Source organism: Rhineura floridana, chromosome 4 (genome assembly GCF_030035675.1).
Source record: "Rhineura floridana isolate rRhiFlo1 chromosome 4, rRhiFlo1.hap2, whole genome shotgun sequence".
NCBI lineage: Eukaryota > Metazoa > Chordata > Lepidosauria > Squamata > Rhineuridae > Rhineura > Rhineura floridana.
The window spans coordinates 56,235,104-56,307,192 of record NC_084483.1 but is presented as its reverse complement, the minus strand read 5'-3'; the positions used below and the strand labels follow the sequence as shown (position 1 = coordinate 56,307,192).

Here is a 72,089-nt window from a genome sequence, read left to right as displayed (position 1 = left end):
GCCTGATTATACAGCCATGAGAGTGGCTGTATACTATAGTCAGCATGGATTTTTCACATTCCTCATTGTTAAATTAAAAATATCCCCATGCCATTCTGATGCTTCCCATAAGCTCATTTCAAAACAAAACCTTATAAAACGTGTAGTCCTGAACTCAGAAATGCTTGCTTAACAACCCTGTCAATTTTCATGGTGATATACAAAACAGTCAGAGAGAATAGAGAGTTCAAAGTGTAAAAAGAGAGAGAAAAAAACCAGACCCCTTTTGGACTTTTTTCTGTCACAGTTCTCATAATTTGTTGAAATTAATTAAAAATCAGCCATGTTCACAGAGTACCTGGAATCCCATTACTGACTTTGCCCCATACTCTGACCTTCATCTTCTGCAGTTTAAAGGTTACAAAAATGCCTGGCTGATTTTTAATTAATTTAAGAAATTTTGGCTTGAACTCAATTATAACTTCGGGCAAGCTCAGTAAGAACCAACTGTCAATGTCCTAAAAGCCAGACTCACAGCTGCTGGACTTGCCTAATCAGGAGGCCACACCCACACCAGACTTTGATTTAAGTTGAGACAGTCATGGTTTCCCTCAGAGAATTGTGGGAAGTATAGTTTGTGAAGGGTGCTGAGAGGAGACTCCTATTCCCCTGACAGAGCTCCAGTGGCCAGAGTGGTTTAACAGTCAGCTGCTCTGACTGAAGCTCTGTGAGTGCAACAGGGCATCGCCTATCAACTCTCAGTACCCTTTATAAACTACACTTCCCAAGATTATTTGGGAGAAGCCATGACTGCCTAAAGTGAAATAACAGTCTGGTGTGGATGTGGCCAGGGACGGCTTTGTTTTAAATTTGGGTGGGAGGCTAAATGTGCCTGCTGTAGAATACAATGGTGGGGGAAACCCTGGAAAAGAATGATACTGTTCACAATGTGTTCCTTTTGGAAAGGAAAGGGGCTTCTCCTCTGCCCAGTGCCCACCCATACAATCTCCTCTCCTCCCCCTTCCCTTCCTGCCCTCTTCCTGCCCTCCCTGCGCCTCCCCCAGGTCAGTTTCACCTATGCTAAGCATGACTGCATGGGCGTAAATCCCATTGAACTCAATAAGCATGCAAATGATCAAACCTGGTCTACCCTCCTCCTCTCTCCCATCACCTATATTTTGCCTCTCCCCTTCCCCTTCATATCCCCTCCTTCCCCCTCCCTTTCCAAACTCCTCCTTCCCCCACCCGTTCCTTCTGCTCCTGTCTCCTCCCCACTCTCCTTCCTCTACTCTCCCCTCCCCCTCTTCCTCTCCCATGGTCAGTTTTACCTATCCTAGCCATGATTGCATGGGAGTAAATCCCATTGAACTCAATAAGCATGCAAATGATCAAACCTGGCCTACCCTCCTCCTCTCTCCCATCACCTATATTTTGCCCCTTCCCTCCCCCTTCCTTCACCCCTCCCCTTCCCCTTCATATCCCCTCCTTCCCCCTCCCTTTCCAAACTCCTCCTTCCCCCACCCGCTCCTTCTGCTCCTGTCTCCTCCCCACCCTCCTTCCTCTACTCTCCCCTCCCCCTCTTCCTCCCCCTGGTCAGTTTTACCTATCCTAGGCATGATTGCAGGGGAGTAAATCCCACTGAACTCAATAAGCATGCAAATCATCAATCCATTCTCAGCAAACTTGCATAGGATTGCATGTCTTACCTCCCAGATTAAAAAGCAGCGAAATCCACTAATAGGCAAAAAAACCTTGAGGTTTAACAACGTACCTATAGACAACAGATATTTTTACTGCCCTACAAATTTGTAAAAATACAAACACAATTTGGCTTGGTCTTTCACACGCCAATCCATTTCCTGTGTAGGTTGGAAGAATTTGGTAACATGTGCCTCGGAGCATATGTTGAGTGGTGGCAACACCTGCAATCAGCCCAAATAACAGAAACAAGACATGTGCTGATCTTGTTTTAGCAGGGAGGAAGCAACAATATTAAAACCGTCAATATGGTTCAGATAGTCACTTTAAATATGTTTGATTTACTTTGCAATTTTAGTGAAGTTTCGTATAGTAAATCATTTTCTTTTGCGTCTGTTTCTGTGGATATGTTAAGTACAGCAACACTTTGCAACACTAAAAAAAAATTCCAAAACAATTGTGGAATAATGGCACTGACTGTTCTGCAGAATAGTTTCCAATGGACATGAGGAGTGTCTCAGTCTGCATAAGATAAAACAGTGGGAGGTGAAATACATTCCAGCAAAATTCTAGCTGTGCTCTATGTTTTTAATTGACCATGCCCACCTTTCCTTAAGCGGAGCAGTTTAAACATAGCAGGCTGAAAACATGCATCTTGGGCAGGCCAAGTTTGTTCTTTCCAATAGCTAAAGTTATTGCTTAAGTAGTAACATATTGTAATCAGTCTGATGTTATATGAAACTGCAGTTTCAGATTCAACTGTTAATGCACCCAAAATAGAAATAGAACATAACCTCAAGTTGAAAAACAGAAGGCTGTCTTCACCATTATATGACACTGACCAATAAAAAGGATTTGAAATTAATAAAAATAAATCTGACATAGGTTTCTAGGATAAAATATGAGAGAAAAATTTTTCTAGGTTAGATTCTCTGTAGAAACATTAGTAACACAGAAAAGAATCAAAGTAAGAAGAACACCAACAAACATGCAAAAATATAATTCTCCATCTTTGGAGATGGCAGGTGTTGCCACCACTCACCATATACTCAGAGGCACATGTTACTAAATTCTTCCAAGCTACACAGAAAGTGGATTGGACTATGAAAGACCAACCCAAATTGTGTTTGCATTTTGACAATTTTTAGGGCAGTACAATATCTCAGAGAGGAGGTCAGGTCTCCTCCTCCCCTGGTGCATTCACTATAGCTGCCCAATTTCCCTGCTTTTTTTTTTTTTTTTTCAATAATTTTTATTCAGATTTTCATAAAACATACAAGACGAAATCATAAAACATTCAAAGACAAAAAACAAAATCAAAAATAGTTAAACAAAAAAAAAAAAAGAAAAAAAAAACAAAAATAAAAAATAAAGAGTAAAATATTGACTTCCCATTTGTCAAAGATCAAATCAGTTATAAGTCTATAATATATAACAATCCTGTCTCTTAAGTCATATTATAAAATCACTTTCCTCCAGTAGTTATCTTACTTAATCATCAAATCTCATAAACATTACTTTATTCTTTCCACAAAAAGTCAAAGAGAGGTTTCAATTCTTTAAGAAATATATCTATCATTTTTTTTTTCCAGATAAGCATATCGATTAATCCATCTCATTACTAATTATGATAATCTTATTGTCATAACCATAGTCAAAATAAACATTTCAATTAATCCATCACATCAGAATCTGTTAGGTTCAGTAATTTCAGTAGCCATTGTTCTATTATCCCTATTAGTTCCATTTTCCATCTTCCATCTTCAGTAGTCTTGTTAAGTCCAGTAATTTCAATATCCAATCTTCCATTATCAGTATTCCATAATAATCTTGCTGTCAAAGCCATAGTCATATAGTAAGAGTCTGATGGGAATTACCTCTATCCCAAATATTTTCTTGCCATCCATTCTGAATAGGTTGCTGAAATACTGCTGTAAAATCATATCTCTGTTCTTTTTTTCAAAATACACTGGGTCATCTCTTAAAAGTTTTTCCATTGTCACATGGCTGCAGTTAATTCCATAGATTTTCTCTATATTGGGCTCCATCACATCATTCCAGTCCAGAAGATTATCCATGCCATTGATAACTTTATCTCTAGAATCTTCATTAATTTCTTCAGAGATAACATTGAGTTCCAAACAATAGATTTTATTTCTAAAGTCCATAGACTCCAAATCTTGTTCCTGTTCCACGTTTGTTCCAATCTCCGGGATCTCCTCTCTCACAGGGACCCCTGTTCCAGTCTCCAGGGTCTCCTCTCTCACAGGGACCCCTGTTCCAGTCTCCAGGGTCTCCTCTCTCACAAGGACCCCTATGTCTTTAATCTCCTGTGTCTCCAAACAATAGATTTTGTTTCTAAAGTCCATAGACTCCAAATCTTTTTCCTGTTCCACGTTTGTTCCAATCTCCGGGGTCTCCTCTCTCACAGGGACCCCTTCCAGGGTCACCTCTCTCACAGGGACCCCTATATCTTTAATCTCCTGCTTCATTTTACTCAATTCAATTTTCAGCTCCTTACAACCCTGTCGCAGGTTTTGTTTCGTTATCTCAATCTCATCCATTATTTTCTGAAACATAGTTATTTCCAGATTCTCAGCCACTTTCTTAATTGCCATTTTAAAAGAAAAATATAGGAAAACCACTTCTTATTTCAGCAACAATTGGGTTAATACTCCAAACTTGGTGACATCACAGTATAAACAGAGCAGACAGCCTTATCTCTCCATGCTTAAGTAAACAAAATGCAGTTCCCAGGATCGAAACAATTAATGGCGGTCGTCAGGAAACAGATTCGTCAAAATAAAATAGACCAAAAAGAGAGTAGTCTCAGACAATATAATATTCTTCAAAATAAAAATCTGGAATAGAAATCCCTCTTCTGTGTATATCTTTAGAATGCAAATCCAGGACAGCTTTTTGCAACAAAAACAGAGATAAGCTATTAATTAGTGAGTAGCAGAGAGAAGTTATGGCTCCCCAGTGAGATGTCAAAAACCGATCAATCTGGCAAATCTCTTTTAAACAGCAACAATTTAAGTCAAGTAAAAGAAAAATATAGAAAGAAGGGTGCTTGCCTGTTAGTGCGTTCTCTCTTAGAAGATAAGATGAACGTTCGCTTTATCAGATAGAGCTTGTTGTTGAAAATCCGTCCCACCTTCGTCGGCTGGACCTCGTCCCATAAATTAATGAGATCTGGTCGTCCCAACAAAAATAGGCTTTGAGGTTAATCTCTTCGTTTCTCCCTACCCGGGAGAAGTTTAATCAGTCAAAAAAAAAAAAAAAACCTGACTGATATATCTGAATAAGCTTCTTTTGAGGCAGGAGCCCGTCTCAAAAGCAGGCACAGGCTAAGTCACCCTTCCCGGAAGTCCCAATTTCCCTGCTTTTTAAAGTTTGATAGAAATATCTGTTGGCTATAGGTACGTTCTTAAACTGCAAGGTTTTTTGAATAATAGTGAACTTTCCTCTTCTCCCAGGCATTTTAGCATGTCTTTTTAAATTGCTTTTTAAAATGTGTTTTTAAATTTGTATATTTGTTTTTAATTGTTGTAAACTGCCCAGAGAGCTTTGGCTATGGGGTGGTATATAAATGCAATAAATAATAATAATAATAATATTGCCAATGAACGAGTAGTTCCTTAGAATATTGATTTTTTTTAACCGGGGGAATTATTAAAAAAAAATCCAATGCAATCCCAGTTAAGGCTCTCTAGTTTCTTATGATGTCCTAAGAGCATAACCTCGATATGGTCTGGATTTGGATCACAGAATGAATTTGTATCTCTGTCTAAGCCATTTCTTCCATTCTCAAAGTAAAATTCTTTAATCACAATAGCTACCTTTTGCAGTGAATTGCCATTGTTTATTTATTACAATCATATAAAAAAATCAAAGCGATTATTTGGGGTCATTTTCTGCTAGATTATCTTCTTCTAACATGTTTCTAAGAATGAAGAATTCAATTTTATGCAAAGGTTCATTTGAAGCCAGGGATAGATGATTAGCTTTTACTCTGCATTTCTAATCATAACCAGATTTGGCACATTTTAATTGGTTACAAAGCACAGAGCATTAAGTACACAATAAATGTGTCCATATGGATCTTCTCTGTATTGCGTAAAATACAAGTGGTTTAATCATCAAGACCCATGAACTGGACTCAAAAGAAAGGAAGGAAAGAGGGTGCACTAATGTAGAAACAGCAAGATAATACTTCATCTATCTATCTATCTATCTATCTATCTATCTATCTATCTATCTATCTATCTATCTATCTATCTATCTATCTATCTATCTATCTATCTATCTATTACATAGACCTTCCAGGGAGAGGGCCTTGTTCTATTGCTGTACTCCATTACTGAAACTCTCTCCCCAGGCCAGCTCTCCTCGTGCCTGTACACATAATTTTGGCACCAGAGAGACCTTTTAATATCTGCACAGATTTAAAGAAAATGATAAAGAAAGTTTAGATTGGATTTAGAACTGATATTTTGATGTTTTGATTCTATTTTGCTATTGGTGTATACAGCTAGTATAGCACAGTGGGGAGGACAGCCTGGCTGGGGGTCCAAAGTCTGTGAATTCAAATCCCTGCTTGAGTCTCTTGGGTGTCAAGGGCCAGCTAAAGATCACCCCACAGTGAGTGGCTCAGGAGTTATGTGCCCTGCCACCTGTGCAGCCGTGGGCAAGCTGCATAGTCCCAAGGGGCCCAGTTGCCCCCAGCTGGCAGTTGCGGACAAGGAAGGGGCAGGCTTGTGCAGCTGTGGCAAGCTGAGCAGGCTCTAGCCAGCTGGGGAGGACTAGCCTCAGAGGGAGGCAATGGTAAACCCCCTCTGAATACTGCTTACCATGAAATCCCTATTCATAGGTTCGCCATAAGTTGGGATTGACTTGAAGGCAATCCATTTCCATTGCTATTGGTGTATTTTAAAATTATTTTATTTGTAAAATCATCCCCAATTTTCTTTTAACACCCTCACCAAAGATGTTTAAGAGAATGACAGTGTGATCCTATCCATTTTCCTAAGAAGTCCTACTGAGTTCAGTGGGACATGCTGCCTAATAAGTGTGTTTACAATTGCAGCTTTAAGTTTGAAAATGTTTCAATGGCTGGCAGATAATATTGTATATTTCACTACAGACTTCATTCCAGAATGATTGTATTTCTCTGCAGTCTTATTGATTTCTTAAAGTGAATTATGTACAGCTTTATTTTTATTGTGCCCCTGAAGAAGTGGCACTGACTCAAATGCATTGGGCTCATTAAAATATATCTGTAGAGTAGGGATGGGCAAATATGTCAGTTTCAGTTCCCCTCAGTTTCTCATTTTTCCATTCTTTTCAGTTCTCTACATTTCCACATCACTTTGCATTTTTTAAAAGCCCTCATAAAAATTCATCAGCATTTTAGCACAAATTTCTCCTAATCTTCACATTTTGTATGCAGTTTTGCCTAATATACACATTTTTGCAAAGCAAATTTTCATGATGCATTTTATACATTATTTATTTATTTATTACATGTATATCCCACCATTCCTCCCAGAACATTTCAGAACATTTTATACTAATACATGTGTTTTTGTACACATTATGTAGCTGGAAAATGGCATTTCAAAATCCAGAGAAGTGCAGATTTTGTGGATGTGTTTTGGTTCCTGTATTGGTTTGGAAAATGCAGATTAGACAGGTTCACCTTTTAAGGCACACTGAATCAAATTTCTCCCCACTGCAGAGTACTGTTGAGGTTTCCTTTCTCATTTCTCATTGTGATCCAGACAGTGGGCATGCATAAATGGAAGTGGACTTCCATGCATATAATTCCTAGACCAGTCTTTCCCAACTAGTGGGCCACCAGATGTTGTTGGACCACAACTCCCATCAGCCTCAGCCAGCATTGCCAATGGTCAGGAAAGATGGGGATTGTGGTCCAACAACATCTGGTGGCCCACTAGTTGGAAATCGCTGTCCTAGACAGATGAAGAAACAGAAAGCTCAAATGGATGCTGTACACACAGTTCATCTGTTGATCCAGTTGTTGGTCTATGTGTAAGTATCCCCTTTCAGAAAACCAGCTGTATAGATGAGAAAGAAGGGGTGTTGGGTTTAGCAGGTGATCAGTCAGATTTCTAATTTTCCAAAAGAGCTACATTTGGATTGGGACCATTATTTATACAGGAAGAATAAACTCTGCTTCTTCTCATGTAATTTTGAAGATCTACCTGAAGCCTTAAAAAATTGAATCTGATTAATTCCCAGTAATACAGTAAAGTTTGAGAGAAAAGACATGGTTTATATGAGTGAAATGACGAAATAGCAAAATGCATAATGAATGTGAAACTCAATATGTAGGTGGTAATGTGATTACAAAGCTTGCTTCTGGCGCAGACCATTTAGCGTAACTGTCAATCATGGTTAAAGTGAGATTCACAAATTGAAAAGTAGTTCTGCATAGGTCAGAAGCAAGTGGAGAAGTCTATACAATGCTCCATTATGAGCTCCATTTTTCAGTATCTCATTTATTCAAAGATGCATTCATTTCATGGAACTTTGCATCTCCATAACAGATGAGTGAATTCACTGCACACACAATATTGATCAAGAAGCACTTTAGAATATGTGCTGGCAGCATAATGCTTTGCCGACTGTATATACTGCAACAGATGCTTGCTTATGCATTTTGGTCATGAATAAGAATCTACCACTTGGGTCTGACACAACTAAGAAGCAGCATGCTGACACCCAACTTCTGAATGGACATTTGCTCTTCCCAATGGATAAAACCAACATTCTGGTGGCCATTTCATACAATCAAGAATTTGTGCAGATATGAATGCAAAGAAGGAAGTGGGGGGGGGAGAGAATGAATGAATGAAGCAGGCAAATTCTGAATACAATAGTGTTCCCTCAGTCTGGCACCAGAATGTGTCTGGGAGGGAGCACATTTGTGGGAGGGACTGAAAGCCTTGCAAGAAGCCACTTCTGGTTCACTTTCTGGAAGGTGCCAGTGCTTGGGAGGAGTGGCCAGAAGATATATAAAGCCTTCCACCTGCCTTCTCCCTCTACTTTTTCTAAGACTTAGCAGGGAACAGACATGGAACATTGGGGGATAATCCGGCCTGGTGTGCAGCCCTGTGTTGACAGATGCAATAAGGGGCAATCTGGGCCATAACTAGGCAGTGGAACCATAACCATGTGACAGAGCATGGCCAAGGAGACTGGAGATTGGAAGAGTGGCACAGATTAGGCTGTTTGGCAGGTTCTTTGGGGCTCAGGCAATGGCGCTAGTCTGGTGGGATTCCCTTGCCCAGTTTACTCAGTGGCTGGGGACTTGGGGAAGGAGGACCATGCAAAAGGTCAGGGTGTGCTTCCAGGGGATTGGCCTTAGTTTGGCCTAACTACAACCTCTGGGCTGGTCATATGATAGGCTGGGTAGATTGTGAGGCAACATTTTTCATTGCCTAAGGTGGAGTACCCCCCCCATGCATGGGCCGATAGAGGCTAGGACACAAACTGAGTTGGGTGGGCTGGGAGTTTGAGGCCTTTTGAGCTAAGGAGTCTCAGGCACATTGACCACATGTCCAGTGCCATCTTGGCCTAGGGACAATCGGATTCCATCTGCTTACATCCACAGGGATAGGCCCACAGTGGGCTTGGGTGATAGTGGGGGCTTGATTCATGGAGTCTGTCATATCATCCCCACTCCACCTTTAGCAAGAAGGGATACATTTCCCCACACACACTACAGCTAAGCAATGCCTCTGTGTTTCACAGTTCAGGCACCAGGAAAGCCTCAACCCAATTTCCTGGAGTTGATGTCAATAGACACCTTACAATACGGAAAAGCTCCACCGGACGGCTACTTGAGGATGCGATGGAGGCAGAGAAGTGGGCCTTCTTCGACGCCCTTACCTCCACACAGTAGGCACGGTTATGATGTTTTACTCATGCCCGATCAGCATCACAGCACGTGTTTCGCCAGTTGCTCTCTAGCCGTTGTCATAAGAACATAAGAACATAAGAAGAGCCTGCTGGATCAGGCCAGTGGCCCATCTAGTCCAGCATCCTGTTCTCACAGTGGCCAACCAGGTGCCTGGGGGAAGCCCGCAAGCAGGACCTGAGTGCAAGAACACTCTCCCCTCCTGAGGCTTCCGGCAACTGGTTTTCAGAAGCATGCTGCCTCTGACTAGGGTGGCAGAGCACAGGCATCATGGCTAGTAGCCATTGATAGCCCTGTCCTCCATGAATTTGTCTAATCTTCTTTCAAAGCCATCCAAGCTGGTGACCATTACTGCGTCTTGTGGGAGCAAATTCCATAGTTTAACTATGCGCTGAGTAAAGAAGTACTTCCTTTTGTCTGTCCCGAATCTTCCAACATTCAGCTTCTTTGAATGTCCACAAGTTCTAGTATTATGAGAGAGAGAGAGAGAGAGAGAGAAACTTTTCTCTATCCACTTTCTCAATGTCATGCATAATTTTATAAACTTCTATCATGTCTCCTCTGACCCGCCTTTTCTCTCATCTAAAAAGCCCCAAATGCTGCAACCTTTCCTCATAAGGGAGTCGCTCCATCTCCTTGATCATTCTGGTTGCCCTCTTCTGAACCTTTTCCAACTCTATAATATCCTTTTTGAGATGAGGTGACCAGAACTGTATACAGTATTTCAAATGCGGCCGCACCATAGATTTATACAACAGCATTATGATATTGGCTGTTTTATTTTTAATACCTTTCCTAATTATCCCTAGCATGGAATTTGCCTTTTTCACAGCTGCCGCACACTGGGTCGACATTTTCATCGTGCTGTCCACTACAACCCTGAGGTCTCTCTCCTGGTCAGTCACCGCCAGTTCAGACCTCATGAGTGTATATGTGAAATTCAGATTTTTTGCTCCAATATGCATAATTTTACACTTGTTTATATTGAATTGCATTTGCCATTTTTCTGCCCATTCACTCAGTTTGGAGAGGTCTTTTTGGAGCTCTTCGCAATCCGTTTTTGTTTTAACAACCCTGAACAATTTCATCTCAGTCAGTCAGTGTGTTCCCCTGTTGATTATTCAACATCCCTACTCTTGGTTTAAATTTCCCTTTCATTTCTCTAATCTTTTGGAATAGAGCTCTTGTTCTTCCCATTTTGTTGTCCTCTTCTATTTCTATACTATAACTATTGTAATAGTTTTCTTTGTCCCTACGTACTAATTGCTGTATTGTTGCATTTAGGGTTCTGACTGTGTTTCCATCTCCTTTTGGTTTTGCTTTCATTCTCTTTTAACCATTTTAAGAGTTTCTTCAATCATCCATTGAGGTTTCTCTCTTTTTAACTATTTTTTTTGCATTCTTCCCTGATAATGCCTCTGACTTCACTCCATAGTTCTTCTGGTTCTCTGCCAACTAAGTTTAAAGCCTCAAACCTGTTCCTTGTTTGATCTTTAAATTCTTCCGGGATGTTATTTACATTGTATTTTGGCGTTATGATGGTTTTGTTCTTCTTCTTTAGCTTTACTCTGATTTTTTATACAACCAGTTCATAATCTTTACCATAGTCTGCTCCTGGTCTTGTTAAGTTAACAGGTTTCCTGTTTAATCTCATTGATATAACTTGCTCAGACCTTGCATTGTAGCTCTTAATTGCTTTTGCTACATCACTTCTCACTGTTAAAGCAACCCCATTTCTTCTTAATTTCCTGCATAAAATATTTTGTAGTTGCCTGACTGAAAATGTCTCCTTCCCATCCATTTAATTCACTCATGCCAAGTATTGTAATGTTGATACATTCCATTTCTTTTTTTGGCAATTTCTAACTTTCCCTGGTTCATGCTTCTCACATTCCATGTTCCTATTGTGTGAGTCGTACAACTCCGGACTCTCCTTTTGTATCTGTGTGCATCAGCCTCTGGGCTTCCTTTTGGCTTTGACCCAGCTGTGTCATTAGTCACAGCGCTACTCATACTTGTCGTTTGTTCTTCCCCAGTAGCTCGGTGAGTTCCTTCTGACCTGGGGGTCTCATCTTCCAGCACTATCTTGTGTTGTATTTTGGATACTCTGTTCATAGGGTTTTCGTGGTAAGAGATATTCAGAGGTGGTTTACCATTGCCTTCCTCTGAGTTTGGATGCAGCTTAGTCTGTGTCTCAGCTTTTGACCATTCCACCTTGGATGCCCCTGCTAGGAGTCTAGCCTCTTGGTCTAGACTCCTGACGGCATTGGTCTCAACTTCTTCAATACTCTCAACCCCCCTCACCACGTTAAGGTGTGCATCCTAGAGGGGGTGATAGACAGGTAGTTTAGGCCAAATCGCTGTGCAGAAATATATCGATCTATAGTCAGGGGGATGTGGTCTAAAGTATCTGCCTCTCAATAGTCTACTGCAGTACACATAGTAAAGGCAAACAATTAAAAAATGAGAAAACCCACCAGATTCCACTACAGGGCTTTAGCACAGGGCATCATCAATTGGAATATGCTGTGGAAGTAATCAGCTATTCTCATACCCCTCCTCCCTTCATACACAGTTTTACTGGGAGAAGGCAATTGGCCAGAAAGTCAGAGAGATTGATTCCTCCGTCAGGTCTGGCATCAATTGCTTTTGTCAGAGTGAAATCTTGCTTGGGTTCTTACTAGGCTGCAGTTGCTTTGATGTGTGAGTTTAGCTGCTGAACAACCATTGTTCTCCCAGCTTCCAAACCAATTCAAGAATCCTACTGAAACAAACAAATCCACTGACTACACGAAAGAAAGAAAAAAAGAAAGAAGTCATATTTCCAATAGTCCACTACCACTACATAAAAGTTTACCCTGCTGTAGGAAAAATCACCAAACTGGCAAAAATGTCATTGTCCTGGGACACAATAACATGACCAGGGAGCCACAAATGAACATTCAGTCCCTGACTCCTTGGGCACCCCAGAGTCTTTTGTATAAGTGTGTTACACATGCAATTTCCATAGATACTGTGGTTTTACATTTGGCTCGAGTGACCTACAGCTACAGTATCCTTTGTGATGTTGCATTTTTATTAGTCCCTTTATACTTGGGGGTGGGACACCATCAGCTGTGTGCACTTGCATGCTTACTGAGATTCTTCACTTCGTTGTCATTCATTCTAAAATTAATGTAGAATTACATGGAGGCATAATGAAAAACAAAAAGTACTCAGCATTTCAATAGAGAAACAGAAAATTGAAGACCTAGCAAACCCAAGATCCACATCAATCATAGAGTAGAATTCTCTTGATTCCAGGTGTCAGATTATCATGGAGAGCGAATCTTATGTTATTGCCTTCTGCATAGAGGTGATCTAGTTGACATAATGTACTTGGGCTTTCAAAATTTTTTCAACAAAGTACCTCACCAAAGACTCCTGAGCAATTTAGCAGTCATGGAATAAGAGAAGAGGCCCTCTTGAGGCCCAGGAACTGGCTAGGAAACAGGAAGCAGAGAGCAGGAATAAATGGACAGTTGTCCCAGTGGAAGGATATAGAAAACGGAGTCCCCCAAGGATCAATGTTTTATTATTTATTCATTTATTTATTAATTTATATCCCATCCTTCCTCCCAGTAGGAATCCAGGGCAGCAAATAAAAGCAGCAAAACACTTTAAAAATCATAAAAACAGACTTTAAAATATACTAAAACGAAACATTCTTAAAAACATATTAAAACAAAACATATTTAAAAACATTTTAAAAAGAGCTTTAAAAATATATTTTTTTAAGAAAAAAGCTTTAAAAACATATTAAAAAGCAATTCCAACACAGACAGACCAGGATAAGGTCTCTACTTTGTGGCTTGTTGAAAGAGGAAGGTCTTCAGTAGGCACCAAAAAGATAACAGACATGGTGCCTGTCTAATATTTAAGGGGATGGAATTCCACAGGGTAAGTGCTGCCATACTAAAGGTCCATTTCCTATATTGTGCAGAATGGACCTCCTGATAAGATGGCATCTGCAGGAGGTCCTCACCTGCAGAGCACATTGATTGACTGGGTATATAAGGGATAAGACAGTCTTGGAGGTATCCTGGCCCCAAGCTGTATGGGGCTTTGTACACCAAAATTAGAACCTTAAACTTAACCTGGTAGCTAGCAGGCAGTCAGTGCAATTCTTTCAGCAGCGGGGTGACATGCTGGTTATACCCTGCCCCAGTGAGCAATTTCGCCACCACATTTTGCATCAGCTGCAGCTTCTGGACCAACCTCAAGGGCAGCCCCACACAGACCTCATTACAGTAATCCAGCCTGGAGGTTACCAGTGCATGGACAATGGTGGTCAGGCTATCCCAGTCTAGAAATGGCCACAGCTGTCTTAACAGGCAAAGTTGGTAAAAGGCACTCCTGGCCACTGAGGTCACCTGGGCCTCTAGCGACAAAGATGGATCCAGGAGCACCCCCAGACTACGGACCTGCTCTTTCAGGGGAAATACAACCCCATCCAAAGCAGGCAACTAACCAATTATCTGAACTCGGGAACCACCAACAAATAGCATCTCCATCTTGCTAGGATTCAGACTCAGTTTATTGGCTCTCATCCAGCCCACCACTGAGTCCAGGCAGCGGTCCAGGGCTTGCACAGCCTCTTCTGATTCAGATGTTACAGAGAAATAGTATTGGGACCTTTTTTTTTTTTTTTACTTGTTCATAATTGATCTAGAATTTAGGGTGAACAGCGAAGTGGGTAGGTTTGTTGATGATAATAAATTGTTTAGGGTCATTAAAACAAAAAGGGATTGTGAAGAGCTCCAAAAGGACCTCTTCAAACTGAGTGAATGGGCAGTAAAACGGCGAATGTACTTCATTGAAAGGAAATGTAAAATGATGTTCATTGGGACTAAATATCTTAATTTCACATGTACTTTCATGGGGTCTGAACTGGCGGTGACTGACCAGGGATGAGATCTTGGGGTCATAGCAGATAGCTTGATGAAGATGTTGACCTGGTGTGTGGCAGCTGTGAAAAAGGCAAACTCCATACTAGGGATCATTAGGAAAGGAATTGCAAATAAAACTGCCGATGTCATAATATGGTGCAGCCGTATTTGAAATACTGTGTACAGGTCTAGCTGCCTCACTCAAAAAGAATATTGAAGAGCTTGAAATGGTTCAGAAAAGGACAACCAAAATAATCAAGGGGATGGAGCAACTACCATATGAGAAAGCTTGCAGCATTGGGGTCTTTTTTAGTTTAGAGAAAAGACAAGTAAGAGGTGACATGATAGAAGGGTATAAAATTATGCATGGAGAAAAAGGATAGAGAAACCTTTTTCTACCTCTCTCATAGCACTAGAACTTGAGGACATAATGAAGCTAGATGTTGGAAAATTCAGAACAGACAAAAGAAAGTACAGTTTCATGCAGCACATAGTTAAACTATAAAATTCACTTGCACAGGAGGCAGTGATGGCCACCAACTTGGATGGGTTTAAAAGAGGATTAGACAAATTCATGGAGAATGCCAGCCATGATGGCTCTGCTCTCCCTCCAGAGAGGCAATATACTTCTGAATACCAGTTGCTGGAAACTGCAGGAGGGAAGAGTGCTCTTGCGCTCAGGACCTACTGTATAAAATTATACATGTGTATAAAATTATACATGTGTATAAAATTATGCATGGCGTTGAGAAAGTGGATAGAGAAAAGTTCTTCTCCCTCTCTCATAATACTAGAACTCGTGGACATTCAAAGAAGCTGAATGTTGGAAGATTCAGGACAGACAAAAGGAAGTACTTCTTTACTCAGCGCATAGTTAAACTATGGAATTTGCTCCCACAAGATGCAGTAATGGCCACCAGCTTGGATGGCTTTAAAAGAAGATTAGACAAATTCATGGAGGACAGGGCTATCAATGGCTACTAGCCGTGATGGCTGTGCTGTGCCACCCTAGTCAGAGGCAGCATGCTTCTGAAAACCAGTTGCCGGAAGCCTCAGGAGGGGAGAGTGTTCTTGCACTCGGGTCCTGCTTGCGGGCTTCCCCCAGGCACCTGGTTGGCCACTGTGAGAACAGGATGCTGGACTAGATGGGCCACTGGCCTGATCCAGCAGGCTCTTCTTATGTTCTTATGTTCTTATGTTCTTACTTGTGGGCTTCCCACAGGCATCTGGTTGGCCACTGTGAGAACGGAATGATGGACTAGATGGACCATTGGCCTGATCCAGCAGGTTCTTCTTATGTTCTCAATATATTTGTTAAAGTAGCATACAAACATGCATTATATTAAGAGAAATTGCTTGGAAAATGTGTACATTTTAACTAATGTTAGAACTGCATACAAGAATGAATTTAGTGGAAGAAATTTGCACTACAGTGCTGAAGAATGTTCATGATGACTTTTTAAAAAATTGCTCCAGAAATTTGGAGAAGTGATTTTAAGATTGGAAGACTGAGAAACTGAGATAACCAAAAATTTACAGAACTTTCCGTCCCTACTTTACAGCTTCTAAGGACAACAGTTCCGGAATGTTGGTGCCCCGTTCCCCCCCCCCAATATTCTAGGCAACTAAATATTTGTGCTATGGCCATCATAGCTCCATATGTATTGTAAGGGAAGAGTTAACACACAGAGAGAGAGAATAAATCAAAGCAATTAAACTTAACAATATGAGCAAATGTTTATCAACAATCTTCTGCAGTATTAGCCCAGCTGTCCCCATGTATTCCCTTGCCTTTTGCCATCCGTTGCAACCCACTCTTCATTTGTTTTCCTGCTGCCTGACAGACGTCTTTGATGTATTTGCCCATTCATCTGGTAGGTCTCTGGCAATCCTCCATGAGCATGCCACTGTTAGTGTAGTTGCTAGGAAAAGGCCTCAGTCTTTCTCATAGGGGCATGAAACTGCTTCAGACAAACAAGTTGCATGATTTATGGCAGATGGTGACAGGTCTATCATTTCTTTCGCTGTTGTTACTACCACTACATTACTGCATGGAAACATCACTTCTCCCAACATAAATTGGCATCGTGAGAGAACAGTTTCCCCTTGCATCTCACACTATTGCTCTCGTTCTTGGTTAGGCCTGAAGCGAGACGGAGATGCTAATGGATAGTACAATTGTCCTAACATATGGGATCACCTGCCCTAATTCATCAGGATTCAGCGACCATTGCCTGCTCTGTTTGGACAATTAGAATCATGCATCCTGCCATTTTCTTCCCTCTGGAGCACCAGCCAGTCTCCACCCTTCCTCCCATAGGCACAAGCAGTGCCAATCATCAGTTGCCATATTCACAAGGTTGGGTTACTCTATTGTATGCAGAAATAGAATCTGGAGTGAAGACGGTGAACTATGAAATTGGGCTGAGGTGTCGGTGCACTAAGTAGAACAAATATGGAAAGCAGGGATTGTCCAGTGCTGGACAACTAAAAATGCCTATGTTGTTAATCCTTATTTAACACACACACACACAACACATTTCTTCATGCCAAATGAACCCTTTGACTTCATGCAGTTCTGTTCTTTTTTGTCCCTTATAATGTGCCAAGATTTTATGTCTAAATTAGAAGGCTTCACTGTTACGGTACTATAATGAGACTAACAGGCATAGATAGCTGCATGGTGAAATATATTGTTGTCCCTTACAGCTGGAAATACCTTGAAAAGACCAACCGCCATAGGTTAGGGATCAACATCTGCCCCACTGAGGTGAACAAGAGGACCCCTGGCTGTCAAGCTAGATTCCAGAGGGGTTTGAAGAAAGAGTAGCTATGGAAATAGGACTTCTTAGCAGTCTGGTTTGGAGAAGGAGAGGCCTGGGCCACTGCCCTCCATCCACAATGGACTTCCTGCTAAACAACTTGATTAATAATGGCATAAGTAGGTACAATTGGTGAGTTGTTGTTGGGAAACAACTGTCTCCTATGGAGTAGTGATTGGTGAAGTGGTTTACTAGAAGAAACCAAAAGCAGCCCTATGTGGCAGTCAAGGGCAGGGGAGGCATTTCAATCCATATCCATATCAAGAGATGGCTGTGGAGGTTGGGTATCATAGCCAGCATCATGCTAGCACACATGGCTAGGAATTTCTGGATTATCGCCCTTGCTGTTATCAGCAGCCCATGCCAGGATGACTATCTAATTAACAATTGTGTGCTTGCATGATGCTGGGTACAGCACCCTTGCCTCTGTTGCCACCTCATTGTACCTAAAGATATAGTAAAGAACTGCTTTCCATTTTTGCTTTATTCGTGGTGTGGAGAAAGTGGGTTAAGAATTTTTTCCCCCTATCTCAAAATACTAGAGCTCAGGGCCATCCAATGAAACTGGATGTCAGAACATTCAGGACAGACAAAAGAAAGCACCTTTTCACACAGCTCATAGTTAAACTCTGGGATTCGATCCCACAGCAAGCAATGATGGCCACCAACTTGGATGGCTTTAAAAGAGGATTAGAAAAATTCATGAAGAATAAGGCTATCAGCACAGCTGGTGCCAGAGGGTGGCCAGGTCAGACCCTGGCTAAGGGCCCCTGCAGCCCAGAGGGGCCCCTAAAGGGCCTCTCCTTAGGGTAGGAGGGTAGCACTCCCATTCCACAATCTGCATTGCAGAGAGGGAGCTTCTAGTCCCCCCTCATACAGCCAGTGAGGGCTTCAGTAAGCCTGTACACTTCCCACATACCTCTCCCATCCTATGAATTATGTGCACACTGTGCACACATGCCTGCCATCAACCAAGATGGTGGCAGGAGCTTCCGTAAGGGGCTGATGCCCTGCCACCACCTTGGTTGATGGCAGGCATGCGCATGCAGTGTGCACATCATTCACAGGGACAGGAGAGGTAAATGGAACATGTGGGCGGCTTATTAGCCCCGCATCACCTGTATGGAGGAGTTGTACTATGGCACCATGGACCCGGGGCATGCTGGTGCCCAAGGACCCAGTCATGCCTGGCACCGGCCCAGTGGCTACTAACCGTGATTGCTGTGCTCTCCCTCCACATTGGAGGCAGTATGCTTCCAAAGTCCAGTTGCTGGAAGCCACAGGAGGGGAGAGTGCTGTTGTGCTCAGGTCCTGCTTGTGAGCTTCTCATGGGCATCTGGTTGGCCACTGTGAAAAGAGAAAGCTGGACTAGATTGACCATTGGCCTGATCCAGCCAACTCTTTTCACCTAGCTAACCGCCTGGCTGACTGCCACTGCCCTTCTGTGTTCTGAGCAGAGCAATTTGGAGACAAAATATGATATTATTCTTACATGGTGAAGAGAGAAGGTATCTGTAGTAGGTCTTCACTTGATTATTTTGTGATTTCTGTTCTTTTGTCAGCATTTCTTCATATATGAGTCCTTCCATTTCCCCCCCTCTTTCTTGGGGGAATCTAATACCAATCTAATATTGTACAAGATGGTAGTCCTTATCTTGGATATAATGAATTTATGAAAATCCTGGGAGCCACAATGTTTCCATGAAAATCTGAGGGGAAAATTAATAACAGAAGTTAGCAAACTGAATCACAGAAGTTAGCATACAATCAGCAGCACTGTGCCTCTCTAAGGAAGCAAACATATTGGGCTACATGTATTCATCATGGGATTAGTGTTAGGAAGTATTTGTCTTGGTGTGTTCTGTGCTGGAATACTATGTTCAGTTCTGGCTATCCCAATTCAAGAGAGGAAAAGAAACTGTGTTTTTAAAAAACTAAAGAAATCATAACAAAAAGGGATTGGAAGTCTGGAGAATATTAAAGATGGAGAAAGATTGATGAAAATGCATGGCACTTGACTTAGGTATAATAGGAGGTCATGTCATCCTTATCCATCATAGGTAAAACAAGAAGGGATAGGTTCAAACTGCAACTAAAAATATTTGTGAATGTTAGGAAGAACTTTATAATTGTGGGCTCATTCACATGGGAGCAGAACTTCACAGTAAAGACACAGCTTTTGCCATCGCGATAGATTTGCAAGGTTCACACTTCCTACCTTCAAATCCATTGTTTTCCTTTCACACAAGTAGGCGTTTCTCTGGCAAGGTTTAGTATCGCTGTGTCCTTGTGGCCCCACCCCTTTACTTCCTCTGGAGTATCAATATTGCTACTCCAGAAGCAAAGGGTTTTTTTTGGTCAGTTTCATTGTTTCTTGTCAATTGCACACCTCTGGTGGCTGAAGCTGGGAGACCGTGGGGGTACAACTAACATGAAACTGTATGAAAGTGAATAGAGGGGGGAGTGAGTGAAAGGCAAAAGGGGCAGTAGCTTTTGCGGGTGGCAGAGAAAGAGGGTGTTGGCGATGGGGCATATGAGAGCCCGCCCACTAAAAAGAATTGAGACAAAACACCTACATGGAGGAGCACAGTGAAGCTGAGATGGTTTTTCCTTTCCTTTTCACATTAGAATTGGATTGGATTGATGCGGAAAAACTGTGTGATAGCTGCTGATTTCCTGCAGTGCCATGTGAACCATGCAAATTAAAAGGGGATGCAAGTAGCATCAGTCTCACAGTAAGTCACCGTGTGAACCAGCCCTGTGAGAGTGGTGGTGTGTAATAGGATCTCCATCACAGAATAATTGGTTCAACAGACATGCAGTTGGATGGGTTTAGGTGGATCCTGTCCAAGGAGAACTTGATAATCATAAGAGTTTCTTCTACTAATATACCCATTAGAAACCATTGGTGGAGTTGAAGGCAAATAGTCCCTTGACAAAAATGACTTTAGGTAGGATTTTTGCTTCTGGTAGAGAATTGGACTTGATGATCACCAGTGAGGGAGGTTCTACTTCTATTATTCTGATACTCCAAGAGCTGTGGTGGCACCTTAGAGGCCATGAGCTGAGCCTGATTCCTATGTATATTACAAAGATGATACATTTCTCACACAGGACGGCACCTTCATGCAGAGAGCATTTCATGCAGAGAGCATTAGTATGGAATCATCCCCATGAAAACAGTTGAAATTGCTACCTCAGGATACAATCATCCCTAAGGTTTTTCTAATGACCTTTTGTAGTCTAATGCACTGTTACCAGGGCTGTGGAGTCAGAGTCGTGGAGTTGGAGTCAATTTTGGGTGGAGTCGGAGTCGGAGTCGGTAGAAATGTACCAACTCCGACTCCGTCTTCAAAATAAATTTTGATTGACAATTTTTTTTAAAATATAAATTCAAAATGTCAAAGAAGCTTCCCATGAAGTCAGCTGTAGTTGAGCATTTCACCATAACTCAGGATGGAAAACATTTTGTGTGTCAGTGTATGACACAGGACCCAGATGAAGACAAATGCTGTGATGCCAAGATCAGCGCATATTCAGGCAGCGATAAAAATGCTCCTATGAGAGCTTCCAATTTAAAAAGACATTTACAGCCCTTTCCAGGGCTGTGCAGTTGGAAGCAATTTTGGGTGGAGTCGGAGTTGGACAGTAGAAAAATAGAGGAGTCAGAGTTGGAGTCGGAGGTTTGGCATACCGACTCCACAGCCCTGCCTGTTACAGATATAAATAATTATTATTCACATGAAGTTTTAAGTTCTGAGCAACAAGTCTTATTTATTTATCATTTGAGTTATATCCCACCCTTCCTCTCAGTAAGAGCCCAGGGTGGCAAAAAAAAAGCACTAAAAACACTTTAAAACATCATAAGAACAGACTTTAAAATATATTAAAACAAAACATCTTTAAAAAACGTGTTTTAAAAAAGCTTTAAAACGTATTTTTTTTTAAAAAAAGAAAAGGTTTAAAAACATATTAAAAAGCAATTCCAACACAGACGCAGACTAGTCTTATGTTTACCAGTCATGGTTTTAGCTGGGAATCATTCATAATATTTTAAGGCACTGTCTGAAATAATAGCGTTTGAAAAGAAAGGAGCTTTCCATGTTGTGGTTATAGGGGACACTTATTAACATTGCCAAAAGCAGCTAACCTGTTAAATCACCTTATCCCTTCCACATCAACAATCTTGAAGTGGAAATTATTGTAATTGACAATGGAGCTACTGGACTATGTGCTACAGATGAATGACTGCCATTGACACTGTCTTTGTTTAGTATTGCTGCAATGATGAATCCTTGTGAAGAGGCGTCTATTATGCAAAGTTTGGAGGGAAGCAGAATTGTGTCTGATTGTTTTAAAAGAACTGTTTTTGAACATGTTTGTATTAAACTGCCCAGCATTCCAGATTTCCAGGAAATACTGTTTCAGATCCCACATTTTTTCCTTTATGAATTTGCCACAGTTGCCAAGGGGAATTATTACTAACTCTTATTAAGGTAGTATCTAAATTATGCAGAATTATGTTGCATCAGTGAGACTAATGCAAAGAGTAAGTGATTTAAATATTGCACTGGAAGATTGGGCCCTTAACCTTGAGACTTCCTAAATTGATTCTGTATACCTTAAAGAATGACACATGCACGCACGCACGCACACACACACACACACACGTCTGTGTGTGTAACAAGATGGTTTTCTCAGTCCTGGCTGAATATACATTTAAATTCCCAGCTAAACTTCCTTTCCTTGTGTTTGAATGTAACTTTACAGAGTAACTGACAGATAATAAGTTAGTCACTGCTAAACATTCCTCATTATTTTTAGTACTTTACTATACTTTACAGCCATATCCCAGCTATTAAAATACTTAGGGTTATTCATTGATTTGGAATGAAGTGTAGATTCTTCAAGACAATGTCTTTAACTGGAGCCACCTGAAAAGTTGCTGCAAACTTTTACAGTTCACAGAATGCTTATTCAAGCAAACGCCATCATCATAGCTGCCAAAGGTGCCATGAGCTATTGAATATCCAGTATAGTGTAAGAGAGAGAAGGAATGGCTGCAGAATCTTTTGTATTGCTTTTCCTGGGCAGTCTGCAATCTGAGAATGTACCAAACATGTCCTCTTACAGACAGAAAGATATCAAACTAAGCTTTCAGAACTGCTGTTTCTCAAAGACAGCCTTCCCAAACACAGTGCCTCCAGATGTTTTGAACTTCAACTCCCATCAGGCCCAGCCAGCATGAACAATGGCCAGGGAAGATGGGTGTTACAGTCAAAAACATTTGGAGGGCACCGGGTCAGGAAAGGCTGGTCAAAAACATATGAAGAATGCAAGAGTTCATCTCACCTTTTTGTGATAGGAAGGCTCATCCTACCCTGTGAAAGGTGTATCACTACAGTAATATCCATGTGCAGGATATTACTAATGAAACTTCACACACACACCACCACCACCACTATTACTAACATCACTAACAGTACCAATAAGAGTTAGGTGTATCACTCCACCATATTGCACATTTCACACTCTAGACTAGTGATGGGCAAATCGATCCTATTGCAATTCAGAATAAAACGTGATTTACATTTCCAGCTGAATGAAAACCCAGAATAAAGTTTTCCTGTATTCTGAGGTTCCAAATTATGGTTTAATTTTAGCATGTGAATAGTACTGAAGTGCACTTTAGGACTGTAACATATTTAGTACAATGTATCATTGTGACTGATAACTGCTCATTGTTTTTTAGACTAGATTGATATGGAATAATATGCAAGAGTTAAGATAAGCAATATCTGATCATGCACAAAGGTGGCAGAAATGACCTACTCAGTAAGAACCAAGTATCAGTGTTCTAAAAGCCAGACTAACAGTTGTTTGGCTTGGCAAATCAGGAACAGATCTGGTTTAAATTTGGGAGGGAAACTACATATGTCTGCTGTAGAATAAAAAGGTGGGGGAAACCCTGAAAAATAATGATACTGTTAATAATGTTTTCCCAGTGCCCATGCACCCAATGTCCTCCCCTCCCTCCTTCTCCACTTTCCTTCCTACCTCTACCCTTTCTCCTCATCCTCCTCCATCCCCTTTCCCCTTCTCTGCCCCTCCCCCAGGTCAGTTTCACTTATCCTAAGCATGATTGCACAGAAGTAACTAAATCCCATTGAACTCAGTAAGCATGCAAATGACCAAACCTCCCCTCCCTCCTGCCCCTCCCCTTCCTTTCCCCCTCCCTCCCCTTCCTTTTCCTCTGCCTCCCCTCTCCTTCCCCCTCTCTTCCCTTCCTCCATCCCTCCCCCTGTCCCCTCACTCTCCCCTCCCCTCCCTATCTTCTCCTCTCCTCCTCCCCTCCTCACGCCAGGCCTCTCTCCCCATTGTCTGATCTGATATCAGGGCTGCATCTCCAGAATTGCTGTTCTTGTTACTTTGCTTGTTTCCTGTGTTACTACAGAGAATCTAACCTAGAAAATTATATTTTACTCATTATTCATCCTAGAAAACTGTGTCAAATTTATTTTTATTAATTTCAAAGCCTTTTTATTGGTCAATGTCATATGATGGTGAAGACAGCCTTTTGTGTTTCAAACTGGAAGTTACATTCTATTTCTATTTTGGGTGCAATATCAGTTGAATAGGAAACTGCAGCTTTGATGTAAAATCACACTGATTACAATATGTTGCTACTTAAGCAATGAATCTAGATGTTGGAAAAAACAAACTTGGCCTCCCCAAGATGCATGCATTTAGCCTGCTATGCTTAAACCACTCCACTTAAGGAAGGGTGGATATGGTCAATTAAAAACATAGAGCACACCTAGACATTTGCTAGAATATTCACTAATAAGCAAAAAACCTAGTGGTTTAAGAATGTACCTATAGCCCACAGATATTTCTATTAAACTTTAAAAAACAGGGAAATTGGGCAGCTATAGTGAATGCACCAGGAGAGCAGGAGACCTGACCTCCTCTCTGATATATTGTACTGCCCTACAAATTTGTAAAAAGGCAAACACAACTTGGTTTGGTCTTTTACAGTCCAATCCACTTGGTGTGTAGCTTGGAAGAATTGGGTAACATGTGCTTCTGAGCATACGGTGAGTGGTGGCAACACCTGCAATCAGCCCAAATAACAGAAACAAGTGGGAGGAGGGGGAGGGGAGGGGAAGGAGAAGGAGGAGGGGGAAGGAGGGGATTGGAAGGGGATGGGGAGGACAAGGGAGGGGTGAAGGAAATGGAGAGGGAAGGGGCAAGAGGGCAGGGATAGGAGGGAGGAGGGGAGGGGAGGGTTGATCATTTGCACACTTGTTCAGTTCAGTGGGATTTACTTCTGTGCAATCATGCTTAGCATAGGCAAAACTGACCTGGGGGAGGGGCGGGGGGAGGAGGAGGGCAGGAAGGGGAGGGGAAGGAGATTGGGTGGGTGGGCACTGGGCAGAGGGGAAACCCATTTCCTTTCCAAAAGAAAAATATTGTGAACAGTATCATTCTTTTTCAGGGTTTCCCCCACCATTTTATTCTACAGCAGGCACATGTAGCCTCCCACCCAAATTTAAACCAAAGCTCTTCCTGGCCACATCCACACCAGACTGTTATTTCACTATGGGCAGTCATGCCTTCTCCCAAAGAATCCTGGGAAGTGTAGTTAGTGAAGGGTGCTGAGAGTTGCTAGGAGATGCCCTGTTCCCCTCACAGAGCTTCAATCAGTGTGACTGACTGTTTAACCACTCTGGCCACTGGAGCTCTCTCAGGGGAATAGGAGTCTCCTCTCAGCCCCCTTCACAACCTACATTTCCCAGGATTCTTTGGGGAAAGACATGATGGTCTCACGTGAAATCAAAGTCTGGTGTGGGTGTGCCCCCCTAATCAGACCGAGCAGCTGGGAGTCTGGATTTTAGAACCCTGACAGTTGGTTCTTACTGAGCATGCCTGACATTATCATTGAGTTTAAGCTAAAATTTCAAAAAGGTCAGGTCTTCTGTTCCCCTGGTGCATTCACTATAGCTGCCCAATTACCCTGCTTTTAAAAGTTTGATAGAAATATCTGTTAGCTATAAGTATGTTCTTAAAACACAAGGGCTTTTTGCCTATTAGTGAATATTTCTGTGAAATTGAGAGGCTTTTTTTTATTTAGCTGAATTTGGCCAAATGTAATGGAGATGTGCTGTTAGAAAGCAACATTAGAGAATGCAATTAAAGAACACTTTCTCCTAAACTATTATTTCTTCTGTGAGATAATGGCAAGCAACGATTGGATTAGTCTTTATAAGCAAGTGTGGGTGTAGCATCCTCTAAAGAAAAGTTGACCCCTTGCAATGAATACATCCAAACTTTCTCAGATGACATAATAAAATGGGAGAGGAACAACTAGGACATCATGATCTATAGGGCTTATAAATTTTAAAAACTGCAATATGCTTTCAGGGATTTAATCAAGTCAACAGGACAAAATTCTAATCTTGGTGGAGGAAGGGAAGAGGGAGTATCATAATTATGTGAGAGCAAAACAATTACTTCTCTTAAAATGTCGACACATTTCCAAGTATTTATTTCTAAGAATGAACTGTACTAGATTAAAACAGGTTTGTCTTTAACAGGTTTTGCTTCAAAACAGAACCTTGCTGATAAAATTCTGATTCCTGCCAAATAAGCCATGTCATAATGTCTGCAATGTAGGGGGGTGTTTTCATGTGACTTGCAAGCATGCCTGAATTTCTCTGTTTCCTTTAAAAAAAAAAAAATCCAGTATACATTCTGTAATAAAACAAAACTGCTCCATGTATCCCGCATGCCTGAAAAAGCTGGCAGTTGGTATAATCTAATTATTACAAATCTGAGAAAGTCCCTGGTTCAAATGCCTGAAGCATGATCACACTTGGTGTCTCTGGCTAGCCACTATCTCTCTATGTCGCTATGGTGTCTGTATTACAAGGGATAGTTTTAAATTTAGAAGGGGGTGAAGTTTGAAGTCCTTGTATGTGTTTCTCCACATGAAGTGGGCAGGGCCAGATTCTGCTGGCCTTGCCTCTGACCTTGCCATACCCCTGAAGTTTCACCTTTGGCATCTGCTCATTGAGCAAGGCATGTAGTCCTATGTATATATAGTTGTCTCTTTTCAAATGTCCTACTCAATGCAGATGCCAGGAGTAAGGGACAGTGGACACCCTAAAGTCAGAGGCAGGAAAAATGTGGTCCCACCTCCTTCACATGTTTAGTGGTTGCACAGAGAAACACATGGCAGTGGCTTTGGAAACCAATTCCCTCAGTTCAGTAAACCTGCACCAATGTCAAGGTAAGCCAATCACCCTCTGAAGCAGTTGTGGTGTGTGGGGTGGAGCTGCCCTCCTGCCACTGGCATCACTGCTGCTAATCTGGGAGAGTAATGTTACGGTTGGGCCAACCTGGTATACCAGCAGGAGCACCGGATGAGAGCAGCACCAATGCATCTGCATGCCCCTGACCTCACTGCCCCCATATATTGCCCCATTGCCATCCAGGAAAGCAGCACCTTCTGAGCTATGCTTGGAAAAGCAAGGGGAAGGAGGAAAAACATCTGCAGGAATGTCTGAGGATGGTAGGAGCTCTGCCAGGTCCAGCTTTTAGAGCTCCAGGTAGGAGTTCTAAAAGCTCCCCAAGCTTTTATAAAACTCTCTCTCTCAAAAAAAAAAAAATAGCCTGAGCGTGTTCCAACCATTGTCTGAGAAAGCTCAGGTTGTGAATCAAGATAGGTAGAGAAGGCAACACTCGTCACTTGCCTTTCTTCCATGGGACTCCCAACCAGGCACTGACCTGACCAGACACAAATCCACTTAGCTTGAGCAAGGCTGTGGCCCCGTGTGCCTTCAGACCATACCTAAGAGTACTTTACTGCTTCAAAAAAAGAGAAAAGAACATGAATCACATTGAACACTCTAATGCACTTTATAAAGTGTTCATTTATTTGTGTCATGAGTTTGGCTGTTTTCATTGTGAATGGGATTATTGCGGTGATTTTGCCTATCAAGCATCTAATAGCTGCTAGGTACCAGGGGCCAGACCTAGACCTTTGTTGGCTTGTGCAAATTTGGCTGAATCATCCAGTAGTTCTAAGGCATGCAGCCCAAATTCAGACAGAATGGGCCATGAAAAAGGACTGGTAGGCAGCTTGGCTTCTAAGAGTTGTCACCTGCATAAACCTCATCACCCTTTCAGGTGATGACACCCCTCCCAATGTCTGCAGATTGTGTTGCAAAGCCAAGGAACCCATTAGAGATAGGGTTGCCATATTGCCCAGTTAGCTGGGTTTTACCCGGATTCTAACCATGCAACCCTCCGCCTGCTTAGCTGACTAGGCGGCCTGGATTCCCAGCCTTCATTTTAAAAAAGTCTCCAGCCACCTTCTCCCTGTGCCACGTTGCAAACACACTGCTGGCCACTCTCACCTCTTCCTCAGCCCCGGCTATACGCCCCAGCGCATCTGCCTGCAGGACATGTGCCTGTTGCTATGCATGCCTTTGCATAGGGACTGTTGCTGGTGGCGCCGAGCAGATAGGCAGACGCGCAGGCTGGGTAATTGCTCAGAGGTGCGTGCGCACACATGGCTCCTTCCCTTCTGTGGTGGCAAAGCAGTCTCATCTCCAGGCCTGGGAAAGGCAAATGGTGGTGAGAGCAGCCCCTGTTGCCCACTGGAGCCAGCAGTCTGGTGGGGTGTGGCCATTGTATGAGGGCAGTGGGCAGAGGCGCTGAAGAAGACAGAGGAGGAGGGTAAGTCCTGCCTGTTCTAGCTGGACACTGGCTTACTCCTGCATTGTTTAACATTAAGTGTCAGCCAAATACTTTTCAAATCAAGGAATGATATTCCTGGTTTGCTTGTTGTTGTTGATGATGATGTTTTTATTACACATTTAAGGTCTCTTCTCCCCCCCCCCAATTTTATTTCTATTTATTTTATATTTCCCCAATATCTTCCCCTGGCTGTTTTTATATATTTTAAATATTTTTAGATTAAATAAATAGGAAATCATAATTATCAACCTCCCTAAAAGCAATTTACCTATCCTTATGTTTTGGCAAAGTGATGATGTGAAGGCATGCTGGTGGAACAAGAGGCCATGTCTGAGGCATGTTATAAGGTGTTTGAGGACTGTGTCACACATTACTTTTTGAGACCTGTAGATTCATGTTGGAAAGAACACATGCATTATTGAATGGTGGCTTGGGTGCTGTTTTTTCAGTCTAAGGTGCATAAACAGGGAAGGTGATACATCATCTGGCATACATCATAACGTGAGGATGAAAAACATTTGGATCACCATTCACTTGTTTACTTTTATCACTCTTGAGACCATTTCTTATATTACTTTTTCATACACAGAAATTTAATATTTGTATAGGAAAAAGTATTTTGTAAAATATGAAGGACAGTGGCTGCCCAGTCAGTATAACCACTGTACAAGATCTACTCAGCCACTGTAATTACCTTTTTGTTTTGAGTGCCCTGTTGTCTGGGTCTTGGTTCAGGTGTGTATCCAACTTTGATGTGCTTATGGAAGGGGTGTGCAAGTAGTGCGCCCCCCCAAGTGTGGAGGCTTGGACGAACATTGTGTTATGGAAAACCAAAGTCTGTGTGAAAGTACATATTTGGAAATGCCATCAGTGTGATTCTAAGCATGTTTAATAAATAATGTCATATTGAACTTGCACTCCACAAAATATTTTACGGTCATATCCATAAGCACCAGGAGTGTAGTTGCCCAGGGTCTCAGGGGGTCTTAGTCCCCCTGCGTTTTTAGGAGCAGGGTCCCTATGTCTCTAAGCATCCTACAAACCAATCAGCATGAAAAGGGAGTATGTTAGTCACTCAGAAGAGTCTTCTAATATGTGTCATTGTCCATTCCTGCTGATTTGCGCCAATCAGAGTGAAAGGAGGTGAGTCAGCCACTGAGAAGACTCCTTTCAGTTGCTAAAACTCTCCACTTTCATGTTGATTGGCTCCTAGAGATGTTCATTGTTGTGAGAGAATGCATTAGCAAGGATCTCATTCTTCATCCAGGAACAAAAAAGGTTGTGTGTGGCTGTAACTATCATGAAGGAATCCTGCACTTTGGAATTTGCTACTACTACTCTGGAGACTTAGAGCAGATAACACATTATTAAGAATCACTTTCCACAACTGAAAGGAGGTATGTCCACATGTGTGTATCCCAGGCACCTAAATGAGGGGTGAGAGTAGCATAGGGACAGATGTCTTATACCAGGGGTTCCCAAACTTTTCTTCCACACAGACCACTTGAAAATTGTTGAGGGTCTGAAAGTATCTTAAAATTTGCTATGGGTATATGCAAGATAATTAACTCCCATTAGTAATAAGAGCAAGAATTTATAATTATTATTTTAACTAAAACAAGATGTGTATTAGTACTTTGACCATATATTTATTTTCTTTCTGAGCCCAGGACTGGGTCTTTCATGATGCCCGGGGGGGGTAGGAGTAGGAGAGTACTCGATAAGACAGACATCCTGTCATTGGTAATCCAATTAGCAAGGTATGTGTGGGGTTGTTGCACACTTCCTGGCCCAATTTCATTTTGAGTGGGGAGGTAGAACCTGTGTAGATGTGGTTGATCAAAGAGAGAAGGAATTTTGAGTTAAGGGAAGCTCTGCTTTTATAAAACCTAAAAAACATACAGATATTTTGAATGTCTGAGTGCCTGCACCAGTGGAATACTGGAGGAACTTGTGGAACTTGCTGCTACAATATTTAGAGCTGAGCATGTTGTGTGAAAGACTCCTTTTTCTAACATTTTGGCTTCTTGCTTTTCTCCACCCACTACATCTCTGAAATATATATGTAATGCTTAACTGTACTGAGGTGGAGGTATGATTTAGCTGTGGTTGCTAACGTAAGAGAGACAGAGAGAACCAGTGTTGTGAAGTGGTTAAGGTGTTGGACTATGAACTGGGAGACCAGGGTTCGAATCCCCACACAGCCATGAAGCTTACTGGGTGACCTTGGGCCAGTCACAGTCTCTCAGCCTCAGAGGAAGGCAATGGTAAATCACCTCTGAATACTGTTTACCATGAAAACCCTATTCATAGGGTTGCCATATGTTGGGATCTTTCCATTTTTCACTAACATAATCCTATTGATTTTACTTATAAATAAGCCCCACTGTGTCCATCTAAGTGGGTATAGAATTGAACCCTGGTCTTCAAGGTTCTAGTCCAATACTCTAACAATTACATTTATACAATCACAGATACTCATTTTAAATATTTTTAATTTAAAAATAGATTATCAAGTTGCCCAAATGTGTCTTGTCTTCTTTTTATGTTTAACTTGAGTTCTTTGCATGGTGTAGGGTTAACATTGGGGGAGAACAGCACTCTTGTGCCTTTAACAGGTGTGTGGCAGGCAGAAATTATTATGAACTAAGCGTGCATTTGGATGAACAAATACAAGATACAAAAGCAAATCTCTCTTTATAAAAGGCCGAGATATTAATATTTGCATTTTTCAGCCCTGCCCCCACCCTGTTAAATGGTGCTTACTCCCAAGTAAAGTTGTGTTGGAATGCAGGCTCACTCACCCTGTTTATTTTTTTATTTAATTTATTTATTAGGCTTTTATACCGCCCGACTAGCAATAGCTCTCTGGGCGGTGAACACAAAGAATACAATAAAATCACACAATATGATACAGCAAAACATATAAAAACAGTCAAAAATCAATTACAACAAAATTTTACAAATTAAATTAACTTAAATTAAAATGCTTCAGAGAAGAGGAAGGTTTTAACTTGGCGCCGAAAAGAAAACAACGTCGGCGCCAAGCGCACCTCCTTGGGGAGACTGTTCCACAGTTCGGGGGCCACCACTGAGAAGGCCCTAGATCTTGTCACCACCCTCCGGGCCTCTCTATGAGTCGGAACCCGAAGGAGGGTCTTCGTAGTAGAACGTAGTATACGGGCCGGTTCGTATCAGGAGAGGTGTTCCAATGAGTATTGTGGTCCCGCGCCGTATAAGGCTGTATAGGTTAATACCAACACTTTGAATCTAGCCTGGAAGCATATTGGCAGCCAGTGCAAGCGAGCCAGAACAGGTGTTATATGCTCGGACCGCTTGGTCCTTGTTAGCAGTCTGGCTGCCGCATTTTGCACTAGCTGTAGCTTCCGAACTGTCTTCAGAGGTAGCCCTACGTAGAGTGCATTGCAGTAATCCAAACGCGAGGTTACCAGAGCATGTACCAATGATGTAAGCTCCTCCTTACTCAAATAGGGATGTAGCTGGGCTACCAACCGAAGTTGGTAGAACGCATTCCTTGCCACCGAGACTACTTGAGCCTCAAATGAGAGGGAAGAGTCTAAAAAGACTCCCAAACTACGAACCCACTCCTTTAGGGGGAGTGTAACCCGATCCAGGACAGGGTATATATCCACCATCCGATCAGAGAAACCATGCACCAATAGCATCTCAGTCTTGTCTGGATTGAGCCTCAGTTTGTTAACTCTCATCCAGTCCATTGTCGCGGCCAGACAACGGTTCAGCACATTGACAGCCTCACCTGAAGAAGATGAAAAGGAGAAGTAGAGCTGCGTGTCATCAGCATACTGATGACAACACACTCCAAAACTCCTGATGACCTCACCCAACGGCTTCATGTAGATATTAAAAAGCATGGGAGACAAAACTGACCCCTGCGGGACTCCATATTGGAGAACCCATGGTGTCGAGCAATGTTCCCCAAGCACTACCTTCTGGAGACGACCTGCCAAGTAGGAGCGATACCACTGCCAAGCAGTACCTCCAACTCCCAACTCCGCAAGCCTCTCCAGAAGGATACCATGGTCGATGGTATCAAAAGCCGCTGAGAGATCAAGGAGGATCAACAGAGTTACACTCCCTCTGTCTCTCTCCCGACATAGGTCATCATACAGGGCGACCAAGGCTGTCTCGGTGCCAAAACCAGGCCTAAAACCCGATTGAAATGGATCTAGATAATCAGTTTCATCCAATAGTGCCTGGAGCTGGCCAGCAACCACTCGTTCCAAGACCTTGCCCAGGAATGGAACATTCGCTACTGGCCTGTAGCTGTTAAAATTTTCTGGGTCCAAGGAAGGCTTTTTCAGACAGCCAGGGACCACTCCCTCTCGTAAAGAGGCATGTTGCCTGGCAGAGCCTCTATTCAGCAAGTCAGAAAAGGCTACACACACACACACACATTCACTAATAGGCAAAAAACCTTGCGGTTTAAGAATGTATCTATAGCCCACAGATATTTCTACCAAACTTTAAAAAGCAGGGAAATTGGGCAGCTATAGTGAATGCACCAGGGGAGCAGGAGACCTGAACTCCTCTCTCAGATATTGTACTGCCCTACAAAGTTGTCAAAATGCAAACACAATTTGGATTGGTTTTTCACAGTCCAATCCACTTCCTGTGTAGCTTGGAAGAATTTGGTAGCATGTGCCTCTGAGCATATGGTGAGTGGTGGCAACACCTGCCATCTCCAAAGATGGAGAATTATATTTTTGTATGTTTGTTGGTGTTCTTCTTACTTTGCTTCTTTCCTGTGTTACTAATGTTTCTACAGAGAATCTAAACTAGAAAAATTTATTTCCTTCATTATTCATCCTAGAAATCTGTGTCAAATTTATTTTTATTAATTTCAAAGCCTTTTTATTGGTTAATGTCATATGATGGTGAAGATAGCCTTTTTTGTTTCAAACTGGAGGTTATGGTCTATTTCTATTTTGGGTGCATTAACAGTTGGACCTGAAACTGCAGTTTAATGTAAAATCAGACTGATTCCAATATGCTGCTACTTTAGCAATGGCTCTAGTTGTTGGAAAAAAGAGAATGCATGTTTTCAGCCTGCTATGTTTAAACCACTTTATTTAAGGCAAGGTGTTCACAATCAATTAAAAACATAGAGCACACCTAGAAGTTTGCTAGAATATATTTCACCTCCCACTGTTTTATTTTGTGCAAATTGAGACACTCCTGAGGTCCACTGGAGATTATTTTGCAGACGTCAGTGCCATTATTCCACAATTATGTTTGGAGTTTTTTTAATATAAATTTTGCAAAGTGTTGCTGTACTTCACATATTCATAGAAACAAAAGCAAAAGAAAATGATTTCCTATAGAAAACTTCACTAAAATTGCAAAGTAAATCAGACATATTTAAAGTGACCATCTGAACAATATCAGCTGTCTTAATAATGTTGCTTCCTCCCGGCTAAAACAAGATCAGCACAGGACATATCTGTGATGATCCTGTATTAGTGTAAATATGGTAAGTGCTGGTTGTATAGGAGATACATGGTAAGTGGAATGAAAGAGGAAGGGGGAATGAATGGGCAGTAGAATGCTGGATGATTGGCTGAATGTTTAAAATGGCTGACAGTATAAATGAAAGGATGTCAGGTAAATCTGGGTGGATGTGAGGTGGACGTTGGTGGACTTGAGTGGGTTTAAGAACATAAGAACATAAGAAGAACCTGCTGGATCAGGCCAGTGGCCCATCTAGTCCAGCATCCTGTTCTCACAGTGGCCAACCAGGTGCCTGGGGGAAGCCCGCAAGCAGGACCCGAGTGCAAGAACACTCTCCCCTCCTGAGGCTTCCGGCAACTGGTTTTCAGAAGCATGCTGCCTCTGACTAGGGTGGCAGAGCACAGCCATCATGGCTAGTAGCCATTGATAGCCCTGTCCTCCATGAATTTGTCTAATCTTCTTTTAAAGCCATCCAAGCTGGTGGCCATTACTGCATCTTGTGGGAGCAAATTCCATAGTTTAACTATGCGCTGAGTAAAGAAGTACTTCCTTTTGTCTGTCCTGAATCTTCCAACATTCAGCTTCTTTGAATGTCCACGAGTTCTAGTATTATGAGAGAGGGAGAAGAACTTTTCTCTATCCACTTTCTCAATGCCATGCATAATTTTATACACTTCTATCATATCTCCTCTGACCCGCCTTTTCTCTAAACTAAAAAGCCCCAAATGCTGCAACCTTTCCTCGTAAGGGAGTCGCTCCATCCCTTTGATCATTCTGGTTGCCCTCTTCTGAACCTTTTCCAACTCTATAATATCCTTTTTGAGATGAGGCGACCAGAACTGTACACAGTATTCCAAATGCGGCCGCACCATAGATTTATACAACGGCATGATGATATCGGCTGTTTTATTTTCAATACCTTTCCTAATTATCCCTAGCATGGAATTTGCCTTTTTCACAGCTGCCGCACACTGGGTCGACATTTTCATCGTGCTGTCCACTACAACCCCGAGGTCTCTCTCCTGGTCGGTCACCGCCAGTTCAGACCCCATGAGCGTATATGTGAAATTCAGATTTTTTGCTCCAATAGGCATAATTTTACACTTGTTTATATTGAATTGCATTTGCCATTTTTCTGCCCATTCACTCAGTTTGGAGAGGTCTTTTTGAAGCTCTTTGCAATCCCTTTTTGTTTTAACAACCCTGAACAATTTAGTGTCATCAGCAAACTTGGCCACTTCACTGCTCAGTCCTAATTCTAGGTCATTAATGAACAAGTTGAAAAGTACAGGTCCCAATACCGATCCTTGAGGGACTCCACTTTCTACAGCCCTCCATTGGGAGAACTGTCCGTTTATTCCTACTCTCTGCTTTCTGCTTCTTAACCAATTCCTTATCCACAAGAGGACCTCTCCTCTTATTCCATGACTGCTAAGCTTCCTCAGAAGCCTTTGGTGAGGTACCTTGTCAAATGCTTTTTGAAAGTCTAAGTACACTATGTCCACTGGATCACCTCTATCTATATGCTTGTTGACACTCTCAAAGAATTCTAATAGGTTACTGAGACAGGACTTTCCCTTGCAGAAGCCATGCTGGCTCTGCTTCAGCAAGGCTTGTTCTTCTATGTGCTTAGTTAATCTAGCTTTAATAATACTTTCTACCAGTTTTCCAGGGACAGAAGTTAAGCTAACCGGCCTGTAATTTCCGGGATCCCCTCTGGATCCCTTCTTGAAGATTGGCGTTACATTTGCCACTTTCCAGTCCTCAGGCACGGAGGAGGACCCAAGGGACAAGTTACATATTTTAGTTAGCAGATCAGCAATTTCACCTTTGAGTTCTTTGAGAACTCTCGGGTGGATGCCATCTGGGCCCGGTGATTTGTCAGTTTTTATATTGTCCATTAAGCTTAGAACTTCCTCTCTCGTTACCACTATTTGTCTCAGTTCCTCAGAATCCCTTCCTGCAAATGTTAGTTCAGGTTCAGGGATCTGCCCTACATCTTCCCCTGTGAAGACAGATGCAAAGAATTCATTTAGCTTCTCTGCAATCTCCTTATCGTTCTTTAGTACACCTTTGACTCCCTTATCATCCAAGGGTCCAATTGTCTCCCTAGATGGTCTCCTGCTTTGAATGTATTTATAGAATTTTTTGTTGTTAGTTTTTATGTTCTTAGCAATGTGCTCCTCAAGTTCTTTTTTAGCATCCCTTATTGTCTTCTTGCATTTCTTTTGCCAGAGTTTGTGTTCTTTTTTATTTTCTTCATTTGGACAAGACTTCCATTTTTTGAAGGAAGACTTTTTGCCTCTAAGAGCTTCCTTGACTTTGCTCGTTAACCATGCTGGCATCTTCTTGGCCCTGGCGGTACCTTTTCTGATCTGCGGTATGCACTCCAGTTGAGCTTCTAATATAGTGTTTTTAAACAACTTCCAAGCATTTTTGAGTGATGTGACCCTCTGGACTTTGTTTTTCAGCTTTCTTTTTACCAATCCCCTCATTTTTGTGAAGTTTCCTCTTTTGAAGTCAAATGTGACCGTGTTGGATTTTCTTGGCAATTGGCCAGTTACATGTATGTTTAATTTAATAGCACTGTGGTCACTGCTCCCAATCGGTTCAACAACACTTACATCTCGCAGCAGGTCCCGGTCCCCACTGAGGATTAAGTCCAGGGTTGCCGTCCCTCTGGTCGGTTCCATGACCAACTGGTCTAGGGAATAGTCATTTAGAATATCTAGAAACTTTGCTTCTTTGTCATGACTGGAATACATATGCAGCCAGTCTATGTCCGGGTAGTTGAAGTCACCCATTACTACCACATTTCCTAGTTTGGATGCTTCCTCAATTTCATATCTCATCTCAAGGTCTCCCTGAGCATTTTGATCAGGGGGAGGATAGATCGTTCCCAGTATTAAGTCCCTCCTGGGGCATGGTATCACCACCCACAATGATTCTGTGGAGGAGTCTGCCTCTTTTGGGGTTTCCAGCTTGCTGGATTCAATGCCTTCTTTCACGTATAGAGCGACTCCGCCACCAATACGTCCTTCCCTGTCCTTCCAATATAGTTTATATCCAGGGATAACCGTATCCCACTGGTTTTCTCCATTCCACCAGGTCTCCATTATGCTCACTATATCAATGCTCTCCTCTAAGACCAAGCACTCCAGTTCTCCCATCTTGGTTCACAGGCTCCTAGCATTAGCGTACAGGCACTTGTAAGCAGTGTCTCTCTTCAAGTGTCTTTGGCACTTGTGGTTTGGCCTGTGGTAATTTTGCTCTTCTGAATTTATATCCTGTGCCCCTGCTCTCACAATGCCTACTTCTAGGCCTACCCCTTTTAAAATTTCATCATTTCTTTGGTTTTTATCCCAGGGGGGAGGTTTATTCCGAACCGGACCTTTCTCAGCTCCTGTCGGGTTTCCCCCCTCAGTCAGTTTAAAAGCTGCTCTGCCACCTTTTTAATTTTAAGTGCCAGCAGTCTGGTTCCATTCTGGTTCAAGTGGAGCCCGTCCCTTTTGTACAGGCCCGGCTTGTCCCAAAATGTTCCCCAGTGCCTAACAAATCCGAACCCTTCCACCCGACACCATCGTCTCATCCACACATTGAGACTGCGAAGCTGGGCCTGTCTGGCTGGTCCTGCACGTGGAACCGGTAGCATTTCAGAGAAAGCCACCTTGGAGGTCCTGGCTTTCAGCATCCTACCTAGCAACCTAAATTTTGCTTCCAGGACCTCATGGCTGCATTTCCCCATGTCGTTGGTGCCAACGTGCACCACGACTACTGACTCCTTCCCAGCACTGTCTACCAAACTATCTAAACGACGGGCGATATCCGCAACCTTCGCACCAGGCAGGCAAAACACCTTGCGGTCTACACACCCATCACACACCCCACTGTCTATGTTCCTAATGATCGAATCACCCACTACAAGGATCCCTCCACCCCCTGGAGATATATCCTCGGCACGAGAGGACAGCTGCTCATCCCCCAAGGAATGGGTCCCTTCTAAGGGATCGTTTCCCTCTTCCTCAGCTGGATGCTCTACTTCCCCAAGACCATCGTTCTCCATGATAGCAGGAGAGCTATCATCGTTGGAGTGGGACACAGCTATAACGTCCCTGAAGGCCTCCTCCACACACCTCTCTGCCTCTCTCAGCTTTTCCAGGTCCTCCACCTTGGCCTCAAGGAAATGAAGTCGTTCCCGGAGAGCCAGGAGCTCATTGCACCGAGAGCATACCCACGACTTCTGTCCAACAGGCAGATAGTCGTACATGCAGCTGGTGGTGCAAAACACTGGAAAGCCCCCACAACCCTGCTGGCTTCTTACCTGCATAGTTTTGTTTAAGGTTTATTACGTCAATGGGTTGGAGACTGCGGTTCAGTTGAGGTCAGGGAACAGACGGGCAGAGTGGGGGGCACTGGCCTCCTCGCCCTGCTGCCGAACTCGCTCTGCTGCTTAACTCGCCTTGACGCTTTGTCAGCTGGGGCCTTGATGCTTCCTCAGCTGGGGCTCCCTCTAGCTTGAGAGAGTTGTTTGTCAGGAGAGCGTGGAGAAGGAGGGGGGTGGAGTTCGGATTAGTATTACATAAAACCATATGCTTATGTGCCTTATGAAGAAATCTTGTTATCTGTGTTATTTAATAAATACTTAATTTGGTTTACCAAAGGCCTGATCCTTGGCTGGGGTTTCACAGACCAGAAGGGAGGGTGAGGTAAATACCAAGGCTGAAGAGTGACAAATGGTGGCAGCGGGGAAGGGAAGAATAACACCACAAGTATTCAGAGCAAACCAGAATTATAAGCAGCCTGAGTAAATCAAAGGGATTGGGACAGCTTTAGCACTCAGTCACAGAGGTAACCAGATAGAGAGACTCAGGCAGAGTCTCTGGGACTACTGGTTATAGGACGTGACTGGTGGTGCTGCCTAGCAGGGGGATCTGTTAAGATCTGTGCTAGAGCGGGGAGAGAAACCATAAAAAAGGACAGTCCGGACTGGTGGAGTCCCTGGTGGTGCCTAGAGACAGGCAGTAACCACGAGCAGGTAGGAACCTGACAGGGAGAGCCAGGGAAGGGCGTCACAATATCTTCTATTATTTGGGCTGATTACAGGTGTTGCCACCACTCACCATATGCTCAGAGGCACATATTACCAAATTCTTCCAAGCTACACAGCAAGTGGATTGGACTGTGAAAGACCAACCCAAATTGTGTTTGCATTTTGACAACTTTGTAGGGCAGTACAATATCTCAGAGAGGAGTTCAGGTCTCCTGCTCCCCTGGTGCATTCACTATAGCTGCCCAATTTTCCTGCTTTTTAAAGTTTGGTAGAGATATCTGTGGGCTATAGGTACATTCTTAAACCGCAAGGTTTTTTGCCTATTAGTGAATTTCCCTGCTTTTTAATCCGGGAGGTAAGAAATGGGATCCTGTGCAAGTTTGCTGAGAATGGATTGATCATTTGCATGCTTATTGAGATAAGTGGGATTTACACACACATACCAGGTAATCATGCTTAGGATAGGTGAAACTGACCACAGGGGATGGGGAAGGGAGGAGAGGGAGCCGGGAGGGGTGGAAAGGCAGAGGGGAGGACTGGGATGAGAGCAGGCAGGAGGGGGAGGGGAGCAGGCAGGAGGGGGAGGGGAGAAGAAGGACAGATGTGGTCGTTTGCATGTTTATTGATTATTGAGTTCAGTGGGATTTACTCCCGTGCAATCATGCTTAGGATAGGTAAAACTTACTGGGGGGAGGGACGGAGGGCTGGAGTGGGCAAGGAAGGTGAAAGAAGGAAGAGGGGAGGAGAAAGGGAGAGGAAAGGGGAAGGAGGGAAAAGGCGGGTCTGATCATTTGTATGATTATTGAGTTGAATCGGATATACTCCTATGCAATCATGATTAGGATAGGTAAAACTGACCAGGCTGGGCCTGCCAACCAAGACGTCTTCTGTATCTTTCACAGTTGGGCAGGGGGAAGGGAGAATTCTACCTTGTGGTTTTTCCCATTACAATGTTGCAAGAACACCGGCACTTGGCTGACTTTCTCTTCTCCTAAAGATACAGGATCAGTCTCAGGCCCTGAACCTGGCAAACCTACCTCCCACCCAAATTTAAAACAAAGCTGTCCCTGGCCACATCCACACCAGGCCTCTATTACACTTTGGACAATCATTATTTATTTATCTATTTATTTAGTGTATTTATATACCACCCCATAGCCGAAGCTCTCTGGGTGGTTTACAATAACTAAAAACATTAAAAACAAATATACAAATTTAAAAACACATATTTTAAAAACAATTTAAAACAATTTATCATGGCTTCTCTCAAAGCCGTGGCTCAAAGCCAATCATGGCTTCTCTCAAAGAATCCTGGGAAGTGTAGTTAGTGAAGGGTGCTGAGAGTTGCTAGGAGATGCCCTGTTTCTCTCACAGACCTTCAGTCAGAGTGGCTGACTGTTAAACCATTCTCTCAGGGGAATAGGAGTCTCCTCTCAGCACCCTTCACAAACTACACTTCCCAGGAGTCTTTGAGGGAAGCCATGACTGTCTCAAGTGAAATCAAGTCTGGTGTGGGTGTGGCCCTCTGATTAGCCAAGTGCAGCAGCTGTGAGGCTTTTGGAACACTGATAGTCGGTCCTTACTGAGCATGCCCCGCGTTATAATAGGCTTCCAGCCAAAATTAAAAATTAATTAAAAATCAACCAGAGATTTTTTTTAACTTTTAAACTGCAGTAGATGAAGGTCAGAGTATGGGGCAAGGTCAGTATTAGGATTACAGGTACTCTGTGAACATGGCTGATTTTTAATGAATGACAACAGATTATAACTCTCAGAGAAAAAAGTCCAAAAGAGCTCTGAGGTTTTTCTCTTTCTTTTTACACTTTGAACTGTCTATTCTCTCTGACTGTTTTGTGTATCGCCATGAAAATTGACAGGGTTGTTAAGCAAGTGTTTCTGAGTTCAGCCCTATAAGTTATGTAAGGTTTTGTTTTGAAATGAACTTATGGGAAGCATCAGAATGGCATGGGGGGTATTTTCCATTTAACATTGCGGAATGCGAAAAATCCCCGCTGACTATAGTATACAGCCACTCTCGTGGCTGTAACACACAGAGAAACTATACACCCTTCAGTGCACTGGAGGGTACCACCTTTTCCCCCCTTAAGACCAATAGGAATGGAACAATCCATCCCACACTCAACACCCTAGAAAAAGTTATTTGCTTACTTTGCAGTGTTTTTTCTTCTTGGTGCTACATGTCTATTCCCTGGCAGTGGCTGAGATCTTTGCCATTTCCCCTGCTATGCCAGGTTCTTGGGGTTTTAGCTCCTTCAGAGGACACCAGCAAAATGGAAAAGGACTGCCTTCAAGTTGATCCCAACTTATGGCGACCCTATGAATAGCGTTTCATGGTAAGAGGTATTCAGAGGGGGGTTACCATTGCCTCCCTCTGAGGCTAAGAGGCAGTGACTGGTCCAAGGTCATCCAGTGAGTTTCATGGCACTGTGTGGGGATTCAAACCCTGGTCTCCCAGGTCGTAGTCCAGCACCTTAACCTCTACACCACACTGGCTCTCATGCAGGGGAGACACCAGCAGTAGCAGCATTTTTCATAGAATGCAGAAAATGCAGCGTACTGTAATGTCATCCAGATAGGTGCCATTTGATCCTAATCCCCCGCTTTTTCACTTCCATCTAATCCCATATCTCACTCCAGCCCCCATGCCAGCCCCCAACCCTAAAATACCATGTACAACAAGGAGGAATCATATTTATGTTCTAAAAGTGGTTAAGGGAAAGTTTGCATACAGTTTGTTTGTTCGTTAGACTTATATCCCACCCTTTCTCCTAGTAGGAGCCAGAGCGTCAGTTTAGTAATTAACTTTTTTTTACAGTATTAGTATGAGAGAGATAAAAATGCTACCTAAAAATGTTAAGACTGACAAAAAAAAGAAAGCACTAAACTTCATTCAGAGAGGAATACAGTAAGGAATTTCCAAGTATAAGAAAAGGAAGGACAGACTATGAAGGATACTGCAGTCTATGCAAGTAAGCTGAGACTTCAGCCCTTAGACAGTTCTATTTATTTCCTGTTTCCTTTGTACAAAGCAGTATTGGGAAGAGGTGAGAATAGATTTGAACCAGCTCTTTCACAGCTCAGTCTTTCAGGCTGCAGTCCTAATATTCACTTACTTGGGAGTAAGTCCCTTTGAACTCAATGGTATTTATTTCTGAGCAGACATGCATAGGATTATGCTGTTATTAAACTGTACTGGCTCTTGTTGTTTTGGATGTAACTAATGTAAACAACAATAAAATGGTTACATGTTTGTGTGTTCGGATGTCCTATTCAAGTAATGTGCAACAATCTCTAATTCATTATAGAATAAATGTCTTATTCTTTATATGCAAAACTACAATTGGCAATTCAGTGATCTGACAGATTCAATGACAGAAGTGCAGAAACGTTTTTTAAGACTTTGGATGAATACTTAGTAATACCAATACACTTTCTGTCCTTTTTTAGTTGCTACTTTCTGGTGTCTCATGGTGGCAGAAGTGACATAAAAGGACACATTAATTCATCTAAACACAAAAAAGGTTCTTCAGCTATGCCCAACACACACCCTGTTTCAACTTACTTTGTGAAAGACAAGGATGAAGCAAAAAAAGTTGCTGCAGCTGAGGCAACATTAGCATTCCATGTTGTAAAACATCATCAGTCTTTTAATACAGCAAGTTGCATATACAGCATATTTGATGGTTCCAGAATTGCTGGTAAATTTGGCAGTTGTAAAACTGAAACAGAAGCCATTGTCTGTAATGTTTTGGCCCCTCATACTTTAGATATAATAAAGAAGGATTTAGAGAAAGTCTTATTTGTGGGCCTTTTCACTGATGCCAGCAACCACAACTATCACAAACTCTTCCCTATTGTGATACAATACTTTGATGTAGAGAAAGGAGTTCAAACAAAACTTGTTGAGCTGGAAGAACTTGAAAGTGAATGTTCTGAGACAGTTTTCAAATATATTATTTCAACTTTGGGAAAAATGGCGTAAGTTCAAAAATAATAGCATTTGGAAGAGACAATACAAACACAAATTTTGGGAGAGTTAATAGAAGCGAAGGGACCAACATTTTAACAAAGCTAAAACATCAACTGACTTCTAATCTGCTTGGTATTGGTTGTCTTGCGCATGTTCTGCACAACACAGTTCAAACTGCAGCAGATTGTCTAATGCTTGATGTTCAGTGTCTCATTGTTAAGATGTTCAGTTATTTTTGTATATATATCATTAGAGTTCATAGTCTAAAGGAATTTTGTGAATTTGTTAATATTACATACCATGATCTTTTAAGCCATTCTAAAACTAGACAGTTAACACTCTTTCCAGCTATAGAAAGAGTTTTGCTAATGTTTGAAGGACTGAAATCCTACTTCCTGTCTCAAAAGTCATGCCCTAAAGTTATCAAGGACTTTTTTGAGCATCCATTGGGTGAAGCATACTTATGGTTTATACATTCTCAAATGAGTCTATTCCAGAAAGGCATACTGAGGATTGACAAAGAAAAAAATTCAGTTGTTGAAGTAGCCACTGTTCTACAAGAAATTAGAGATTATCTGCAAGAGAGAAATAATACTTCTTTTTTGAGCCTTAAGGTAAAACAAATTTTAAGAAAGTCAAATGAATCTGAGGTACACATAAATGAGTTTAAGACAGAAGTAAACCAGTTCTATGAAAACTGTAGTAATTACTTGGACACATGATAGCTGCATGCTATCTGGACCCTGATGAATTAGGTTCTCCACCAAAGCTTCCATGTCCATCTAGTAATTTGCCCTACAACATTAGCTCAATATCTTCAAATGGCTGCATCCAGAATCTTAATTTAGGTCAAATTACTCCTTTGGGAAATTCCCCGATATGACAAGATAAAAACCCCAAGGGTATCACTCCAACACCGTTAGTTCCTCTGGCTCTATCAGCATCCCCAAAATCACTTATAGAGAGGGACCTAACAGCAGCAGGATCTCTTCCCTCTATAAATTTTATATCATGGAACATAGCGGGTTGGAAAAATAAACTGGTCGATCTAGAGTTTATTGCTTACCTTCAAACGTTTGACATCGTTTGCCTCCAAGAGACCTGGCTTCTTGATGCCAACTCCCTCTCCCTGGAGGGTTTTATGGTTTGGACTAAGCAGGCAAAGAGAACAGCAAACATGGGCCGTGGTAGTGGAGGTATAGCAACCATGATCGCTACCACCTTGGACATCTGTATTGCAGAGTTACCTGAACCAGTGCCTGACATTTGCCTGGCCCTTAAGCTAATAATTTCTGATTCCTTGTCCCTTATTTGTATAAATGTGTATTTCCCCCCTCTTCACCCCAACTTAGCAAAACAAGTTTGGTTGGATTTTAATGATTTTATAGATAATCTTACGAGCGTATATCCTTCAAGTCTTTTGCTTATTAGTGGTGATTTTAATGCTAGAATGGGAGCTAGTTATCCTAAAATCCATAATAGTCTCTGTTTCCCGTTGAGCGATCCAGCAATACCAACTCGGATATCGAGGGATAAAACTGTGAACAAAAATAGCCATGCCCTTTTTCAGTTGTTAATTAAACTACAATTATTTTGTTTTAATGGTACCCATTTAGACTCCTCTAAGGGCTATTTCACTTTTATTTCGGATAAGGGAGCCAGTGTGGTGGACTACATCCTGGGATCACCCCCCCTAGCAATCTTTGTTAAGGAGTTTTCAGTGGAGGATAGGATGGATAGTGACCACCTTCCCCTGAAATTATCTTTACATGGTCTTATTCACCATGTTAATCCATGTATAACAGCACCACTGACTAGTGATCTCCAATGGTGTAAGCGTCTTAGATGGTCTGTAATTATGGCATCTGATGTAAAACGTTTACTGAATTCATCAGCATTGACTGAACTTTGTCATTTGGCCCTTGCATCCCCTGAGACTATACATAGGACTTATGAGGATATCACCATTGCCCTCAAACCTTTGTTGGTATCAACAGTTAGAAATAGACCTTGAAAAGGCTATAACCTTTGGTATGATAAGGATTGTGAAACTAGCAAAAGAGATCTATATGCCCAGATTAGAGTTTTAAGACGTGAACACTCTGAAGCAGCTATGTCCCGTTTGCTTTCACTAAAAAAGCTGCACAAAAAGCTTCTAAATGAGAAAAAACGCACCTTTTTTGCTAATAGCTGGCGTGCATTGGGGTTGGCCGCCCTCCAAGGAAATGACTCAGAGTTTTGGAGACTGGTTCAGGGTGGCCTCACACAAAATTTTTCTGTTTCAGTTCCTCCGGTATCCTCGGAATCCTGGGTTTTGCATTTTCGTACAATTTTTGAGAATAAAGGCTCCACACCCCCTTTTATTAAGGAAGTCTCTATCTCCCTCCCCCCTTGGCCTACAGTTAACAGCGCAGATATAGAGGAATTAATATCCACTCTCCGCCCTGGGAAAGCTCCGGGGGGAGATATGATGCCCCCCGAATTATTTCTCACTGACCTTACTTGGTGGAGTCCAATTTTAGCTACACTTTTCTCTAAAATAAATGCCACTGGCAATATTCCCCTGGGGTGGCGCACTATAGTGGTGCCCATTTTTAAGAAAGGTGACCCTTCTGATCCATCCAACTACAGACCTATTAGCCTGCTAGATGTAGCATCTAAATTATATGGACGCTTCCTTTTAAACAAACTATTAGACTGGGATAATAAATACTCCCTTATTCATGTGGAGCAAGCAGGTTTTAGAAAAGGCAGAAACACCCTTGATCATGCCTTTGTCCTATATCACCTTATAAATAAGATCAAACTCAGGATGAGTAAGTCTCTCTATTTAGCATTTATTGATTTTTCCTCAGCTTTTGATTTAATTGACAGAGATTTATTGTGGTGTAAATTACATCAGGCTGGCATTGATAAGAGATTGCTGTGGTTAATTCAGTCCCTTCACCAAGAAAACCGGTTAAAGGTCCGCCCTGGCCTGAACGGAGTCCTTTCTTGTGAAATCCCGGTCGGAAGAGGCGTCAAACAAGGATGTATATTGGCCCCTTTCCTGTTCAATTTCTTTATTAATGACCTTATTCCCACAATGGCCTCTCCCGATTTCTTCCCCCCTTCAGTGGGAAGCAGGAAAATAGCATCTTTGCTTTATGCTGATGACCTGGTATTGCTGTCCCAAAATAAAATCAGGCTGAAAAGAATGTTGCAATGGCTAGAAGAATACTGTGAGGCCCAACATCTACATGTCAACTACTCCAAAACTAAAATAATGGTTTGTGGAAAATATAGTAGGTCAAAATCCATCTGGTCCTTAAATGGCCAACCCCTCGAACAGGTTAATACCTTTAAATATCTAGGCATTTGCTTTAATAACAAGCTCTGTTGGGGCCCTCACATGGCGATGACTAAGTTGATGGCCGCAAGGTCCAGTGGCCAGTTAAAGAAGTTTTTCTATTCACGTGGAGGCCAACTTATAAACCCAATGGTAAAAATTTATGCGGCCAAACTCCTCCCTAAAATCTTATACGGCGCAGAACTTTGGGGTCACTCAGAGAAAGCGAGTCTCGAAGTGCTCCAAAACACGTTTATGAAACAAATAATGGGCCTTCCAAAAAGTACCCCATCAGCCCATTTAAGAGCGGGACTTGGTCTTCCCTCTTTGGCAGCCAGGATTGACTTGGCCTTTTTGAGATATTGGAAAAGGATATCTTTCACAGATGATTCTCCCCTCACAAAACTCTGTTGGCTTGACGCTCAGGGGGTGGGTGACTGGGCCTCTAAATGTACTGAGTTATTAATATTTTACGATCTTACTTTAAGCAAATTGTCAAGTTTTAATCCTACTGATTTACGAAACTGGATTTTTAACCATGATGCATACCAAGATAGAGCATCAATTGTGGCAGCCTCTTTCTCTTCTTGGTTCCCACAAATTAAACTCAACCATGCCCCGGCTGCCTATTTTGCTACCTTGACTCGCGCTTCATTGCGCAGAGCCTTCACAGAGTTGAGGTTCCAAACCATGCCCACAGCTATCTTACAGGGCAGATATAAAGGTATTCCGCCCGCAGACGTCTCTGTATTTTTGGTTGCAAGGTCCCTGAGGACTTAGTTCATTATATGTTTTTATGCCCCTTATATCAACACCCTAGAGAAAAGTTTTTAGCCCCTTTTCTTAGTACCATCAGGGGGCCCTCCTATAAAAAACTATTAATGGATCTATTAATGGACAGTAACAACCAGACCACAATTGCAGTGGCTAACTTTGCCCTTGCTGCTAAAAGGCTCAGAGCAAAGTATGCAAATTCGTTATGTAATTAAATCAGAGATGCATTTCGGATCCAGGTTTTGAATTTTAATACTTTTATTGTCTTCTACTGACATAAACAAACAATGTTTGTCTGTTTCATTTTGTTACTTGTATGGTGCAACAGCCTATGGCTATATGCAAATAAAGTTATTGATTGATTGATACTTGGACACATGGACTGCCTGCTTTCATAACAGAACATTTTTTGTGGATGACTCCGAGCACAGTTCTAAATTGGGAAGATATATATAAAGCCTGTGAATTTATTTGCGAGTGAAGGGGCGAAATAAGACAAGGACAAATCAGCTTGGGTTGAACAAGGGCCACTTTATTAAACTATACAAAAACACCTTTTAAAGTGACCTGCAGAGGGAAACCTAGGTGCGGAACTATCTATAAGCAAGCATCTTGCCATACAGCTCACGGGCGACCAGCCCCTGCTTGGGACAAGGGCAAGCCCCATCTGCTTACCCCTTCTGCCAGCCACACCCAGTAGGTGAGTAGGAGGGCCTTCTAAGGTCACCACCCCCCGGGGCCGCACAACCCTCGGGTGGATGAGTTAAGTTGGCCCCAAAAGCAGCTCATATCCTCCCTCAAGCCGCAAAGCTCTGACAGACAGGCCTCTGGAACCGCCAATCACCTCCAAAGGTGCCTAAGGGGGCCATCGAGCTGTCCTTACCTATTTCCCTTTCCGCACCTTCCAACCACAAAAAGGGGACAAATCTCTATTTAGTCCCCTTTTACCCACTGCCGAGAAGCACCTCTCCCAGACACCTCTGCAGGTCTGCCAAAAAGATGTTACCTGCGTCAGACAGGTGAACGCCATCGGCCCTGTACAGTTTACCCATCCAATGCTGAATGCAGGGTGTGAAATAGCCAAACCCCCCTGCCTCAGAATAGCCAACCGAATTTGCCGGTTGACCTTCTTTCGTGCTTTGTCCATCCCTATTGGGCTCCAGACACCATGGCAAACCCTTCGCGGGAGTATGTCTGACCAAAGCAGACGTACCCAAGGCCGACATTGCCTTATTAACTGCATGCCATGCATGCCTGCCAAACTGAGGGCCATGCCCTTCCGTTGCCTCTTGAACTGCATGTCCGCACATGCCTGCCAAACTGAGGGCCATGCCCTTAAGTAACCGAGGCCATCGTTGCCTCCTGAACTGCATGTCCGCACATGCCTGCCAAACTGAGGGCCATGCCCTTCCATTGCCTCCTGAACTGCATGTCCACACATGCCTGCCAAACTGAGGACCATGCCCTTAGGTAACCGAGGCCATCGTTGCATCTCGAACTGCATGTCTGCTCATGCCCGCCACCTGAGGGCCTTGCCTCAAATACTGAGGTTATTCCCAACTTGGGGAATGACCACCACATGCGGAGATGTCCGCACTGAACCAAGCTGGAACAAAGTGGGTAGGAGCCCATCCCAAAGTATTCCTCGCCAGCCAAGCCACCACACTGCAGCCCATTGACTGAGGCCTAACTGTAAGCCCAGGATAGGGTGCGCAGCTGCTCCATCACTGTCCAGCAACATTGCCAGTCCATCAATGTTATACAGGTACAACTCCCTTCCATGGAGACATCTGATTGCTGGAGGGCCCATCGAGACAAATCTCCCTTGGATCCGGCCACCACCTCACCTATCCTAAAAGCTCCAAAAACCAGCATAAGGGCTGCCGCCTGGAATAGTCTGGCTTCATAGCTTGAGGAGCATACTGTTGTTCACTGGCCCACCATACTCAATAAAATGTCCTGTGAGAAAGGGCAATGGGGATCGAGAGTGGCAGGGTGTTCTCTAGCCCACCCAGCTAACATACGGCGGACTCTAAAGTCCCTGGAATAAGTGGGAAAATCATCAGCCTTTACCTCGAAGTGCTTGGACTGAAAGGCCCAGTCTCCAGCCATTCACTAGGCAATCCCAGCAGGTGACTCACTGAATAGGCCACTCTGGTGCATAGACCTTGCCAGCCCAGAAGTCCTGGGGAAAACCCCTCCTGCATTCTGATAGCTGTTGAGCATGCTGGGTCGACAGACTGGCTTATGGCCATCTTTGACTCTGCTCCCCAATCTCCCAATGTGCGGTTGCACAGCACAGCTGAACCGCTCCACCTGAGTCTACCTTACCATGCCCCGAAAGAAAACATTAAAATCTGGGCACTAGAGAACAAAGGAACAGACAAGGGCCATAACCCTACCGTTCCGAAATAGAAGGAAGTCACAGACCTGTCCCATGACCATGTTATCCCACTAAAATGGACGGGAGAGTTCCCAAGCCTCACTGCCTATAAGTCCAAGCCTGCAGCCAGCACAAAAACCCCGATGCATCCACAGACTTCCAGTTCTACCTCCCAGCCCTACCTAGAGATGCTATGGACCTTCAGCCTGCAGTTCAGAGGCTCTAGCCCTGAGCTATGTCACGTAATTCTACAGCAAGTTAGTTAGTTCTTCCCCAGGAGTGTGGGAAAACTAGACCAAATGATTTGGGCAAGAATATAAAATGTAACCTGCAGTTTGGCTCTAATTGCTTGATCAATATTTGATCACAACAAGCATTAAATTATTATACAGCCACAAACCTGAACCTGTAGTAAGGCTGTGGAAGCCCTGCTACGACCACCGGAAAAGACCTCTAATACCTGGAGGGCAGACAAGAAACACTTTCTTGGCCTAACTGGCATGAAGCCCTTACTGACTGACCACATGAGTATGATTGGTGGTGAATTAGGTGGTATGCCCAGGAAGGTTAACACCGGGCAGGATGGTCCATTGACACAGCCATTAAGATGAACCAGTTACATAGCCATTCCATAATCTGTGACATCAGGTGTTAACATGCATCCAAATTTTTTATCCTCTCGTCCCGACAGCCCCTTCAAGGAAGGAGCTGAAGTGCTCCGTGCGAGAATAGAGCAGCCTATATGTAATGCTCTACCGCATAGAATTGACTGAAAAGGCAAAAACCCAGCAGCTATAATTCCCCTTGTATCCCCACAGTAGATGAAAAAACAGATTAGATGTCATACTTTCCCATAGGCAGTGCATTAACTAACTGGTAGGAAGCCATTACTGATTGCCATTGCGTCTATGCCCAAGACAAATTTAAGAGTGCAGGCCCTTAAGGCAAGCCCCGAGACTACAATATGGGATCCAGAAACTGAAAGAAAACCCCATAACAAAACAAACCTCCCCAGGAACTGGGCAGTCTGCAAGCAAGGTCCCAGTAACAGGGAGGAACGCTTTCCTTGAGCAGCTACTGCTGGGTGCTTCTCCTCACTGCTGTGAGGGCCACTGGCCTCATATTTCCCTGTTTCACATAAAGAAAGGAAATCATTTATGAGTAAGCACACTTTCCCAGCCACCATTTTAGTGCAGCTAACCCAGTTCCCCAAAGCACAGATACTGGAGATATGGCGCTGCCACCCATATTTGGCCCACTGCAGCAGCCTCCCCATTGTAGGCTTCCAAACACCTATCATAATAGATGTCCAAAATGCAAAATTAACATCCTATATCCCTTTCTAGTAAATGATATCATAAATCCAAGAGCAGCAGATGCTGAGGATATGTTGCTGTCACCAATATGTGGCTGCACTATAGCAGGTTTTCCAACACATATCAAAATAGATGAGCCAATGCAACAGTTGCACACTATATGTAATTCCAGGTAATGATATCAGAAGTCCTAACTAAAATGTAATTTCAGGTAATGGTGTTTCGTTGTTGGTGCCACAATCCTCAGTAAAGGGGGGAAGAGTCTGCCTGGACCTTAAAAGGCAGCCCTATGTCAATAAGAGTCTAAGATCCTGTAATATGAGGGATCTCTATTAGACAAATCGGGCTTTCCTCTTTATTCCTATTCCCCAATCAATATGATTACCATCTGCTAAACTTTCCATTCCTAACTAAATTCAGGTAAATGCCTCTTCTGTCTCAGAGTGAACAAATAGCCTGAAATTAACACTTGGAATGCAAAAGGATCGCTCACTTAAGATTTAGACATTTTCTAGCAAACTGTTATCTCCGCCCTTATTATCATATAACTATGAAAGGCCCAAAGGCTAAAAAGGCTCACTAGGCCCCACCAATATACTAGTATGTAGTATAATAATCATATAATTAAGTACTTCAAACCTCATACATGCCTGGGCCTAGCAAAAAGTTGTACCTATGCCTGGGCCTAGCAAGAAGTCATAAGCCTCACGAAAGGGCTCTGCCATCACATCATGCATCCACCCTATAATAATATAATAAAGAACCAACCTGTGTATATCATCAGGGGGGGCTAAGCTGGATAACCTGCGGGGGTGGGCAATCCTCCCCCTATGTCTGGGCCTAGCAAGAAGTCATAAGCCTCATGAAAGGGCTCTGCCATCACATCATGCATCCACCCTGTAATAATATAATAAAGAACCAACCTGTGTATATCATCGGGGGGGCTAAGCTGAACCTGTTGGGGGGAGAGTGCTCAGAGGGAACTTAAACTAGAAGGATTAGATACAATTTCTTTTGTTCGTCCCTTTTATTCTGATTTATTTTTAATTTTCCTTTATGTGCATGAGTGTCTTTAACCAGTGTATTTTTTGTTTGTATAGCCAGTATAGTCTCATTTATTTTTAAACTTCCTGTGTCTTTCTTTTAACCAGCAGCAGCACTAACGTCGTGCTGCTCAATAAAAAGCCTCAATCAGCCCCTCCACAACTGCTAGGTGGGGGGGGTATCGGACGTGCCGCTGCTAGGCCCCACTACGAGGCCCACTGGTCAGGTCCCTTTACGAGGCCTGCCCCAGTCGCAGCCACGCTGCAACGCTACCACCCACAGCTGTTGGGGCTCCCAAAACCCCCTCTGGGGGTAACCAATTAGGCCTAATAGGCCCAACCAACGCCGACTGTCCTGCAGCTTTCTCTGCTATGTCCCTCATCGTCCTCTCGTCGCTCGTTGAAAGAGGAGGTAGGAGGGGCGGCCTGGCCTTAAATAGGCCCATGGCCCCTCCCCTCCCTGCCGCACGTCATGCACACATAATGCTGCGACACACGACGTTGCCCTTAATGAAGATGGCCGTGGCAGCATTGCTCCCTCCTTGCAACTATGCCCCGCTTATCCATGCTGCGCAGGTAAGTGGGGCTTCATATCTGAGAGAACTAATGTAGCAATTGATGATACGATTTTAATTAACCAGTATGTTCTTTTGAGAGGTCACTTAGAAATCAATCTCGAGAACAGAAACCAACCCCGCTCCGCACTCGGGACTTACCGGGTAGCGGGGCGGAGTTTGCGGCCCGGGGTGAATCCCGAGCCTCCACGATAAAGAGGGCAAGCTCGCCGGACTGGCTTATTTAGGCTCGCGCTGGCCGCCCACTCTCCCTCTTCTAATTTTGCGGCAGCAGCAGATCCCGCGCTTCTGGCGTCGTATGGGACGCCATCTTGGAGAGCTCTAGGCTGCAGTAGCGGGTGCCATTTTAAGGCGCACAAGGCTCCGGCGTTGTGGGCCTTCCGGACAGAAGGAGCTTGTTTGGCCACGCTCGCACCGCCAATCAGCTCCGCAGCAGCAGCGGCGCGTGAGCGCCGTCTTCAGGCGCAGCGGCGTGGCGGGCCTTCATCGCAGGACCCTTCGGCTCCACGGCGGCGGCAACCGCGGCGAGGCAGTGGCACAGTGGCACCCCGTTTCAGGCGTGGCAGCGCCAGTTTAAGCACTCATTCCCCCCCCAAGGCTTTTCGGGCCTGATACTGGGAGGGAGGAGGCGGGCACACACAATTAAATTCCTCCCTAGGATTTTTGCGAGTAGGCCTTTCAGCCTCGTGGAAGGGTGGTGGTTGGGCCCGATTCTGGGAGGGAGGGGGCGGGTACGTTTCCCCCCTCATTCCAAGGCATTTCAGAGGAAGCCCATTCGGCCTTACGGGAGGCTGGTGCTCGGGCCCATGGAGGGAGGAGGCAGGAGTACATTTATCCCCACTCACCCAGGCCTTACTAGGGGCAAGTGGACAGACCTGGTCCATATAGGCTTGCATACAAGGAGGGTTTTTGATCTGCTGGTTGGGCCCTCGGGTTCAATCCTGGTCATGGCATCTAAAAAGGGTCAAGGCGGGCCTAAGGGAAAAGGGAGGGCACCCAAATTAGGCCGGGGGTCTTTCCTTCCTGGGGTCTCTGGGGCGGGGGATGGCAAATCACCATGGGTGCCTGTCCTGGCTTGTCTCGCGGCCCTGGAGGGATCTTCCTCCCAACAATCTCAACCCACTCAGCTGGTTGCTGCCGTGGCAGGCAAGCCCCCAGTGAAGCGCACCAGGGGGCAGGCACGAGGGGCGTCCGGTATAGTGCAAGCCTCATCCGGGGTTAACCAGTCCAACGCAGCCACAGGTCTGTCTTCATCTGTTTCTAATCAGTCAACGTTGGACTTCATTTTAGCTCATTTGGATGCCCTTGAGGCGGGTCCCAGCAGGTCGGTTGGAGAAACTCTCACCCAGGACCGGCGTGCCACTACTACTCAGCAGTCGTCTCTGGATACTGTGTCAGAGGGGAAATCAGGTGAATACACAGTGACTGGCTCGCCAGGGCCAGGGCCTGTGTGGGGCTGGCCCCCATGGGGGTACCCATATTGGGGGCCTGGGCAGGTTTGGCCTTTCTCTCCTCCACACGGCACTGAGACTGACAACCAGGCAACACTTCCAGCTGCCGAGGCAGGTGACATACAGCTACTACAACCCTCGGCGCTTGAGGCCTGCGACCATGTTTGGGCATCTTCCCGAACAGGAACCGCGGTTGAGGCAGCCATTTCCTCCCAGCCTGCTGCTTCTTCGGGGGTTTCGGCGGTTCACCAGGGCGTTAGTTTCCCCCTAGGGCATATTAAAGAAGGTGCCATCCCTTTTGGAGAGACTTCTGCTCCTTTAGGTTTCCATTTGCTTCCAGCAACTAAGGAAAAAAATTTGGAATGGGGAATACATTGACTTGTTTTCCCTGTTGTACAGGGAGCCGCTTAAGAGGGACAGGGAAAAAGGGGATGAGAAGGAAGTAAAGAGGCCCAAGAGGCGCCGGATTGAGTGCACTTGGGGTAACTGGCTCCCTGACTACTTTACGTACATAGGGGTGATCATGCAAAAACAGCCACAGCGCAGTTTGGTCCTGATTAAGTATCTGGATATCATCTACTGGGGCTATACGGAGTTCATGGGGTCGGCGTGGCTCTCTTATGATGAGGCTTTTTGTATGAGGGCAGCCTATGACGCATCCTCGCCATGGGACAGGAAGGAGGCTGAACTGTGGTTACAGTTCATGTCTCATTCACAGCCGGTGGCTGGGGATAGGACTGATAGTGGCTACCTCATGGCTAGGCAATTGGCACCAGCTCCCTCCTGCGCGCCAGCTGGGCAGGGGGTTCAACCCCGCCTGCTCTGCTGGGAGTTTAGCTCCCGTGGCTTCTGTGGCAGGAACTCTTGCTGGTATAGGCATGAATGTACACTCTGCGGTGGTCAACATGCACCCGCTGCCTGCCCTAGGAACTGGCCTTATTGAGGTGGCAATAGGGACTTCCACGGACAACGGAAGCAAGGACCCCTGGGTGCAACTCAAGGAAAAGGACCCCAGCCTTTTCTTCCCCTCCCGCCACGTCTCTTAGGGTTTCACCACTGGGCATTGTGCCTAAGAAGACACTGGGAGAGTTCCGCCTCATTCACCACCTCTCCTATCCGCATGGGCAGTTGGTTAACGATTTTATTCCACCTCACTTATGTTCGGTACGCTACACTTCTTTTGACTGTGCAGTGAGCATGGTTAGGAGCTGTGGTGTGGGTGCCCTCATGGGGAAGTGTGACATAAAATCTGCATTCTGCCTCCTCCTCATCCATACTGGAGATTTTGATCTATTGGGGTTCACTTTTGTGGATCACTATTATGTGGATCGTGCATTGCCCATGGGCTGCTCTATTTCAGGAGCAGTATTCGAGCTTTTTAGCTCTTTCCTGGAGTGGACAGTGAGGAGGCGGTCTGGATCACGTTCTGTTGTCCACTATTTGGATGATTTTTTATTTGCTGGATGGGCGCACACGAGGGAGTGCAAGGATCTTATGGAGCTATCAAGGGAACTTGGAGTCCCACTGGCAGGGGAAAAAACGGAAGGCCCGTCCCCTATTATCACATTCCTGGGGATCGAAATAGATACGTTGGCCCAGTCCTGTAGGCTCCCACTTGCCAAATTACAGTTGCTGCGAGAGAAGATATCTTACGTTTGGTTTTCCAGGAGGGTAACCCTGCGCACCCTGCAGGAACTGGCGGGTTCACTGAACTTCGCCTGCAGGGTGGTTGCACCGGGTCGTGCTTTCTTGAGATGAGTCTATGACGCTATGTCAGGTTTGTCCCATCCACATTATCATATCAGGCTTTCGGGTGCACTCAAAGATGATCTGTCGGTCTGGGCTAAGTTCTTACAGGAATTCAACGGGATTTCTTTTTGCCTCCTGAAGGCAGAACTCCAGGTTCACTCCGATGACTCGGGGGCATTTGGTTTCGGTGTCATTCTTAATGACTCATGGAGCCATGGTAGCTGGCCGCAGACCTGGGTTCAGGAAGGCTGGATTAGAGATTTGACTCTCCTGGAATTTTTTCCAATAGTGGTGGCAGTGCATCTTTGGCCAGACAGGCTGTGCGATTCCACAGTCCACTTTTGGTGTGACAACCTGTCCACGGTGCACGTTATTAACTACTTGTCATCAAAGAACACCCGAGTCATGCACCTAGTACGGGCCTTCATTTTACAATGTCTCCAGTTTAACATTCTGTTTTGATAACAGTATTGCTGATGCTCTGTCATGGAACCAGATGGAGAGATTTCGCCACCTGGCGCCATGGGCCAAGGCTCAGCCGGACGTGGTCCCACCAGATCTATGGGAGATTGGCAGCTTGAGTCGGAGAGGGCGATAAGCTTGTCCATTGTGCCCAGTACTATGGCCAGCTACCAGAGAGCAGGTAGGGAGCTATTGGCTTTCAGGGCAGAAAGGGGCTACATACAGCAGTGGCCCATTCCAGTGGACCACCTCATAGAGTTTTGTGTGGAAGGCAGGAGGAAGGGCCTTGCTGTCAAGACTATTAGAGGTAAGCTCTCTGGCCTATCCTTTTTGGCCAATTCGCGCGGTTTACAGGACTTTTCGGATGACTTCCGACTCCGTAAGATGTTGGAAGGCTGGGCACGGGAACACCCCGCCAATTCAGATTCTCGCTCCCCTATGCACCCAGAAATTTTATTAGGACTCCTGCTACAATTGAAGTATTTATGTTCCTCATCTTTTGAGGTACTGCTTTTTCATGCGGCCGCACTTACACTGTTTTTTGGAACTTTTAGGATCAGTGAGGTAATGGCAGGGTCCAAGGCTGACATCTCTTCCCTTGCCGTTTTGCTGTCTGACTTTAGTTGGAGGGGGGGACAGGCCGCCCTGCAGTTGTGCTGGTCAAAGACTGATCAGCGCAGGAGGGGACGTGTGGTTCTGCTTTCCCCCTCACAGCTGCACGAGATTTGCCCTGTGGCTGCTTTTAAAAAAATTTTGGCAGTCCGGGGACAACAGCCTGGATACTTGTTTATACATAAGGATGGCCAACCCCTTTCTAGATTTCAGTTTTGGGCGGTTACCAGGACAGCCCTTGGTAATATGGGACTGGACCCCAAGTTTTTTGGGACACACTCTTTCCGCATTGGAGCAGCATCTACGGCCACCTCTTTGGGCTTCTCCCAAGAGTGGTTACAATCTCTGGGCAGATGGCGTTCTACGGCCTATAGGTCTTATATTCGACCTTTCCAAGGGGTTCAGAAAACCAGTTTGTGACTTGTTATTTGTCACTGTTATGAGTTTCCATTGTTTGTTTCGACAGGCCGCTGGAAGGGAGACGAAAGAGTGCACATCCTCCTCTGCGGCCATAGTATGGTCTTTTGGGCAGGCCACAGGGCGGCGAACTCGCATTTTGGCATGCAGCTTGGGCTTAGCCGGTGGGCTACTGTACAATGGCTGGGCCACCACGGGATGCGCTGGGACGGGTTCCTTCCTACGCTTTTCCAGATGGCAGTGGTTCGGGATGCACCACAGTTTTTGATCATTCACCTCGGTGGAAATGACCTTGGCATGCTGAAGGGCAGAGCCCTTATTGAGCAGGTGTGTGCTGACTTTCGGGCCATCATGCAGCGGTGGCCGGGGGTGCACTTGATTTGGTCCGATATTTTACCCCGTAGACACTGGAATTGTATGGGTGACCATAGGGGGATAAATAGGACCCCCCAAAAAGTGAATAGGCAGCTCCGTCTTGCTCTATTGGACTCTGGTGGTTTTGTCATTCACCACCCTGAGATAAGACGCAGTAGGGTAGAACTATATCAGTCAGATGGAGTTCATATGTCCGATGTAGGTAACAATATCCTTTTAGAAGACCTGCAGAGGGGCGTGAAGGACATCTTGTTTGGATGTGGGGAAAAGGGTGACTAAACAGAGGTTTGTCCCCTTTCTGTGGCGAGGAAGTGCGGGAAAGGTTAAAGGTGAAGGGCAGCTAGGTGACACCTTTAGGCACCTTTGGAGATGATAGGTGGTTCCGGAGGCCTGCAGCTCCGGGTTATACGGCCCGAGGGCAGGATACGGGTCACCTTTGGGGCCAACAGGTCTCATCCACTCGGAGTTTCAGGGCACCAGGGGGCGGTGACGCAGGTTGGCCTCCCTATGCACAATTGGAGTGTGGTCGGGGCAAGGGGTTGACAGATTGGCACCCCCTTGCCCGGCAGGGGTTTGGGTCACCCCAATAGCTGCAAGCAGGCTTTGCCTGACTCATCAGGCGAATCCCACACTTATGTTCCCCTCTGCAGGTTCATTATCATAATATGAATTTGGTTTAATAAAGTGGCCCGTTATTTAACCCATCATATTGTGTCTGCGTCTTATTTCACCCCTGGGTCGCAATTAATGGCACATGAAAAATGGGTGAAGTTTTTCAACTCATGTGTTAGTTCAGAACAATCCAGTGAATTCCTAAAAATAGCTCAGTATTATTTTGCTATCCCCAGTACCAATGCTAATGTTGAAAGGATTTTTTCACTTATGAATGCTCAATAGACAGATGAACGAAATAGGTTGCAGGTACACATAGTACGATCTATACTTCTTTTGCAGTACAACTTTGGTGATTTCAGTTGTTGTGACTTTTATGATTATATCATTAAAATGCTAGCAATACAACATGGTGTGTCATCCTCAACCAAGTATGACTGGTACAGCAAAAAACAAAAAGTTGATGAAGGAACTAGTCAAGAAGGTTAAACTAGAAAATCTTATAATCTACCTAAGCATGCTCTGTATATTACTGTAACTGGCTGTTCAGAAAATATAAAGTTTGATTGACAAAAAGTCAGTGTGGTTTGGGGGCATATGTTCCAAAGCTCCAAAATTTTTGTTTTATGCTGGATTTTTATACTGCCACTCTGACTCATTTTAGGTTTGTTTCTATTTTGTGTTTTTATTATGCTTTATATTGATTGTGTAGTTTTATTGTTTTTATTATATTTGTGAGCTGTCCTGAGCTCTGTTTTTAACAGTGGAAGGGCAGGATATAAATCTTCTTAATCAATAAATAAATATTCCATAGTGTTGGAAACTAGAGTCTAGGCATTTAAGGCTGAAAATGTAAGTTTAAAAAAAAAAGATTTCTCACATTTTCCCTCAGTTTTTGGTGGTCCAGTCATTTTGTTTTTGTACCAGGCACTCCAAACATTAATATGCAAATAATTTGCATAATATGCAAATTAACCTGCCCAGATTTGTGGAACTGGAATATGGCAACCCTAATTAGAGAGGCTCTGCTGCAAGCTGTGAGAATGTCTGATAAAGGCATTGCTACTCCTGTTGTTTGGGTCTTTCCAGCTAGAGTAGCTGATGCAGTGAAGGCACTCAGGGCTGCTGGCTGTGATATCCAAAAAGCTGCAGTGGCAACTGGATTTCCAGCCGGATAGATGGCTCTGAAGACCTGATTAGAGGAGATTCGGATAGCTGGAAGATGGTGCCAGAGAGATTGGCATTATCATTACTGGAACCTTTGTCCTGAGTGGCCAGTGGGAATGCATCCATTCCATCAGGCCTCTAGAGAAGCTCATATGAAAACTATATTGGAGACAAGAGAGCTGGGGTCACTTACTAATATCTACAAATTCACTTCACTTTTCTAGCCATGATGTCAGGTTCTGATTTTATGAAGACTTCCACAGGAAAAGAAGCTGCTAATACCACCTTTCCAGTAGGATTGTTCATGGTGAAAGCTGATAGTGATTTATAGAGGGTTAAAAGGTCGGGCTTAAGCCCGCAGGAGGCATTTGTACCATCAAAGATGCTCTGATCTGACTCTTACTGATGAAGGAAGAACTGGGGGATGCATAGCTAAAACTAGGAACCTTTTGCCTAGGTGCCAGTACCTTGCTGAAAGATATTACTAGATATTTACCACCACATGACTGGCAAGTACACAGCTTACTATGGCCTGACTTAGCCCAGGGACTAATTTCTGATGCCCAAGACAGAGGAAGAAAAAGAAGACACCTGGGAAACAGATTAAGCAAATTGTGTCCTTGAATTGTTTCTTGCAACCAAACCCAAAAAGTGCTTATGAAAGTATTAAAGGGCTGATGATTCTATTTCATGTTTACATTGTTTTTAATGAGCAGCCCAATTTCTAAGGGTAAATATGAAAAGCACTGGATTTTAGAGATTTGCACTGTTCATTTTGGTGCATCTCTTTCCTGTGTGCATTATTGCAACATTAATCCCAGTAAAACTGAACAAATGATTGTTTTAACTGAGTTTTGCATTTGTGTTTTACCTTTGTGGGCTACCTTAGGGACCTTTGGGGCCAAAAGGCAGCACTGAAGTAAATTCTAACACACAACATTACATATTTATAAGTAATTGGTGGCCAGGAATTGAGAATATAACATTCATGTTTCTTAATGACTCCTGATCAAATACAAAAACTGGTTCATATGAAAGGAAAAACAGGCTATACAGACCTGAATACATTTTTTTAAAGTATATTAATGTCATTCTCTTAAGGCTATGGATCTATAAAACCAAAGACTCAGTTGAAATGCCCTGATAAGGCTGGATGAAGGAATACCCCACTCAATACAACTCCTTCAGTCTGTCACAAAGGGGATTTGGATTGCTCTGTTGATTTTGTATGTTATTGTTGCTGTTGCTGTTGTTGTTGTTGTTGTTGATGATGATGATGATGATAATGATAATAATTTTATATTGTGCCCATCCTCCCAGGAGGAGCACAGGGCAGCAGACAAAAAAATGAAAAACACTCTAAAACAGACTTTAAAATATATTTTAAAAATATTTTTAAAAACATATTTAAAATATATTTAAAAACATTTTAAAAAACAATTCCAACACAAGTGCAGACTAGAATCATAGAATCATAGAATAGTAGAGTTGGAAGGGGCCTACAAGGCCATCGAGTCCAACCCCCTGCTCAATGCAGGAATCCAAATCAAAGCATTCCCGACAGATGGCTGTCCAGCTGCCTCTTGAATGCCTCCAGTGTCGGAGAGCCCACTACCTCTTTAGGTAATTGGTTCCATTGTCATATAGCTCTAACAGTTAGGAAGTTTTTCCTGATGTTCAGTTGAAATCTGGCTTCCTGCAACTTGAGCCCATTATTCCATGTCCTGCACTCTGGGACGACCGAGAAGAGATCCTAGCCTTCCTCTATGTGACAACCTTTCATGTACTTGAAGAGTGCTGTCATATCTCCCCTCAGTCTTCTCTTCTCCAGGCTAAACATGCCCAGTTCTTTTAGTCTGTCCTCATAGGGCTTTGTTTCCAGTCCCCTGATCATCCTTGTTGCCCTCCTCTGAAACTGTTCCAGTTTGTCTGCATCCTTCTTGAAGTATGGAGACCAGAACTGGATGCAGTACTCAAGATGAGGCCTAACCAGTGCTGAATAGAGGGGAACTAATACTTCACATGATTTGGAAACTATACTTCTGTTAATGCAGCCTAATATAGCATTTGCCTTTTTTACAGTCACATCACACTGTTGGCTCATATTCAGCTTGTGACCAACGACAATTCCAAGATCCTTCTCACATGTCGTATGGCTGAGCCAACTATCCCCCAACTTATAACTGTGCATTTGGTTACTTTAGAACCAAAGTGTAGAACTTTGCATTTTAGTGTAGAACTTGCATGCATAGCTTCAAGGTATTCTAAACGTAAAAGTCCATTTTTCAATTTTGCAGTGCAACATATTTCTCCTTCATCTAGAACATGGCAAAAATATTTACTCATATAAAGTTCACCCCCCACCCCAATTCCATTATCTTAGTAGCACTTATTAAGTTGTCTTTAAAATCTGGAACACAGAGGCAGTTTTAAAGTTCAAGCTGTCTTTCGCCTTGTGGCGTTTTGCAAAGTAGTTGGACAGTGTTTATTCCCTGACAATGGAACGTGTCCTCCAGATGCAGTTTTTACTTCCTGTGCACAGCTTTTAAAATATTTAAACAAATTTTTATCTTTTATTAAGTGGGTTGTACAGCCTGAATCGATTAAAAATCTGTTTTTATAACCATCTTTCCTTTCATCAGATACATGGTAACTAGAAGCCTTTGGTTTTGCCTTTTCAGTCTGTCTTTGTTTAAAGTCAGGCTTTGCTCGTGTCTGACACCTATCACAATCTCTTTGAAGGTGATTTGGAGATTTGCATATGAAACCCCTTTTGCTGTCTTTGTCTATGCCCTTTTGTGGATTTGGGCCATGACTCATCCCTCTGTCTTTTCTATCTCTGCCCGTAGTAAGGTTTGCCTTCTCAGACAGAGTTTGTTCCTGTCTCTCTTTAAAATCCTGGTCCTTCAAATATGATATAATCTGATTCATAATCTGGTCTGTCTGTTGTAACACACAAGCAGTTAATTTATGACGCTCATGGAGAGAGCTCAGGAGCAATGCCTTTTGCATTTCATCATCAATTTTTCTTCCACACCTCTCCAGTTCACGGAACAGACTTGTAAATTTTTGTAGATGTGTATTGAGAGTGTCTGCCTCTCTCAGAGTAAACAATTCCTTGTAAAGGTACATTACATGATTTTTAGACTTTCTGTCATGTATTTCTTCTAGTTTCTGCCACACTTCTTTCACATTCTTTCATCCTATGCAAACATTTAGTGCCTCATCTGATAATGCAGAAATAAGAAGAGATTTTAGTTTTTTTTCCCAATTAATTTTTATTCTAATTTTCAAAACCAAAATAATACAAAAAGAAAACAACACAAATCAATAACTAATACAATACAAAAAAATACATATATATAAAAATATTGACTTCCGATTTGTCATAGTTCAGCTATAAATCTATAATATATAACAAACCTATCTCTTAATAGATTATAAAATCACCTTCCTCCAGCGGTTATCTTAGTTGGTTTCAAATCTCATTAACATCATATCATTTTAATATTCCACAAAAAGTCAAAGAGAAGTTTCCAATCCTTGAGATATATATCAATCAATTTTTTTTCTAAATAAACATGCCAATTAATCCAGCTCATCAAATCTACTGAATCCAGTAATTTCAAAACACTATAATTCAACTATAAATCTATAATATATAACAGACCTATCTCTTAATAGATTATAAAATCACCTTCCTCCAGCAGTTATCTTAGTTGGTTTCAAATCTCATTAACAACATACCATTTTAATCTTCCACAAAAAGTCAAAGAGAAGTTTCCAATCCTTGAGATATATGCCAATCAATTTTTTTTCTAAATAAACATGTCAATTAATCCAACTCATCAAATCTACTGAGTCCAGTAGTTTCAAATCACTCTTCTGTCATTATCCATATTGGGTCCATCTTCCATCTTTACGCACCCAAAAATCTTGCTGTCATAGTCATATAATAAAAGTCTGATAGGAATTTCCTCCATCACAGATATTTTCTTACCATCAAATCCAAACGTAACACTGAAGTATTGTTTCAAAGCTGCATCTCTGCTCCTCTTTTCCACATGATACACTAGTACATTTCTTGAAGGTTTTTCCATTGACACAAAACAGGGATTAATTCTATTAACTTTCTCCATTTCAAGTTCCATCAAATCCTTCCAGTCCAGGAATTTTTTTGAACTGATAATGTCTTTATCTCCAATCTCTTCAATTCCTTCAGAGACAGCGCTGTATTCCAAACTGTAATATTTATCTCCAGAATCCGTCACAACCAGGAAATCCAAATCTTTTTTCATGTCCATATTTAAGCCAATCTCCATAGATTGAACCTTGCCTTTAATTTCTCTTTCATCCTTTTTTGTTTTCCAGATCTATCTTTATTCTCCTTTCTCATAGAATCCTGAGTTTCTTTCAGCTCCTGTCTCATTTCATGAAATTCAGTTCTCCACGCTTGTCTATTATTTCTCAGTTCTTGTTTTATTGAGTTAATCCCATCCATTATTTTCTGAAGCATGTCTAGAAATAAAGTCCCTTCTTGTACATCCATGATCTTCTTAATTGCCATTCTTAAAACCAAAAGAACAAAACTCCTTCAATTTTCAATGTCCCAAGCAAAGAGCAGTTTATTTCTTTATTCAGTTACAAAGGAGTTAATCTTTCCAACCAACTAACGTCACATGCTAGACAGTCCTTATCTCTTAAATGTCCAGGAGTGCAAAAACAGCTTTTGGTTCACAGCGTTCAAATAACTAGTAGCAGAGAGAATGAGCAGATTCGTCAACAACAACAACAAAAAAAGTAGATCAGAAAAAATAGTCCCTTATATATATTACACAAAAGTCTTGTAAATCAAAAAGATTTCTTATCTCTCCCAATCAGAAAGCTCTCATCCGTTGTAATCTTTAAAACGCAATTTTCCATGTCAGCTTTTTGCAATAAAAAAAAGATAAGCTATTTATATTTTCTTCCCCCTTAGTTCCGTAAATAAAGAAGGAAAGTCTTACCTCATCTAGGTTATCTTAATTGCTGTTACTTTGACAAATCTCTTTAGCTATATAGATAAGAAAATGATAAATGTAGACAGGAGGTTTGCCTGCTAGTCCGTTAAAAAAAAAGGGTCACTTATCCAGCTGAGCTAGCATAAAATCCTCGCTCTGTCTGAACTGCTGGAAGACAGACAATTCTGACGAATTCCAGGCTCCAACAATCGAAACAAAACTATGTGGCAGATCTCACGCTTCTTCCTTATCCGGAAGAAATCATCCCCAGTCAGAAAAAACCCTTCTGACTGAATTTAAAACTGGATAAGTTTCATCCAGGACGGGAGCCCATCTCAGAGGCAGCACAGGCGGAGGGATCCTCCTGGGAAGTCCGAGATTTCAGTTTTGCATGCTTATGTCTCCAGAATGCTGTAGATTTTCATCCTCTGCTGAGGGTTCAGGATCGGTCAGGATTTCATACAGATCCTCTCCTTCTAGGAGTGCAGTCATTCGAAGACTCCAAACCGCATAATTGTCCTTCTCCAGCCTCCGGACGTTAGTCTTTAGTGTTGATTCTCCAGCCATCCTTTCCTATCTTTTGTTCTGCTTTTCTTTCTCTAGCCTAGTCTTCTTTTTTGGTCGCTTTGCAAATCACACACAGTATTTAGCCTTTTTAGCTTTTAGGCATAACTTGCAATTCAACTTAGTTTACTCGGCCATCATAACCCTTTGTTATGTAAATTTGTATAGATATTAGCAGAGATTGTCAACGGTCTGAGATGTTGTGTGCCAGTGTGTGTGTTAGCCTAAGAAAGCAGGCTTTTACCTTGCATTGAGATCACTGAGACTTAAGACTTAGTAAAATAAGAAAAGCTACTTTATTTATAGAAATACATAGTAGATAGAAAGGCATACCTAGTTCTAATTAACTAAGTTGGAGGCACAACGCCCAGGTTTGGGAGTTGCCCTCATGGCTCAGGAGAGAGAGAGAGCAGAGACAAAAGTGTCTCCTCTCTCTTGGACAGTTGAAGAAGAGAAGAGAGGGAAAGGGCAGAAGGAGGAGGGACAGATAAGCTTCCCTAGGCATATCAGTCTAATGACGGAAGGAAGTCATTCAGAGCATCACAGGTAAAGGTAGTCAAGCCTAGCCATCTGGAGGACCTTAACTCTATCTCCCTTCTGGAACATGAACAAAAGAACAAAACAGGAGTTGCTCTTGCTCCACTTCCAACACATTTTGCATTAGCTGCAGCTTCTGGACCAACCTGAAGGGCAGCCCCATATAGAGTGCATTACAGTAATCCAGCCTGGAGGTTACCAGTTCATGGATAATAGTGGTCAGGCTATCCCGGTCCAGCCAAAGCTGGTAAACAGCACTCCTAGCCACTGACAGTGACAAATACAGATCCAGAAGCACCCCAAACTACCAACATGCTCTTTCAGAGGGAGTACAACCCCATCCAAAGCAGGCAACTGACCAATTATCTGAACTCGGGAACCACCAATCCACATCTTGCTAGAATTCAGACTCAGTTTATTGGCCCTTGTCCAGCCCACCACCGAGTCCAAGCCCCTGTCTAGGGCTTGCACAGCCTCTCTCAGTTTAGATGTTACAGAAAAATAGAGCTGGATGTCATCAGCGTACTGGTGACACCGTGCCCCAAATCTTCATACAGCATTGTTAAACAGCATTAGAGACAAAATGGTACCCTGCAGCACTCCATAGCACAACTGCCAGAGGGCTGAAAGATAGTCACCCAATGCTATTCTCTGAAAATGATCTTGGAGGTAGCATTGGAACCAGTGTCTCCAATACCCATCTCACCAAGTCTGCCCAGAAGGTTACCATGGTCAATGGTAATCAAAAGCTGCTGAGATATCAAGTAAGAATAGTAGGGTCGCACTTCCCCTGTCCTTCTCATGACATCAGGGCGACCAAGGCCAATTCAGTCCTATAAACAGGCCTGAACCCAGATTGGAATGGGTCAAGATGATCTGTTTCATCCAAGAAAACATGCAATTGCTGCGGCACAACACTCTCAATCACCTTCCCTAAAAGTGATTCAGTTAACTTTAATGGCTTTGATTGAGAGGTCTGTTAAGTGGGTCAATGAATTCATCAATTGAATAATAATAATAAAAATATGAATGAATGAATGAAGTCTTTATTGTTCAGAGCCATGGGCTACCACAATTAAACATATGTAAAAGGAAGATACAAAATACATATTAAAAAACATCATATTACAATAAAACACAGTTTGACAACACAGAGTGGAAGAGCAACAGTACAGTTCATATAAAATTTCCTCTCCTGAGTGGGAGATACTCTGGCCCACCCCATGTCTTAGTGTATAGATACTACGGTCAGAATAGCACAGGGGCACATCCCACTCATCCCACAAGGTGTTTTAGGTAACTAACTCTTACTTTTTCTGCAGCTAGAGCAAATTTTGCCACCTGAGTAGTTATAAATGTGTCATTGCCTGTTAACAGGACGCGTATCTGCTCCAGGGGAGGTCTATTTGACAAGGAGCGAAGGATGCAGGAAAGAAATTTTAATCTTGGGGACTTATATAGGGGGCAACTTAGTAGGTAATGTATAATGTCCTCAACTTCACCAGATTGACAGATACAAAATCTTTGTTGGGTCGGAATGTTAGAAAACCTTCCATCCAGAAAAGCAGAGGGCATAGTCTGAAGTCATAAAGCTGTGAATGATTTTCTCAAGGGTGCCACTGTCAGAAATGTAAAGTAGTGCTCCATGCCAAATGTTGTTTTATATAGTGGGTACCAAATAGAATATGACATTTGGGTAACTGAAAAAAGGTCCCACTGTTTAGTATAAAGAGAAATTCTGTCTTTGATTTAACTCTAACAGAAGTAAAGGTAGGTAAAACTTACATGCTAATCCCATAAGCAGACAGAGTAGATTTAACAGAATTTACCCAGCAGCTTTGGGTTGGAGTTTGCAGTTGTTCTCGAAAGCAGAACTTTGGCAGGCACGAATCATTCATACAAGCCAACTTCAGCCAATACAAGGCAAGTGAAGCATGAGCACAGCATTCTATAGAATGGAGCCCTGTTTCTGCCCTCAAAAGAAATGCAGATGTACTTCGAGGGACAGCTAACAGGGATCTCATGAAGGAATTCTGCACTACCTCCAGAGCAGAGACATTTGTATACCCCCAAAGCTCTGCGCCATACAGCAGGTGTGAGACTGTCTTCTTCCAAAACACCTCAACTGCAGGTGCAACCCAGCTCCTCCCTTGGAACTTAGAAAAATGCATCAAAGGTTGTATAGAATGGGAGGACTTCAACTTAACCGTATCCAGATGTAACTTCCATGAAAGTTGGGGATTAAACCCGAGTCCCAAGTATCTGAAATTACGTTGTTGTTCAATAGGTTTATCATTCAACTTCCAAACATAGGTTTTTTTATTCCTCCCAAAGACTACCACTTTTGTTTTGGCATGATTGATAAATAGATACTCCTTTGAACAAAAAGTACTCAGACTTCTTAATAACTTTCACATCCCAATTAATGTAGTAGAAATCATAGCTATGTCATCGGTATACAAGAGGACAGAGAGCTTGGCATCTAAAACTGAAACTGGAAAATATTCTGAACCACTCAAATCATGAACAATGTTGTTGATATAAAAATTAAAATGGAAGGGAGCCAAGAGGCATCCCTGGCGTACTCCTCTGCTGGTTGGTATATTTTCTGATAGTTATCCATTTGCCCCAAGCCTTACCCTGAGAGAAGTATTAGCATGCAGCATTTGTATTAAATACAATAACCTTCTGTCAATATTGGTGGTGGATAACTTTTACCACAACTGGCCTCTGTCAATAAGATCAAAGGCAGAAGTAAAATCCACAAAGGCAACAAAAAGCTCTTTTCTGCCACTTTGGGAGTATTTCTGAATCAGGTGATGAAGAATAAAGCACTGATCTATTGTGTACTTTCCCTTTATAAACCCTGCCTGCTCTTCGGTGATGAATGAGTTTTCAGTAGCCCAAGCTTCCAATTTGCATAGCAAGTATTTAGAATACAATTTAGCAACAACATTGAGCAGGCTAATCAGAAATTTTTTGGATCCGCCTTAGAACCTCTTTTATGAATGGGCACTATACTTACACCCCAACCCTGTGGCATTTTCCCATGTTGGTTTAAATAGATGAACATTTTAGCAAAAACTAGGTACCACCAGGCAGGATTTGATCTAAACAATTCTGCAGGAAGCATATCCTCCCCTGGGCTTTTTTTGCAGGCAGAGAGTTGATCAAGTATATATTTTGTCAGGGGTTACAGGGTCCCATTCAGGACAGGAGGAAAGCAGAAAAATCTATATTAGGGGGAATATCTAGAGTTAGCCTGATGACAGACTGACTGAAAAGGGAAGAAAAATGTGGGTACCATTGTGATGAAGTAATTTGATTGTCAATGGAGCCGGTTCCCCCTTTTATCTCTTTTGTCACCAAGGTCCCAAATCTAGCTGAGTTCGTTTCCAAGGTTGCCAAACCTAACTCCATCCACAGCTGCTGTATGTGGTTATCCTTTTTAGAGTGCAGCAAATTTTTATACTCTCTATGGAGATGTATGTGGGAGTTATAATTTTCTAAAGAGTCCACTTTCCTTAATTTCCTGATGGCTCTTGATAGGATACGTTTGTGAGGAGCACACTGCACATCAAACCAACCTTGATTTGGCTGTCTAACTGAGTGGGAGCTAACCACAAGAGGCCTGATTTCTTTCATTATTTTGCTGAAATTTTCCAAGGGATCTGAGTAGGACAAAAGTTGATCCCTTAAAATTAATATCCTAGGGGACATTAAAAATAGATTTATTCCTTCTTGAACCTTCCCATTCCAGCGGACCCTTTATAAAAATATCCATCCAGTTATTTTGGAATTACACTTGAGTCTTGAGTCATACCTATGTAAATTATTCCAGAGGCAATGAGTGGACTCATAAAACCATAACAGTATTCATTTCTTATCAGTTGTCAGATACTGGCCAAGCTCAGATTCAGGCTGTACGGTCAAAGCCAGCTGGATGGATTCAGTTCCAGCAGAACAAAATCCAAATGGCTGGAGGCAGAAGATGCGCTATAAAGCAGGTTAGCTAGATTCTAGAGGAGGCAGACATGAAGTGGGGACAAGGAGTGGGGGACAGCCATAGCTCAGTAGTAGAACATCTGCTTTGCATGGAGAAGGTCTCAGGTTCAATCTCTGGCATCTCCAGATGAGATTGGTAGTGTGCCATGTATGAAGCCCTGGAGAGCCACTGCTAGTCTGTGTAAATTATGCTGAGTTAGATGGACTTGGTATAAGGCAGCTTCTTATGCAGAAAGGCATTTTAATTGAATTTATATTCCACCTTTTCTCCTGAATGAGCCCATACTATTGTTGAGGGCCAACGCCACAGGGCGGCCAGGTTGGGCCCTTACCAAGGGCCTCTGGGGCCCAGACGGAGCCCTGAAGGATTCCTCCTTAGGGTGGGTGGGTAGTGCTCCCGTTCCATGATTTGCAGCAGAGTTAGCTCCCAATCCTGCCATGGATCGTAGAGAGGGAGGTCACAGAGACCCCCCTACAACTGCGCAGGCCTGAGACTCCCACTTGCCTGCGTGCCATCCACCAATATGGTGGTAGAGGCATCAGCCCCTTAGAAAAGCCTCAGCTGCCATCTTGACTGATGGTAGGCATGCCTGCGCAGCACAGCCAGCATTTACTGCAGCAGGAGAGGTAGGCGGCACATGCAGCCGGGTGCTGTGGGTCTGGGGCAGGCCCTATTATTGTTGTGAGTATAGATGTAGCAGTAGTCATTATATAATAATTAAAATAGTTTGGGAATTGCTGTTGAAGATAAGGGGAAATGACATGAATGTGTCAGGAAGAATTCTAAAATGTCTTGTACCAAATTTCAAAGCTGCTTTTTGTTCTTAGAGGAATTGGGTGCTCGGTTGGGTCAGCTTTTGAGGGAGAAAGTCTGTGGTGTAAAATGCTTCACTCCTCAGGATGTCTACAAATGTTCCAGATTCCAAGTGCACCTCTTATATCTTAATTCTTGAGATATTGTACAACATAATTTTTCAATGAAGGAAGTTGGCAAAGTCTCAAAGAGCAGCTGTTGTATTCAGATGCTGCTACAGGAAGCTGGAATACATGTTTAATTTGATTCTTGTAGACCAGAAAAATGTTGATTAGAAAAAAATCTTAACAAGGTTAACAGTGGAATAGCTTGGGACCGATTCAATTCCGATATATCAAGTAGACGCATATGCACATTTTATATGGAGCTGTTAGTTGTAATTGCATACCAGTTGTTTGCATCTTTATAATCTTCATTCATCCCTCAAGGAGGTGGCATGTACACTATGAAAATCCAATTAGACGGCTGATGCTTAGTTCTTTGAACCTGAGCTGGTGGACTTCTTTTTAGAAGGGAAGCTTAGCATCACAATTTTCAGCCATTTCATCCATGAAAATGTTTTGGCACATACTGCTAGTTCTGGTAATGGGAGGGAGACAGTACCTTCTGGCATCTGACACAAAACACATCATCTGCACATTTCAATCCCAAAGACACGAAGTTTCCAGTGTGTTGCCAGGCCCAGTTCATAGTAATGGCCTTTAAAGTCTTCAATGGTTTGGAACCAGGTTACCATAGGGACTGCCTGCACCCATATCAGCATATGCTACCATCTATGTCAGAGGCCCTGTTGAGATGCCTGCCATTAGAGTCTATTACGCTGGTGGTTACAAGAAACAGGATCTTCTCTGTGGTGGTCCCTTCCCTATGGAATTAGATCCCTAGCAAGTTAGGTAGGTGCCCTCTCTAATCTCCTAACAAGCTTTAAAGGCTCATCTTTCTCAAATGGTCTTTGGACTCTTAAATTGGGATGCTAGATAATAGGTGCTATTGTCAAAAGCTGGTTTTAGTCAGTTTATTCCTAAATGTAATGGGTTTTTATTGTTTTATTGTATTAACTGTTTAGTGAATACTACGGATTGAGGCAATTGTCCTAAAAAGCAGTACAGAAGTCCTTTAAATTAATTGATAAATAAATGTTAGTTACTGTTAAAAGCTGGATGAAAAAGATGCACACATATGCTAGTATTTAATCCACAACTTCATTGAGAAATATGGGACCCAAAATATAATTGCCCCAGGTCAGTTTGGAGAGAAGTTCCTGTCCTTTCCCTTCTGAGAAGCTGCATTTCAATGATCACCCATCCTAGTGTTGGGGGAGAGATGTGAGAAGCAGGTTCTCCTTATTTTTTCAACCCAGAATGGGAGTCTTCCTTTTGATCCACCCAGCCCTGTAGAAGTCCTGCCACCTCCAGTTTCCAAGGAGTATGCCCATACCCAAATTGTCAGTTCCTTGATCCCAGGCTCCCATACTCATGCTGTTGATTCCAGGGCCATGCTGACCCTTCTACCCAAGTCCAAGTCCAACTCTCTAACCACTATACCACACTGGCTCTCTTTATCTGTTCTGTTTTCTAAAAAGAAGAAGAGAAAGCAGCAGTAAACTGTGTATAGACAGTGTATAGGCAGACAGTAGCAACTGGTGAGGCAGCATGGGTGGGGCACCATTACTGTAGTTTCTGAACATGCTCCTGCACCTCTCCCCTCTCCTTCTCAGTCAGCAGCAGTGACCCACTGCATTTGGAAACTGAGAGAGAACAATGCCCCACTGGCCACTACTGAACATAGATGTAGATAAAATACTGATGCAAGCACTATTCACACTTTGCTCATAAGTGTGTAGAGCAAAGGTAGCCAATGTGGTGCCCTCCCGATGTTGTGGATCATAACTCCCATCATCATCCCTGACTATGGAGGTTAATGGGAATTGTAGCCCCAAAGATCTGGAGAATACCACACTGCCTACCTCTGGTGTAGAGCAACTAGCGGAGCTACTTTTTTAATTTCACTGATGTTACATCTTTTCCTTTCAGTAACTAGATGTTGCATGTGGTTGTCTGAGCAGAAAACCCAAGTCTCAAGCCTCTACTTTTAAGATGGGGCTCCACGTGATTGAGACACCTGATCCCTTCCTCAGGAGCAATTGCTTGCGCATTGGGCTTTCTGCTCACACAACTACACTTAACATGTGGGTACTGAAAGCAGAGCATGTGTTGTGGGGATGGGGCTAAATGTGTG

The 72,089-nt window shown here is 43.1% G+C and overlaps 1 pseudogene; it reads left to right on the top strand.

Annotated features, from left to right (window-relative positions):
* The first annotated feature begins 27,319 nt into the window (after positions 1 to 27,319).
* On the top strand, positions 27,320 to 59,472 carry LOC133384139 (deoxyribose-phosphate aldolase-like; annotated as a pseudogene).
* The last annotated feature ends 12,617 nt before the right edge of the window (positions 59,473 to 72,089 follow it).